This window comes from Pogonomyrmex barbatus, unplaced genomic scaffold (genome assembly GCF_055798465.1).
Source record: "Pogonomyrmex barbatus isolate J1 unplaced genomic scaffold, ASM5579846v1 scaffold7, whole genome shotgun sequence".
Taxonomy (NCBI): domain Eukaryota; kingdom Metazoa; phylum Arthropoda; class Insecta; order Hymenoptera; family Formicidae; genus Pogonomyrmex; species Pogonomyrmex barbatus.
This window is the reverse complement of record NW_028297171.1, coordinates 1,568,503-1,640,591: the sequence shown is the minus strand read 5'-3', so window position 1 is coordinate 1,640,591 and position 72,089 is coordinate 1,568,503. Positions and strand designations below refer to the sequence as shown.

The window sequence follows — 72,089 nt, the reverse complement described above, 5'->3', positions numbered from 1 at the left end:
AGCCTTGGGCGCCGACTGAATATGCCTGGAGATTTTGGCCGCTGGCATTGCATTCTCTTGCCCACTTAAGTGCGTCCCTGCGGATGCCAGGCCAGATGTATTTTCGGCAGAGCAATTTCGACATGGCGCGACCGCTTGGATGGGAGAGGCCATATACCACTTCGAAAGCCTATCTGCAAAGAGTTGCAGGGATGTAGAGCCTGATGCAGCCGCAGGAGATTGCACAGGATGCGATGTCCGTCAATGACCAAGCGCTGCAAGGAGAGCGAGGACGAAGACAGCCGGTCGAGCTCGTCATCCTGTTCCCGCGCTTCACAGATGGAGACAGCATCCAAGACAGCCGACATGGTGATGGTATTTACTGCATTGACACGCGATAGAGTGTTGGCTACCACATTTTCCTCTCCACTGAGATGAATGATCGAAGCATTGAATTGAGAGATGAAGTAGAGTTGTCTCTCCTGACGAGCCGATGCCTTGTTTGCCTTCCGCGAAAAAGTAAAAATAAGTGGCTTGTAGTCAGTGCGAATAACAAACTCACGACCCTCAAAGATATGCTTAAAGAACTTTAAGGCTGCAAACACCGCTAGAAGTTCTCGGTCGTAAACACTATATTTTGTTTCCGCAGGCTTGAGTTTTTGGAAAAAGAACCCGAGAAGTCTTCAGATATTATCGATCAGCTGGTCAAGTGAAGCGCCGATTGCCGAATTCGATGCGTCAGTGGAGAGGGAGAGAGAAGCGTCGACTAAGAGGTAGATTAACCTTGTAGCCTGCGAAAGGGTTTCTTTGCAAGCGGAGAAGGCCTCTTTCGCTTCCGGCGAACTTCTCACTTATTTTTTTTCTTTGCATTTTGCAGGAAGACGCAGAGAGGGATCTGCAGACAAGCGACTCGAGGAATGCAGTAATATAGGCGGTAATAATTGAGCATGCCTAAGAACCGCCGAAAATCGGAAATTGTGGTTTTGGCGAGGTTTGGGCAAGTCAAGGATCAAGCTTGGATCTTGTCTCTGGAAGGACTGTAGCCATGGGCACTGTACATTTCATCAGGTAGATTGTATATGTTCTTTTCAATGTTTTTAATGAACTCAATCGTGGTTTCTTTTTTTTCTGCATCAGTAACAGGTAGATTAAAACCGTGTCCTAGTTGTAAAAGTAAAGAGACATCGTCTGGAATCTGTGTATTACTAAAATTGAAAAACTACTTGTTATGAGTTTTATTGAAACCAGAAGTTGAAATTTCTAGAACATATTAATATTTTGTGAACTATTAGAAGAAGAAGGGAAAAAAGTTTAGAGGAAATTTGTAGAGTAGGGATCAGAGGGAGAAGAGGAATTGACGTTAGCACTTGACTTTTTTGCGAACTAGTTACATCGTTAATTTTACTTGATCTTATTCTCTCTGACACTTTTATTAAGTGTTGTATTTTATTGTCAATTCTATTTATGACTAAAAACCAACATTTTTTTGTATTTAATTCTTGTCTTTTGAAGAAGAAAGATTCGATGGAGATCAATAACAACCAGGAGATACTTTTACAAATTTCGAATATCTGACAGATATTCGAATATCTTACAAATTTCGAATATCTGTGATCTAAATTATTTTTTCGACGCCGTTACATCTATTATACTATCGACAAGTTTTTTCGCTCTTTCACTTGTAACATCAGGAGAGCCAACGTAAAAATTTCTTTTCCTTCCCCTTTTCCCACCTGCGCAGAAGCGCCACTATTCAAGCCAAAGTTGGCAACAACCGGCTCTCCTGCCGTTGACATATCGCGCGTTGCGCCTTACCGCCAGTGAATATACACTGTAATAAATATAAGTAATAAAATTAAATAATAATAATAAATAAATCACGCTAACAATGAACCTAAATAATTGTAAAATTATTAATACTACAATAAGGCTCGCGTTGCTGTTGCGCATCATCTCCAGTCAGCCGCGCGCTGATTGGCCGACCAACGACCATTATAGATATGTGCGTCTGGTCTAGCTTTATAGGCTATGACCGTCGCGAGCGCCACGTGCTTTGGCGTACCCACGCCATCCGCCATCTTGCGCCGCGTGCTTTGGCGTGCCCACGCCATCCGCCATCTTGCGCCACGTGCGTTGGCGTACCCACGCTACCGCCACGTTGCGCAACAGCGCCGCCGCAGGCACGCGTTACAACGCGCGGCCATGCTCGTTCACTCTTGTACGCGCCGTCGAGTAGTACACATCGTGCGAGTGTCAATCCAAATCCAATCCCAATTCCAATTCTAATTTTAAGTCAATTCTATTTCGTCTCAATCTAGTTAAGTTAATTAAGTGATCATTTGTATTCTAAATTTTGTATTGCTCTAAATTTAACCAAGTGTTACGCGAGTGTAATTCGATTCATGAATATTTGAATATAGTAAGTACAGTGTATTCGCCACGTGTCATTCATTGCATCATCCTTCCTATCGCCGCGAGAAATCGGAAGTGTTCGCGAGGCTAAAGAGGCAACGGGCATTAACAACTCAAACCTTATTTTACCGAATAATTAGCAGTTAAAGCGAGAATTCCAATCGTTTCCGGGGGCAAGGTGTTGTGCGTTATCCGCACTTACCACGAAGGAAACATTGGACTTCGAGCACGCGGTAATTCTAATCTTTTAATTAAATACAATATACGCCTGGAGCCTCTGCCGAATGCCTAAAGCACGGAGGAATCGCGCGGGTCGTAACAACGCACTTCGGCGGCTTGAATACGACCTCCACGTGGCCGCGATTTACGATCATAACGCGATCATCGGCGAGGAAGTGAGTTACGACGGCGAGTACGAACTTCTCGTGCACGACCGCCTCTGGAGCGCCTTACCGGCCCCGTCCACCCCCGTAGCAGCTTACCAGGGAAGCAGTTTCGGACCACGCATCTCCCTCGAGGAGTATCTGCGCAGAGCGGACACCGAAAGGTAGGTGAAAATCATACACCAAGTTTTATTCCCGGTTGCTTTCGCGTTCCCATCTTGCATACGTTTCAGTAAAATATAGAGTATAAAGGAATTAGACGTGAATGAATATAAGAGTACTCGCGTTCAAGATTCTTTCGGGTTGCGTCACTCGTTTTGTTCGCGTCGACCGACCGTCGCATAGTTGCATCGCCCGACCGGAAGGGTTTTACGACCGACCCTTTTTTGCCGCCCTTGCCACTTTCTCCTAAGGCATGTAGGGTTTTGAGCCGGTTTATCGCTACGCACGGAAATATTCCAGTTTCGTAATATCATTTTAATATTGAATATTCGCCGCGTAATATTAATTCCCGTTATTTGACGTAATGTGCCCGCCTTGCTTTCTCGAGCCACGAGATTCGCGCACTCACCCGGCCGCCGTATACAGATACCGTAGGAGCACGGTGCGTTGCCTTACCACGTTCGGATATCGACGCGTGGACGACGCTATCGCCGAGTTACTCCCTAATAGTGCCGAATATCTTTGCTTTCGATGTAAGGAGGAAATACCAGAGGGAACTCTTACGTATCGTCTTGAATTGGCCCACGCGTTCCAGTTCGGGTATACTTCCGCCCGGGATCATTGCGATTGCTGCCGCGCTAGTCTTGTAATAGTCCGCGACATTGAGCTCTGCCCTGACTGCACCGAAGTTTTTACTGTGTCTCTAGAAGTGCTCAGGGAATTAGGCAACGCTATAGAGAACATCTGCGGGCGATACTACCTCGACCAATCCCGCTCCCGACGGCATCCTATCGCGCCGGCTAACCAACTTCTCTGTTGCACTGATCCGCTTACAGTCTAATAATCGCCCAACGTCTGGTTAAACGCAACGTTAGCCGTGTAATTCACTGAAATTTCCTGAGGACTTAATAATTCGCCGCTGACATTATCGGAGGGGTTCCCGCGGATTTGAGCAGTATAATCAGGGTTTCGTACTCCTTAATTCCTTAATTCCTTAATTCTTCCGAACCGCTGTTGGCGATTTGCCGCTCGATCGCTGGCAGCGTCGCCGAGAGACGAGCGTATTCCCGCCTTGGTCCAGTGCCACGTGGCGATTTGCTTTGGCAATCTCGCCACCGCCTGCGACGTAACATATTTCTGGTGACAGCGGTGGGATACGTTAATCGGAGGAATCGAAAAATTTCGACACATCCTACCGACCCGCGTCATATTCGCGCTGTAGCTGTTTCTTATGCTTCGTACACCGGTAAAGGGCGAGAAAGAAACGGACATGACCACGCGCGCTCAAAAGGGAAAGCTCGCGAGCGACGACGCAGAGATGACCTCCGTAGACAGGCCGGGTGCCCCTAAAACTAAGTATACCGACAGCGAATTCGATGTCATGCAAGCCAACATGGCCAAGCGCGCCGCACAATTACAAGCCGACGCCGACGCATTACAACGGGAAAGAGAAGAAATTCGGGCGGAGAGCGCAGCGCTTCGAAGAGACCGCGCTGAAGCGGAACAGAGTCGAACCGCCGTGCGCGAGATGAATAATATGCTTGCTGCAATGCGCGCTGAATTGAATAACATTCGCCACGAAATCGAGACACGACGCGACCTACCACCGCGAAGCCCTAGCCTTCCCGCTGGGCAACGGTTCACGGAAACGCCCGCCCCTTTTGGCGAGCTGAATGAGTCGGGCACGGAACTCCCTCCCGCGCCGAAGATAACTTATCGCGAGGCGACCGAGTTCGTTCCAATTTTTGATGGTTATAACATCCCTTTGTCGAAATTCCTCGGAGCGTGCAGGCAAGCGCGCGACATCCTGCCGCCTCATTTCGAGAGACCCCTCACGCGTTTACTGGTAGCGAAATTGCGCGGCCACGCTCACTCAGCCGTCGCCGACGAACCGTGCGACACAGTGACACAACTGTCAGATTTATTAAATAGTGCCTTCGGCTCGATAAAAAGTGTTGCGCAATACCGCGGGGAATTGACCGCTGTGCACCTCAAATCGGGAGAGCATATGCTAGATTATATCGACCGCGTCAAGGAACTCCGAGCCTCCATAAGGGACGGAGAACGTCGGGCCCACGGTACGATAGATTCCGCGACGAACCGGGAGATAGACGAACTCACCGCTTCATGTTTCTGTGAGGGTCTGCCCACCCCACTACGTTTACAACTCAAACCGGAACATTTTTACCAGCCGTTCGAGGCATTTGCCGCCGCGAAGATTATAGCCAAGCGTGATGAGATAGAACGGCAGCGTTACGGAATGCTGCCCCGTCAAGGGCTGAGCCCAAACAAACAAACCCTCAGCGCAAACCGTCGTTTCCCCGAAACAGGTGCGGGGCCTAGCCTGCGCTACAGGCAGCCCGCACCGCCGGAACGACGACGCTCGCCGCCGCGACTCGACGCATACAGAGATCGCGATCGGAACTATGCACCGCGCTACCCCTCCGAGTGGGTTGAGCGCCGCGACGAAGTAAGACGAACTGCGCCGCTTTACGAGAAACGCGAATCGCCTAGATCGGGGGGAGGCGACAGAGGGCCGCGCGATTACGGATCGCAGCTTAACGATAAATGGTGCAGATATTGCAAAAATCGCGGCCATGAAATCGAGGAATGTCGGAAACGACAATATAATAACAGTCGCCTCAACGAACCGGGAAACGGTCGGGATCCGCCCCGTGGGTCGGACGCAGCGCGCGCGGATCCTCCAAGGAGTACGCGTCCGGTGAACGTCGTGGAGACGACCGAAGAAGCGTCAGGATCGCAATCTTAAATCCGCAAGAGTATTCACACGCCCCCACTATAACATTGTCCGCGCGTGGCTTAATCAAGGAAACTAATTTCATGGTCGACACAGGAGCGGCACCGAATCTAATAAAAGAGCGCTGCTTACATCCCGAGACTCCGGTATTCAAGCGCGATACAATATACCTGACTGGAATCACCGAAGGCAGGCTGGAAACTCTCGGGTCGGCTCGTATAGAATTTATGGGCCACAAGATAACCCTACACGTGGTACCTGACCATTTCCCCATCGTCCAGGAAGGAATCCTAGGATCAGAATTCCTGCGCGATAACGCCAAAATCGATTTCGGGCGAAAACAGATAGAGTGGCAAGGAATACGCCTGCCTTTTGCCCGACGGGAAACTATCGTAATACCAGGTCGCTGCCGCGCCACGTTTTGTATGAACGTCGCGAACCCAGAAATAGCAGTCGGTTATATCCCGCGACTTAGAGTCTGCGATGGGGTATACCTCGGCGAAGCGGTCGTGACTAATCGCAACGGAAGGGCATATTCGCAAATAATCAACTCGACCGAATCCGATAAAGAAATCGCCATTCCTACTATCCAACTCAAGGAGATCGAATCAATCTCACGGGACCTCCCTAGGGAAGAGTCCTCTCTTAATTGCGGGGTTATAGGAAGTAGAATCCAGGAAGTAGAATCGAATTCAGAAAGAATCTCAGCGATTCGAACGCTCCTTCGTTTAGAGCACCTCAGTCAGGTGGAGACAGAGCATGTCGGTAGGCTCATCGAAAAAAACCCAGATCTTTTCCAGCTCCCTTCCGATCACCTCGGGTACACAGACGCTACTGCTCACGCGATTACGACGACGGATAACCAACCCGTCAATACAAAGCAGTATCGATTCCCGCCTATACACAAAGAGGAAATTACTAAGCAAGTAAACGAGCTACTAAAAAACGACGTAATCTGTCCCTCCAATTCCCCGTACAATTCCCCTCTGTGGATTGTTCCTAAGAAACCGGATTCGAAAGGTAATAAACGATGGCGCATGGTCATAGATTACAGAGCGCTCAACGAGAAAACAATAGGCGACGCGTACCCCCTCCCCAACATAACCGAAATCCTAGATCAACTGGGAAGCGCGAAATATTTTAGCATTTTCGATCTAGCGTCGGGTTTCCATCAAATACCGATGCATAAGTCGGACGCGCCGAAAACGGCTTTCTCCACGCCTTTCGGGCACTATGAATTTAAACGCATGCCGTTCGGGTTAAAAAACGCCCCGGCGACCTTTCAGCGACTTATGGATCAGGTGTTGAGCGGCCTCCAAGGAACCGAGGTATTCGTGTACCTCGACGATATTGTGGTATATGCTAGCTCACTGCGAGAGCATGAAATAAAATTTAATAAGCTGGCCGAAAGATTGAGAGGCGCGAAGCTCCGCCTCCAGCCTGACAAATGCGAATTTCTGCGGAAAGAGGTCACATATCTGGGCCACGTAATCGGAGAAGACGGGGTGAAGCCTGACCCGAAAAAAATTCACGCCGTTGAAAATTTTCCGCGCCCCCATACCGCGAAAAACATTAAACAATTTCTCGGACTCGCGGGTTACTATCGGAGATTCATACCGAACTTCTCGAAAACAGCTAAACCTCTGACGGACTTATTAAAAAAGGAGGTACCGTTCGGATGGGGCGATCCACAGGAAAACGCGTTCGCGCAGCTTAAAGACGCCCTATGCACGGAACCCCTTCTCCAATATCCCGACTTTTCTCAACAATTCGTCGTAACTACAGACGCCTCCAAGTTCGCGATCGGCGGAATCCTCAGTCAGGGACCGCTTGGCAAGGATCTCCCTATCGCATACGCGTCCCGATTACTAAACCCGCCGGAACAGAACTACTCCACGATCGAAAAGGAATTGCTCGCTATAGTTTATTGCGTAAATTACTTTAGACCATATTTATACGGAAGAAGATTCCAGCTCGTCACCGACCACAAACCCTTGACATGGTTGCATTCGGTTAAGGACCCCACGTCACGATTAGTCAGATGGCGATTAAAATTAGCCGAATACGAATACGAAGTTATGTATCGAGCCGGCAAAACTAATGTAAACGCAGACGCGCTGTCACGAAACCCCGCTTTTCCCGTCCTTCCCCTCGAGAGCACATCGAATATCGCGAGACGGAACGATAGCGAGCCCGAGGAAGATTCGTCAACCGACGACGATACCGAAATCCGCCCCCACGTCGTCACTTCCGACGAGGACCTCGACAGCGACACCAGCGAAGAATCTCTATTTAACGCGAATAACGCTCCATTTCAATTCCATCACGCGAAAGTGAAGGAAATCGTAGATAACTTTACGAGTAGAAGCGACAACCTGGTGGTATTCGTGAGCGTCCAAGGTGAACCTTGCGATTTAGGGGCTCGGATGCTCAGCCAACAGGGACTACTGCCTAAATTGCGGGACGTCATGCTGAACAGGGCAAACGTCACGCAAAGCGGCAAACGGCGAATTATTGCATTGCCGATTGAAGTAAATGTCTCCGCGATAACCACGCTAGAAAGTATTAGAGAGGCCGTGGTGTCACTACTCGACGTCACGAACGAACTCGACATACGGTCCATATCTGTCTGCAAGGGGGATGCGAGTGGAGTACCGTGGAGGAAAATAGAAAAGGTTATTCGCGACGCATTTTGGAACCAAGATATAGAAATATCGATATGCGGTAATAAAATCACTGTTCCACCCCCCGAAGATAGAATCCGCTTGATCGAGGAATATCACGCGTCCGCAATAGGAGGCCATAAAGGCATAAACAAAACATGCGCGCGCCTCAAATCGCGGTACAATTGGCCTAGACTGAAGGAAGAAGTAACGCGGTTCATAAATAATTGCGAAGGCTGCCAGTTAAAAAAATTGGTTAGAGTAAAGACCCGACAGCCCATGATTCTAACGGATACACCCGACAAAGCGTTTGATAAGATATCTATGGATATCATGGGGCCGCTCCCCACCACTCGCAAGGACCACTCGTACATATTTACTATACAAGATCTCTTGACGAAGTATTCACTAGCTATCCCCCTCAAGGGGATCTCGGCTATCGACGTGGCCGACGCTTTCGTAAACGAATTCATTTGCGTGCATGGTGCCCCGCGAGCGGTACTAACGGACCAAGGGTCTCATTTTCTAAATTCTTTAATGCGCAACATAGCTCGCAAATTCAGAATTAAACAGTGTAAGACCACTGCGTACCACCCTCAGTCCAATGGCTCCGTGGAGCGCTCGCACCATGTACTTTGGGAGTACTTGAAACAATTTGTCAATGACCACCACGATTGGGACGAATATCTAAAATTAGCTAGTTTTTCTTACAACACGAGCGTACATGAGGGAACGAAGTTCACCCCTCACGAATTGGTCTACGGGAGCGTCGCGCGTACTCCCGAAAGCGATCCCTTCCCCGAGGACGAGCGCGACGAAAGCTACGCTGGCTACTTACTCGAACTAAATGCGAAAATAAGCGAATCCCAGAGAGCCGCGCGTCGTAACCTGAATGCTGCGAAGGTTAGATCAAAGCGATACTATGATAAAAGGGTTAAGGCATGCAACTTTGAAGCGGGAGACCAGGTGTACATGCTTAAAGAACCTGTGAGAAATAAACTAAGTCCACAATACACCGGTCCCTACAAAATAGCGGACGTGCTAAGTAATAATAATGTTAAATTAGAGATAAGGCCAGGTAAATTGCGTACTATCCATATGGACAAACTGAAGAAGGCGGGGAATCGGAGCCCCACCACACGCCGTGCCCCACCACAACCAGAGCCGGGGGCGAGCGAGCAACCAAGCGGCAGTCGACACACGTCACCCCTTGAAGAAACATGGAGCCACAACGAATCTTAACGCTTTTACTGTTCCCGACGCTCAGCTTTGGCTTGACGGGCTATGACTGCGGAGGCAGCGGACTCAATATCACAACCTTGTCGCTGCTGGACGTCGGCGCCTGTAATGTCGAGGATATGGAGCCAGCGAGCACGGAGACGTACGTACAACTCATGCAGAGTTCCGATTTCGAGAGCTTGCCAATAATTCAATGCCGAATTGAAATCGACCGGACCATATACTACTGCGGCATGCACTCACACATATCAATTGTATCCGACGGTCGAAAGGTGTACATCAAAGAAATCGGCTGGCAAACCTGCCAGAAAATCCACGAGACTGGAACTCTCGCGCTGGGAACCGCCTTCGTGGATAGATTGATTGTAAACGCCACGAATCATAGGAGCGTCACTATGGCTGGACAAACGCACGCTGACGGCCGTTGTTCCGGAACGCAGTACACGGACGGATTCGGAGCATGGGAGAGCGTGGTGTTACGTCGCAGGCGGTGGCGAGATTGCCAAAGCAAATCGCCACGTGGCACTGGACCAAGGCGGGAATACGCTCGCCTCTCGGCGACGCTGCCAGCGATCGAGCGGCAAATCGCCAACAGCGGTTCGGAAGAATTAAGGAATTAAGGAATTAAGGAGTACGAAACCCTGATTATACTGCTCAAATCCGCGGGAACCCCTCCGATAATGTCAGCGGCGAATTATTAAGTTCTCAGGAAATTTCAGTGAATTACACGGCTAACGTTGCGTTTAACCAGACGTTGGGCGATTATTAGACTGTAAGCGGATCAGTGCAACAGAGAAGTTGGTTAGCCGGCGCGATAGGATGCCGTCGGGAGCGGGATTGGTCTCGTCGAGGTAGTATCGCCCGCAGATGTTCTCTATAGCGTTGCCTAATTCCCTGAGCACTTCTAGAGACACAGTAAAAACTTCGGTGCAGTCAGGGCAGAGCTCAATGTCGCGGACTATTACAAGACTAGCGCGGCAGCAATCGCAATGATCCCGGGCGGAAGTATACCCGAACTGGAACGCGTGGGCCAATTCAAGACGATACGTAAGAGTTCCCTCTGGTATTTCCTCCTTACATCGAAAGCAAAGATATTCGGCACTATTAGGGAGTAACTCGGCGATAGCGTCGTCCACGCGTCGATATCCGAACGTGGTAAGGCAACGCACCGTGCTCCTACGGTATCTGTATACGGCGGCCGGGTGAGTGCGCGAATCTCGTGGCTCGAGAAAGCAAGGCGGGCACATTACGTCAAATAACGGGAATTAATATTACGCGGCGAATATTCAATATTAAAATGATATTACGAAACTGGAATATTTCCGTGCGTAGCGATAAACCGGCTCAAAACCCTACATGCCTTAGGAGAAAGTGGCAAGGGCGGCAAAAAAAGGGTCGGTCGTAAAACCCTTCCGGTCGGGCGATGCAACTATGCGACGGTCGGTCGACGCGAACAAAACGAGTGACGCAACCCGAAAGAATCTTGAACGCGAGTACTCTTATATTCATTCACGTCTAATTCCTTTATACTCTATATTTTACTGAAACGTATGCAAGATGGGAACGCGAAAGCAACCGGGAATAAAACTTGATGTATGATTTTCACCTACCTTTCGGTGTCCGCTCTGCGCAGATACTCCTCGAGGGAGATGCGTGGTCCGAAACTGCTTCCCTGGTAAGCTGCTACGGGGGTGGACGGGGCCGGTAAGGCGCTCCAGAGGCGGTCGTGCACGAGAAGTTCGTACTCGCCGTCGTAACTCACTTCCTCGCCGATGATCGCGTTATGATCGTAAATCGCGGCCACGTGGAGGTCGTATTCAAGCCGCCGAAGTGCGTTGTTACGACCCGCGCGATTCCTCCGTGCTTTAGGCATTCGGCAGAGGCTCCAGGCGTATATTGTATTTAATTAAAAGATTAGAATTACCGCGAAGTCCAATGTTTCCTTCGTGGTAAGTGCGGATAACGCACAACACCTTGCCCCCGGAAACGATTGGAATTCTCGCTTTAACTGCTAATTATTCGGTAAAATAAGGTTTGAGTTGTTAATGCCCGTTGCCTCTTTAGCCTCGCGAACACTTCCGATTTCTCGCGGCGATAGGAAGGATGATGCAATGAATGACACGTGGCGAATACACTGAACTTACTATATTCAAATATTCATGAATCGAATTACACTCGCGTAACACTTGGTTAAATTTAGAGCAATACAAAATTTAGAATACAAATGATCACTTAATTAACTTAACTAGATTGAGACGAAATAGAATTGACTTAAAATTAGAATTGGAATTGGGATTGGATTTGGATTGACACTCGCACGATGTGTACTACTCGACGGCGCGTACAAGAGTGAACGAGCATGGCCGCGCGTTGTAACGCGTGCCTGCGGCGGCGCTGTTGCGCAACGTGGCGGTAGCGTGGGTACGCCAACGCACGTGGCGCAAGATGGCGGATGGCGTGGGCACGCCAAAGCACGCGGCGCAAGATGGCGGATGGCGTGGGTACGCCAAAGCACGCGGCGCAAGATGGCGGATGGCGTGGGTACGCCAAAGCACGTGGCGCTCGCGGCGGTCATAGCCTATAAAGCTAGACTAGACGCACACATCTATAATGGTCATTGGTCGGCCAATCAGCGCGCGGCTGACTGGAGATGATGCGCAACAGCAACGCGAGCCTTATTGTAGTATTAATAATTTTACAATTAATTAGATTCATTGTTAGCATGATTTTATTTATTATTATTATTTAATTTTATTACTTATATTCATTATAGTGTATATTCACTGGCGGTAAGGCGCAGCGCGTGATATGTCAACGGCAGGAGAGCCGGTTGTTGTCAACTTTGGCTTGAATAGTGGCGCTTCTGCGCAGATGGGATAAAAGGGGAAGGAAAAATTTTTACGTTGGCTCTCCTGACGTTACAGCATCGAATTCTTTATAATTCCTAGCACTAAATTCCCTGTATTTTGTTTCAACTTTTATTTTCAACTTTACTCGCACTCAACTCAACTTTTAGACACGTGTGATCTGTAATTTTAAGTTCATGAATTACCTGTACTGTTATTTTATTATTATTAGCGAAAATTAAATCTATAATTGTCTGACTATCTTTCGTAATTCTCGTCGGTTTGTTAACGTATTGTTTCATATCTAAATTTAACATTGTCATTTGCAGCTTGTTCGCATAGAACGAATCCATTATAAGATTAAAGTCTCCTATTACCATGCATTTTCCTTTTATTAACTCCTCTACTGTGTCCTCTTAAAATCTCAAAAATTCTCCATGCGATACGCTCGGTAAATAATATTACCATTATTATTCCTTTATACATTTTTTTCTTTAACTTCTACCGCAACACACCAACAGTTCGATTCTAATTTTCTCGCTAATATTAATTCATATTTCATATCGTCTTTTATATATAAAACCAATCTTCCTGTGTTTCTCAGCATTACATCTAATTATATTGCAATGACATATTCATTTCATTGTCTTCGATTTCTTCAGTTAATCTTTCGGATAGTGTTAACGCAGAATAATTAATTTCATCAAAACCTGATGCTGCATCTCATTTCTATGCGCTATTAAACTTTGCGCATTCATATATAGTATTAGCTCCGCTTCTTTCCGTAGTTGCTATTTAGCGTCTTCCCAGCCAGCTCTCCTCTTCTCCTCCTGTATCGCTCTCTTAAAAGTCGGATATTCCGTACAAAGGGCATCATGTTCATCATTTTTTAGATTGTATGTTCGAATATAAACATATAATTTACACATTTCTTTTTTGTTGCCGTTCCATCGAATTATGATTTCCTGCACATTTATGACGTGTTTCGTCTCTTGTACAATTTTTTGCAATATGATAATATCCCCAACATTTGAAGCATCTTTTAAGAGGATTCTAAAGTGACGGGAATTACCGACACATTACAGTGCACCAAAGAATTGTTTATTGGTTTGACAGATTGCAAAATCCTTTCAGGCAATTAAAATACGCACAAAAAGAATATGCAGGACGATTGATTTAACAAATAAATAAGAAAAAAATTAAAAAAATTCACGTAATTTTAGCTTGTATAGCTGTTACATCAAATTTTCGTTTCCTTAATATAAAAATTCTACAGCTCATATATACAAAATGAGTACGTTCCGCACTTCGGACTAGATGAATAAACAATATTATATTTTTGGATTTATGATTGAAAGCTTAGAAAAAAAGTTTGAGACTTGAACAGATTGTACTGATTGTATTGATTTTACGCGTATACATATGCTTGGCGCAGATATAAAATGATAAGTAGAGCAGTAATTGTAGTTGATAGATCTTGCAATAGATGGCGTTGCAGAGGAAAGATAAAGACAAACAATCTATGGGATCGATAAAATGTTCAATAAACTTGCTTGCTAGAATAAAGTGAATTTAATTTTTTATCGAAATCGACCCGCACTTCTTTTTTGTGCTATGTTTCAATTGTACAAAAAGATTTTGTAATCTGTAAAGCCATTTCAAAGATGCCGGCTGTGATGTGTCGATAATCCTGTCAGTATTTTCAATAAAAACAGTCAACATAATTTGTTTTTACTTTAAATATATATATATATAAATTCCTATTATATTATATATATATATATATGTTTTATAGTCTCGTATGAATAAAATGATATAGTTCCGCAGTTTGAATTACTTTAAAGAACAATACTGAGCTTGTAAAATTACAATCTTAAGCTTAACAAAAAAATCTATGCATCAACAGTATGCGTATAATCATTTCTCATTTCGACGAATGAGAATAAAGGACTCTGATTGATCCATTTTTTCATCCCTTACACGTTATGCAAGAGAGAAACATGATGTCTTATTTCGATGAATATAAAAGTTTTGCAGCTTTGTATGTACACAATGATACAGTTTCACACTTCGGATTAGTTTAAAGAACAATATCGAGCTTGTAAAATTACAATCAAAAGCTTAACAAAAAAGATCTAAGCATCAACAGTATGCGTAATTATTTCTCATTTCTACGACATCATCGGTCTTTCTTTTCATGTACTCATCCTTGTCTTTCATCAGAATCAGATTGCAACACCATCTACCAAAAAATCACGGCGCTGCACCGATGCGCTGTGAGTACAGAATAGGAATATCGAATATTGTATTCTCTCGCGCTCTCGATGCGTATGAGAAGGAAATAGAAATATTATCATACTCTTTCGTGCTTCATGCACTGTGTGGTCTTCGGCGTAATCACCGCTCATTATTGTTGATATATATAGTATGAATTAAAAAGAGTAAGCAGATATGAAAATAATGTATGAAAAAATTCAAAAATTGTTATATGCTTTACTTATCATACTCATAATGACCTGTTACATAATTTTATAAAACTATAATAACTGAAGAGTTTAATAAATGAGTGAGAATAAATACGAAATTATTTTCTTATTACAATCTTATTGTATATATTCCGACTCTTAAAAATGGAAAATTTATTATATTTCAGATAATTAATTACAAATTCAACAAGATACGCTTATTTTTATATTAAACGAAAAGGAGAAAGAAAGAAGAAATAATATAATTTGATTATTTCATTTATCATTCAATAAATGTCTTGTCGAATTTGTAAGTAATTACTCAAAATTGTGAATTTCTTAAAGATTTTCGAAACATATATTATACATTTATACAGAGAAAATAATTTCATAGACATTTTTATTTATTACACAACTATAATTTTTATACATAAAATTATATATAATTTTTCGTTTCTCTTCATGCATTGTTAATGTCTGTTTATTCTTTTTAATTCTTTCGCTATATTACGTTAGCAATAATGAACGATAATCAAAAGCGCTGGATCATCGCACGGCGCATATTGCGCGAAAGAGTACGATAATATTTCTATTTGCTTCTCATACGCGAGAATACAACGGTATTTCCTATTCTCACGGCGCTTCGGTGCGAGAGAGTAGAATGATATTTCTATTCTCTTTGGCCAACCCAACGTTGCCGAGCGCCGAGCGCACATGTACGTGTCTCATCTTTTGTGTGCGTGCCTTGCACACGTGAGCCTGTCGCGGTATGAATCGAGATAGAGCATGACACGAAATTACGTGTTCGAAAGAAAGCGCTCTTTTCATAACTATTTTATTCACAATTATATTCTTATAATTAGTGCAATGGTGTTTCGTCAATGTCAGAAGCGTCTATTTGGATGATATTGATAAAAATTATAATCAGAAGCATCTGTTTGATGTTACTAATAAAGATGTATGCCCGGACGATACCGATTATTACTAATGCATTATTTGTAAACAATTGGAGAGATACTTACACACACATGCACACACACACACACACACACACACACACACACACACACACACACACACACACACACCTTCTAGAATTACATATATAAATCTAATATGTAGCGTGTGCGTGTGCATGTGCATGTACGTGTGCGTGCGTGCGTGCGTGCGTGCGTGCGTGCGTGCGTGCGTGCGTGCGTGCGTACGTGCATGCGTGCATGTGTGCGTGTGTGTATAGGTATCTCTCCTTGTTTAAAAATAATGCATTAGTAATAATCGGCATACATTTCTTTAATTCCGTTTAGATGGCATTAACGGACGGCCGTCGAAGTTCATCTTTCGCTTTAGGATCTCTTTAACATTAACATGATTAAATATAGGACATTTCTTCCATCCTATATTTAACTTCGTTTTTTTTCAACATCAGCTTATGCATTTTTTCGTCCGTTTCCATTATTATTAATCCTACGTTTCCTCTTCTTTTCGCATTATTATTATTATTTTTCTTCTCTTTAACTATTCTCTTCACTATTCGCATTTTCCGCACACATTTTATTCTGTTTTTTCATTGTAGCTATAAGCTCATCATCGTCTAACTTTATCTCATCTTCATCTATTAACAACAATTTTTATTTTCAGTTTTTGTTGTGACTACAATTTTGTAATCATTACCTAGTTTGGCTTGCATTGCTTTCTTCAATTTTTCCACTTTTTCACCGGTTTCACAACCCATAATTACTGTCCCTTTGCTTTCTTTTTGAATTTCGTTATTCCTATTGCCATACTGTCAATATCCATCTTATCGATTTTTTTGTAGCTTCCCGCTCTTGTTGCATCTTTGACTTAACAATTATAATGTTTTCTTTCTTTTTCTCTTTAATCGCTTCACTGTAGCTTCTTTGCATTCCATCCGTTGATCCATCTGCTATTCCTTGAATCATTCAATCTCAAATCTTCTTCAAATCTTCCAACTCTTGTTTAATATTTCCCAATTCTTCTCGAACAACTTCTTCGATCATCGTTTTTTTTTACAGACACTTTTATTTTTGATTTCTTTCACAGTTCTTATGAGCCAATCTATTTTTACTTCAATACTAGATGATCCACTCATACCTGATATTTTATTTCCACTGCCCATTATCGTGAATGATCCTGTAGATCCTATAGATCCTGTGAAACCTGCCCTATCTCTGCTGATCCCCATCGCTGTTTACTAATCGACACCTCCCGGTTAGATAACACTCATAGTTACTCTCGGTCTATAAGAGAGAGGGAGAAGGAGAGAGAGAGAGGGAGAGGGAGAGAGAGAGAGAGAGAGAGAGAGAGAGAGTAATTATTGCTCTTTGAGAATACGAGTATGTACCATACTATGTTTATCGGAACAATGTTTTTGGTTCAATTTTGTTTTCATTCAAAACCTGCGACAGAAGCAGAGATCCCTTGTGAGTGTGAGTGTATTTATGTGTATGCGCGCGCGCGTATGTATGTGTGTGTGGGGGGGGAGGCGAGCGTGGGAGGCGTTCAACGCTAGACTAGTTATGCATAAATTAGGTTAAGTTAGATTAAGGATAAGTTATGTATGATAAGTCTATGTAACCCTGAGAGGAACATATAATAAATATTTTACAATTCTACAATTCTAGTATCTCAAAGATATATTAATTTCTTCAAATGCGAAAGTTTAAACATATATTGACAATTATTAATTATAAGTTAAAACAGAAAGTTAAAACATATATTGACAATTGTTTAAAGTGTGCTGAATTTTCGCCCGTTAGTGGAAAGCTTGAGAGTTATTTACATAGTATACCGAAAGGAAGATTATCATTTTAAGCAATTCATATTGATCACTATGGATAGAAAAAAATTAGCAAAGAGTTTAAATATGTGTTTGTAGTAGTAGATGCGTTTAAGTTTGTCAAATTGTATTCTTGCAAAAGTACAACATCCGATGAAGCCATTAGACACTTAAAAAGTTACTTTCAACATTATAGTAAGCCGCATCGAGTAATGAGCGACCGGGGCACAACTTTTACATCTCATTATTTTCAAGATTTTCTTAAAATAAAATTGATACAATCGATTAATTGCCGTTGGTACTTCTCATGCCAACAGGCAGGTGGAAAGAATTAATAGATTGCTAACGCTAATGTTTTCGAAACTAACCGAATGCCTTTTAGAATGGAACCAAGTTTAAATCTAGTAAAATTTGCGCTAAATAATATTACATGCCAATCCACTGGTGAAAACTCAAGTCGCTTGTTATTTGATATTGAGCAGCGGGGTCGGGCTAATGCTTTGCGACCGATTCTCGATCAGTACTCTGACGATAATAGAAACTTAGAGAAACTACGAGATGACGCATTAAATAATATTATTAATTATCAAAAACAAAACGAGTTCTTATATGATAAGAGACATAAACGCGTTACTAAATATGAAGTAGGAGATTATGTACTAATTAGAAACGTCAACATTACTCCTAATGTGAATAAGAAATTGAAATCAAAATTTAAAAGTTCCTATTATTAGTAAAATATTAAGGAATGACAGATATACAAGGGTCATTCAAATATAAACCAAATTTTTTTTACAGGTTTATTGGTAACAGATAAAATTACAAAAGCGATATATTATTTTTCTACATAGTTCCCTTTAACGAAAATGCATTTTCTCCACCGGATAAGTAACTATAACGTCCGGAAAGTCGCCATATACTTTTTTTTCCTACCGCGCATAAAATATTGTCTTAACGTGACACACTGCCAGGCCGACGACCGAGAATGGCCATTGCCGTTCCGCTTAATATGGCGCGCCCCGCCATATTTATTTATTATTACATTAAGTGTAGTATAATCATCCTCCTCAATAATCATAGATATTTAGCAAATATGCATCTCTACTACCTTTCCTTACTAATTATAAATAATAATACTTAATAAAAATATACAAAATATCTCATAACAATGTTTAAATATATATATATATATATATATATATATATATATATACACACACACATATCTAGATTATAATAATAAACACTTCTTAAATATATTTAAATACAATATCAATATTAATAATAAGATTATAATAATAAACACTTCTTAAATATATTTAAATACAATATCAATATTAATAATAAGCTCATATTAACGATAGCGATACTGGCGATCAATTAATTATAAAATAATATTACTATAACAAAATTCTCAACACTGTTACAGTGCATTACTCTCGGTCAGCCGCGTTCTGATTGGCTGACCAATGCACGCCATAGATATATCTAGCTTAGCTACATAACCCGCGCCACGCCAGCGCCACGTACATTGGCGTACCCATGTCATCCGCCATCTTGCGCCACAGCGCCGCTGCAGCAAAGCACCGTAGCACCCGCCGAAACTTCGACACTTCAGTGCGCACCGCGAAACCGTCAATACGTGCCACTCTCGTGCGCGTCGTCAAGCGTCTTATTTCTACCTCTAGTATATAATTCAACTTCTAGTACGTAATTCGATTTCTAGCATATAGTTCCTAATAATTTTCCTTTTAGTTTTAAATAAGTAGTCTCAATCGTTTATTTAGTGTTACTGAATGATATCTCGCGAGTGTAACTTTGAATTGAATTTTTAAATAAATTAGTGTTATAATTGAATTTCCACGTGTTCATTCTTTCGCGCGTATCGTCACCGCATCGGATAAGTGAAAGTGTTCGCGAGGTAGTGAGGCTTCACGCGTTATTAAATAATTTCTGAAATTAACTCACCGCCCACTATAGCAGGAATGCCGAGGTTCTCCTGGAGCAATGTTGTGCATCCATCCGCACTTATCACGACGGAGACTCGAAATTCTTGCTCGTGTTACGTCACGAATGACGCAACGTCGTTTTGTCCGAGCGAAATTTGACTTGATTTTATCGAATCGTATTCGCACCGGGTTGTATGGGGGAAATTTCAAAAATTTTATTTTGGTAATGGTAAGGAACCTCGAGCGGCAAAGGTTCTAGATTAAAAGGTTGTAGTGATTTAAATTTAGATGACGGAATCTCGAGCGGCAAAGATTCTGTTTGATTGAGAGACCTTAATCGTCTCGTTGGGTATTTCGCCTATGTAAGTTATGTAGGAAGAAACTAAGTCTTCTTGAGAAAATAATTTCGTGCGTCCCGATACTGTTGTCAACGTCTATGATAGTCGGGTCTGGCAACGACTCGAAGGTTTGATTTCCTTCTCGTAAATGGTTTAGAAAAGCAACGAAGGCGTCGATGCACGCATCACAATTATTTATTTCACGGCAAATGGACAAATCGGTCGGGCAGTGCTCGCACTTTCGCGACACCGGACTATTTCCGATATGAATAAAATGTCTTAATACTAATCGAAATTGTTGTTCGGGGTGAATTCGTTCACAGTCTAGCTTGCACTGATGGCACAAAAGTCCCGCGTCATTGTAATTGTAACGTCAGGAGAGCCAACGTAAAAATTTCTTTTCCTTCCCCTTTTCCCACCTGCGCAGAAGCGCCACTATTCAAGCCAAAGTTGGCAACAACCGGCTCTCCTGCCGTTGACATATCGCGCGTTGCGCCTTACCGCCAGTGAATATACACTGTAATAAATATAAGTAATAAAATTAAATAATAATAATAAATAAATCACGCTAACAATGAACCTAAATAATTGTAAAATTATTAATACTACAATAAGGCTCGCGTTGCTGTTGCGCATCATCTCCAGTCAGCCGCGCGCTGATTGGCCGACCAACGACCATTATAGATATGTGCGTCTGGTCTAGCTTTATAGGCTATGACCGTCGCGAGCGCCACGTGCTTTGGCGTACCCACGCCATCCGCCATCTTGCGCCACGTGCTTTGGCGTACCCACGCCATCCGCCATCTTGCGCCGCGTGCTTTGGCGTGCCCACGCCATCCGCCATCTTGCGCCACGTGCGTTGGCGTACCCACGCTACCGCCACGTTGCGCAACAGCGCCGCCGCAGGCACGCGTTACAACGCGCGGCCATGCTCGTTCACTCTTGTACGCGCCGTCGAGTAGTACACATCGTGCGAGTGTCAATCCAAATCCAATCCCAATTCCAATTCTAATTTTAAGTCAATTCTATTTCGTCTCAATCTAGTTAAGTTAATTAAGTGATCATTTGTATTCTAAATTTTGTATTGCTCTAAATTTAACCAAGTGTTACGCGAGTGTAATTCGATTCATGAATATTTGAATATAGTAAGTTCAGTGTATTCGCCACGTGTCATTCATTGCATCATCCTTCCTATCGCCGCGAGAAATCGGAAGTGTTCGCGAGGCTAAAGAGGCAACGGGCATTAACAACTCAAACCTTATTTTACCGAATAATTAGCAGTTAAAGCGAGAATTCCAATCGTTTCCGGGGGCAAGGTGTTGTGCGTTATCCGCACTTACCACGAAGGAAACATTGGACTTCGAGCACGCGGTAATTCTAATCTTTTAATTAAATACAATATACGCCTGGAGCCTCTGCCGAATGCCTAAAGCACGGAGGAATCGCGCGGGTCGTAACAACGCACTTCGGCGGCTTGAATACGACCTCCACGTGGCCGCGATTTACGATCATAACGCGATCATCGGCGAGGAAGTGAGTTACGACGGCGAGTACGAACTTCTCGTGCACGACCGCCTCTGGAGCGCCTTACCGGCCCCGTCCACCCCCGTAGCAGCTTACCAGGGAAGCAGTTTCGGACCACGCATCTCCCTCGAGGAGTATCTGCGCAGAGCGGACACCGAAAGGTAGGTGAAAATCATACATCAAGTTTTATTCCCGGTTGCTTTCGCGTTCCCATCTTGCATACGTTTCAGTAAAATATAGAGTATAAAGGAATTAGACGTGAATGAATATAAGAGTACTCGCGTTCAAGATTCTTTCGGGTTGCGTCACTCGTTTTGTTCGCGTCGACCGACCGTCGCATAGTTGCATCGCCCGACCGGAAGGGTTTTACGACCGACCCTTTTTTTGCCGCCCTTGCCACTTTCTCCTAAGGCATGTAGGGTTTTGAGCCGGTTTATCGCTACGCACGGAAATATTCCAGTTTCGTAATATCATTTTAATATTGAATATTCGCCGCGTAATATTAATTCCCGTTATTTGACGTAATGTGCCCGCCTTGCTTTCTCGAGCCACGAGATTCGCGCACTCACCCGGCCGCCGTATACAGATACCGTAGGAGCACGGTGCGTTGCCTTACCACGTTCGGATATCGACGCGTGGACGACGCTATCGCCGAGTTACTCCCTAATAGTGCCGAATATCTTTGCTTTCGATGTAAGGAGGAAATACCAGAGGGAACTCTTACGTATCGTCTTGAATTGGCCCACGCGTTCCAGTTCGGGTATACTTCCGCCCGGGATCATTGCGATTGCTGCCGCGCTAGTCTTGTAATAGTCCGCGACATTGAGCTCTGCCCTGACTGCACCGAAGTTTTTACTGTGTCTCTAGAAGTGCTCAGGGAATTAGGCAACGCTATAGAGAACATCTGCGGGCGATACTACCTCGACGAGACCAATCCCGCTCCCGACGGCATCCTATCGCGCCGGCTAACCAACTTCTCTGTTGCACTGATCCGCTTACAGTCTAATAATCGCCCAACGTCTGGTTAAACGCAACGTTAGCCGTGTAATTCACTGAAATTTCCTGAGAACTTAATAATTCGCCGCTGACATTATCGGAGGGGTTCCCGCGGATTTGAGCAGTATAATCAGGGTTTCGTACTCCTTAATTCCTTAATTCCTTAATTCTTCCGAACCGCTGTTGGCGATTTGCCGCTCGATCGCTGGCAGCGTCGCCGAGAGGCGAGCGTATTCCCGCCTTGGTCCAGTGCCACGTGGCGATTTGCTTTGGCAATCTCGCCACCGCCTGCGACGTAACATATTTCTGGTGACAGCGGTGGGATGCGTTAATCGGAGGAATCGAAAAATTTCGACACATCCTACCGACCCGCGTCATATTCGCGCTGTAGCTGTTTCTTATGCTTCGTACACCGGTAAAGGGCGAGAAAGAAACGGACATGACCACGCGCGCTCAAAAGGGAAAGCTCGCGAGCGACGACGCAGAGATGACCTCCGTAGACAGGCCGGGTGCCCCTAAAACTAAGTATACTGACAGCGAATTCGATGTCATGCAAGCCAACATGGCCAAGCGCGCCGCACAATTACAAGCCGACGCCGACGCATTACAACGGGAAAGAGAAGAAATTCGGGCGGAGAGCGCAGCGCTTCGAAGAGACCGCGCTGAAGCGGAACAGAGTCGAACCGCCGTGCGCGAGATGAATAATATGCTTGCTGCAATGCGCGCTGAATTGAATAACATTCGCCACGAAATCGAGACACGACGCGACCTACCACCGCGAAGCCCTAGCCTTCCCGCTGGGCAACGGTTCACGGAAACGCCCGCCCCTTTTGGCGAGCTGAATGAGTCGGGCACGGAACTCCCTCCCGCGCCGAAGATAACTTATCGCGAGGCGACCGAGTTCGTTCCAATTTTTGATGGTTATAACATCCCTTTGTCGAAATTCCTCGGAGCGTGCAGGCAAGCGCGCGACATCCTGCCGCCTCATTTCGAGAGACCCCTCACGCGTTTACTGGTAGCGAAATTGCGCGGCCACGCTCACTCAGCCGTCGCCGACGAACCGTGCGACACAGTGACACAACTGTCAGATTTATTAAATAGTGCCTTCGGCTCGATAAAAAGTGTTGCGCAATACCGCGGGGAATTGACCGCTGTGCACCTCAAATCGGGAGAGCATATGCTAGATTACATCGACCGCGTCAAGGAACTCCGAGCCTCCATAAGGGACGGAGAACGTCGGGCCCACGGTACGATAGATTCCGCGACGAACCGGGAGATAGACGAACTCACCGCTTCATGTTTCTGTGAGGGTCTGCCCACCCCACTACGTTTACAACTCAAACCGGAACATTTTTACCAGCCGTTCGAGGCATTTGCCGCCGCGAAGATTATAGCCAAGCGTGATGAGATAGAACGGCAGCGTTACGGAATGCCGCCCCGTCAAGGGCTGAGCCCAAACAAACAAACCCTCAGCGCAAACCGTCGTTTCCCCGAAACAGGTGCGGGGCCTAGCCTGCGCTACAGGCAGCCCGCACCGCCGGAACGACGACGCTCGCCGCCGCGACTCGACGCATACAGAGACCGCGATCGGAACTATGCACCGCGCTACCCCTCCGAGTGGGTTGAGCGCCGCGACGAAGTAAGACGAACTGCGCCGCTTTACGAGAAACGCGAATCGCCTAGATCGGGGGGAGGCGACAGAGGGCCGCGCGATTACGGATCGCAGCTTAACGATAAATGGTGCAGATATTGCAAAAATCGCGGCCATGAAATCGAGGAATGTCGGAAACGACAATATAATAACAGTCGCCTCAACGAACCGGGAAACGGTCGGGATCCGCCCCGTGGGTCGGACGCAGCGCGCGCGGATCCTCCAAGGAGTACGCGTCCGGTGAACGTCGTGGAGACGACCGAAGAAGCGTCAGGATCGCAATCTTAAATCCGCAAGAGTATTCACACGCCCCCACTATAACATTGTCCGCGCGTGGCTTAATCAAGGAAACTAATTTCATGGTCGACACAGGAGCGGCACCGAATCTAATAAAAGAGCGCTGCTTACATCCCGAGACTCCGGTATTCAAGCGCGATACAATATACCTGACTGGAATCACCGAAGGCAGGCTGGAAACTCTCGGGTCGGCTCGTATAGAATTTATGGGCCACAAGATAACCCTACACGTGGTACCTGACCATTTCCCCATCGTCCAGGAAGGAATCCTAGGATCAGAATTCCTGCGCGATAACGCCAAAATCGATTTCGGGCGAAAACAGATAGAGTGGCAAGGAATACGCCTGCCTTTTGCCCGACGGGAAACTATCGTAATACCAGGTCGCTGCCGCGCCACGTTTTGTATGAACGTCGCGAACCCAGAAATAGCAGTCGGTTATATCCCGCGACTTAGAGTCTGCGATGGGGTATACCTCGGCGAAGCGGTCGTGACTAATCGCAACGGAAGGGCATATTCGCAAATAATCAACTCGACCGAATCCGATAAAGAAATCGCCATTCCTACTATCCAACTCAAGGAGATCGAATCAATCTCACGGGACCTCCCTAGGGAAGAGTCCTCTCTTAATTGCGGGGTTATAGGAAGTAGAATCCAGGAAGTAGAATCGAATTCAGAAAGAATCTCAGCGATTCGAACGCTCCTTCGTTTAGAGCACCTCAGTCAGGTGGAGACAGAGCATGTCGGTAGGCTCATCGAAAAAAACCCAGATCTTTTCCAGCTCCCTTCCGATCACCTCGGGTACACAGACGCTACTGCTCACGCGATTACGACGACGGATAACCAACCCGTCAATACAAAGCAGTATCGATTCCCGCCTATACACAAAGAGGAAATTACTAAGCAAGTAAACGAGCTACTAAAAAACGACGTAATCTGTCCCTCCAATTCCCCGTACAATTCCCCTCTGTGGATTGTTCCTAAGAAACCGGATTCGAAAGGTAATAAACGATGGCGCATGGTCATAGATTACAGAGCGCTCAACGAGAAAACAATAGGCGACGCGTACCCCCTCCCCAACATAACCGAAATCCTAGATCAACTGGGAAGCGCGAAATATTTTAGCATTTTCGATCTAGCGTCGGGTTTCCATCAAATACCGATGCATAAGTCGGACGCGCCGAAAACGGCTTTCTCCACGCCTTTCGGGCACTATGAATTTAAACGCATGCCGTTCGGGTTAAAAAACGCCCCGGCGACCTTTCAGCGACTTATGGATCAGGTGTTGAGCGGCCTCCAAGGAACCGAGGTATTCGTGTACCTCGACGATATTGTGGTATATGCTAGCTCACTGCGAGAGCATGAAATAAAATTTAATAAGCTGGCCGAAAGATTGAGAGGCGCGAAGCTCCGCCTCCAGCCTGACAAATGCGAATTTCTGCGGAAAGAGGTCACATATCTGGGCCACGTAATCGGAGAAGACGGGGTGAAGCCTGACCCGAAAAAAATTCACGCCGTTGAAAATTTTCCGCGCCCCCATACCGCGAAAAACATTAAACAATTTCTCGGACTCGCGGGTTACTATCGGAGATTCATACCGAACTTCTCGAAAACAGCTAAACCTCTGACGGACTTATTAAAAAAGGAGGTACCGTTCGGATGGGGCGATCCACAGGAAAACGCGTTCGCGCAGCTTAAACACGCCCTATGCACGGAACCCCTTCTCCAATATCCCGACTTTTCTCAACAATTCGTCGTAACTACAGACGCCTCCAAGTTCGCGATCGGCGGAATCCTCAGTCAGGGACCGCTTGGCAAGGATCTCCCTATCGCATACGCGTCCCGATTACTAAACCCGCCGGAACAGAACTACTCCACGATCGAAAAGGAATTGCTCGCTATAGTTTATTGCGTAAATTACTTTAGACCATATTTATACGGAAGAAGATTCCAGCTCGTCACCGACCACAAACCCTTGACATGGTTGCATTCGGTTAAGGACCCCACGTCACGATTAGTCAGATGGCGATTAAAATTAGCCGAATACGAATACGAAGTTATGTATCGAGCCGGCAAAACTAATGTAAACGCAGACGCGCTGTCACGAAACCCCGCTTTTCCCGTCCTTCCCCTCGAGAGCACATCGAATATCGCGAGACGGAACGATAGCGAGCCCGAGGAAGATTCGTCAACCGACGACGATACCGAAATCCGCCCCCACGTCGTCACTTCCGACGAGGACCTCGACAGTGACACCAGCGAAGAATCTCTATTTAACGCGAATAACGCTCCGTTTCAATTCCATCACGCGAAAGTGAAGGAAATCGTAGATAACTTTACGAGTAGAAGCGACAACCTGGTGGTATTCGTGAGCGTCCAAGGTGAACCTTGCGATTTAGGGGCTCGGATGCTCAGCCAACAGGGACTACTGCCTAAATTGCGGGACGTCATGCTGAACAGGGCAAACGTCACGCAAAGCGGCAAACGGCGAATTATTGCATTGCCGATTGAAGTAAATGTCTCCGCGATAACCACGCTAGAAAGTATTAGAGAGGCCGTGGTGTCACTACTCGACGTCACGAACGAACTCGACATACGGTCCATATCTGTCTGCAAGGGGGATGCGAGTGGAGTACCGTGGAGGAAAATAGAAAAGGTTATTCGCGACGCATTTTGGAACCAAGATATAGAAATATCGATATGCGGTAATAAAATCACTGTTCCACCCCCCGAAGATAGAATCCGCTTGATCGAGGAATATCACGCGTCCGCAATAGGAGGCCATAAAGGCATAAACAAAACATGCGCGCGCCTCAAATCGCGGTACAATTGGCCTAGACTGAAGGAAGAAGTAACGCGGTTCATAAATAATTGCGAAGGCTGCCAGTTAAAAAAATTGGTTAGAGTAAAGACCCGACAGCCCATGATTCTAACGGATACACCCGACAAAGCGTTTGATAAGATATCTATGGATATCATGGGGCCGCTCCCCACCACTCGCAAGGACCACTCGTACATATTTACTATACAAGATCTCTTGACGAAGTATTCACTAGCTATCCCCCTCAAGGGGATCTCGGCTATCGACGTGGCCGACGCTTTCGTAAACGAATTCATTTGCGTGCATGGTGCCCCGCGAGCGGTACTAACGGACCAAGGGTCTCATTTTCTAAATTCTTTAATGCGCAACATAGCTCGCAAATTCAGAATTAAACAGTGTAAGACCACTGCGTACCACCCTCAGTCCAATGGCTCCGTGGAGCGCTCGCACCATGTACTTTGGGAGTACTTGAAACAATTTGTCAATGACCACCACGATTGGGACGAATATCTAAAATTAGCTAGTTTTTCTTACAACACGAGCGTACATGAGGGAACGAAGTTCACCCCTCACGAATTGGTCTACGGGAGCGTCGCGCGTACTCCCGAAAGCGATCCCTTCCCCGAGGACGAGCGCGACGAAAGCTACGCTGGCTACTTACTCGAACTAAATGCGAAAATAAGCGAATCCCAGAGAGCCGCGCGTCGTAACCTGAATGCCGCGAAGGTTAGATCAAAGCGATACTATGATAAAAGGGTTAAGGCATGCAACTTTGAAGCGGGAGACCAGGTGTACATGCTTAAAGAACCTGTGAGAAATAAATTAAGTCCACAATACACCGGTCCCTACAAAATAGCGGACGTGCTAAGTAATAATAATGTTAAATTAGAGATAAGGCCAGGTAAATTGCGTATTATCCATATGGACAAACTGAAGAAGGCGGGGAATCGGAGCCCCACCACACGCCGTGCCCCACCACAACCAGAGCCGGGGGCGAGCGAGCAACCAAGCGGCAGTCGACACACGTCACCCCTTGAAGAAACATGGAGCCACAACGAATCTTAACGCTTTTACTGTTCCCGACGCTCAGCTTTGGCTTGACGGGCTATGACTGCGGAGGCAGCGGACTCAATATCACAACCTTGTCGCTGCTGGACGTCGGCGCCTGTAATGTCGAGGATATGGAGCCAGCGAGCACGGAGACGTACGTACAACTCATGCAGAGTTCCGATTTCGAGAGCTTGCCAATAATTCAATGCCGAATTGAAATCGACCGGACCATATACTACTGCGGCATGCACTCGCACATATCAATTGTATCCGACGGTCGAAAGGTGTACATCAAAGAGATCGGCTGGCAAACCTGCCAGAAAATCCACGAGACTGGAACTCTCGCGCTGGGAACCGCCTTCGTGGATAGATTGATTGTAAACGCCACGAATCATAGGAGCGTCACTATGGCTGGACAAACGCACGCTGACGGCCGTTGTTCCGGAACGCAGTACACGGACGGATTCGGAACATGGGAGAGCGTGGTAGTACAAGCATCCTTAAAGGTGGTATTGAGGACGTTTGAAGCACCATTCAAACGGTCAGCGAACTCATTAAATCTGCCATCTGGAACGCGCTGCCCCGTGCAACTGGGGAGCTGCGCCGATTTCGACGGTACGGAAACCTTCTGGAAAACACCGTCCGACGACAGCTGCCACTTCAACCAGTACGATATACTTTACGAGGGTATGGCCATAAAACTGTCGCCGAAGCCCAAACAAACTGCCCCAGTGGTATATACAGTGACCACCGGAGATACAACGTTCGCCTTGACAAAAACGACGGAATTCAACCTATGTGGCTATCGACTTTTCCAGACCGAGCACCCAAAGCTTGTTATATTGGAAACACAGCGAGGACGCACGTTCAAATCTAAGTCACAGATCTCAGTTAACAACTTAGATATATTCTCCTATGTGAATTCGAAATTCGTTTACGTGGAGAAACACGTGAAAACGCAACTTACCAGGCTTTACCACGACATTATGGAGCAGAAATGTGCATTAGAGCGTCAGATCCTCCAGAATGCGCTCTCATTGGCAACTATAGCCCCAGACGAAATGGCCTTCCGGATAATGAAAGCCCCTGGATACACGGCGGTCACAGCCGGAGAAGTCATCCATATTGTCCAATGCGTCCCAGTAGAATGCAAGCTGCGACATACCGAAGAGTGTTACAACGAGTTGCCAGTTACCTACCGCAATTCGTCACACTTTTTATTGCCACGCACCAGAATTCTGACCAGGACAGGAACACACAAAGACTGCAACGAGTTGCTTCCTGGCATGTACAAACTACACGGCAGTTGGTACCGAGTAGGCCTGAAGCCGATCGAGTCGCTTCCTCCGCCAACGATCCAGCCGCTTTCTACCCCCACGTGGAAATACGTCAGTCCGGACGCACTCGCCACCAGTGGAATCTACTCCGCGGACGATCTGAACCGACTGCGAGACCATATAATGTTCCCAGTCGAAAAACCGTCTATGCTGAATACAATAGCGCGAGGGGCCTTAGGACAGGACGTCCCGAGCGGGAGTATTTCCTTGATGAATCTTCTCGACGAAAAGTCTTTAGATCGGATCGCTGAAAGCACAGGGAAGCGATTATGGCAAGGATTTATTACGTTTGGCTCGGCCAGCGCAGGAGTCTTGGCGTTATTCGTGATAGCCAGACTGATCAAGTTGGTGATCGATACAATCATCCACGGATACGCGTTGCACAGAATATACGGATGGAGCCTTCATATATTGGGAGCAGTATGGTCGTCGGTCACTAACCTTTTGCTGCATATGGGTAACCCAGCAACAAAAACCGACTCGCCTAGCAGGGAACGCCTCATGCCAATAGCTCAGAGCTCGACAGAAGACACACCGACGGCGCCCGAAATCGCCCCTAGTGCCGAAAAGGAAAAGTTTAGTGAGCATGTGCGGTCATACAGTGAACTCCAAAAATACTTACGCGAGGACGTAGTATAGAGACAAATAAGTGCGATAACTAATTACAAGCGTTAGAATATAAGACGAATAAACATAAGTAAAATAATTGTAGCTCAAACCTTCTGCAACTCAACCTCTAGTAGAGCAGGGGAAATGCACGGCACCTGGCCCTGCATTTCTTCTTAGGGGGGGAGGTGTAACGTCAGGAGAGCCAACGTAAAAATTTCTTTTCCTTCCCCTTTTCCCACCTGCGCAGAAGCGCCACTATTCAAGCCAAAGTTGGCAACAACCGGCTCTCCTGCCGTTGACATATCGCGCGTTGCGCCTTACCGCCAGTGAATATACACTGTAATAAATATAAGTAATAAAATTAAATAATAATAATAAATAAATCACGCTAACAATGAACCTAAATAATTGTAAAATTATTAATACTACAATAAGGCTCGCGTTGCTGTTGCGCATCATCTCCAGTCAGCCGCGCGCTGATTGGCCGACCAACGACCATTATAGATATGTGCGTCTGGTCTAGCTTTATAGGCTATGACCGTCGCGAGCGCCACGTGCTTTGGCGTACCCACGCCATCCGCCATCTTGCGCCACGTGCTTTGGCGTACCCACGCCATCCGCCATCTTGCGCCGCGTGCTTTGGCGTGCCCACGCCATCCGCCATCTTGCGCCACGTGCGTTGGCGTACCCACGCTACCGCCACGTTGCGCAACAGCGCCGCCGCAGGCACGCGTTACAACGCGCGGCCATGCTCGTTCACTCTTGTACGCGCCGTCGAGTAGTACACATCGTGCGAGTGTCAATCCAAATCCAATCCCAATTCCAATTCTAATTTTAAGTCAATTCTATTTCGTCTCAATCTAGTTAAGTTAATTAAGTGATCATTTGTATTCTAAATTTTGTATTGCTCTAAATTTAACCAAGTGTTACGCGAGTGTAATTCGATTCATGAATATTTGAATATAGTAAGTTCAGTGTATTCGCCACGTGTCATTCATTGCATCATCCTTCCTATCGCCGCGAGAAATCGGAAGTGTTCGCGAGGCTAAAGAGGCAACGGGCATTAACAACTCAAACCTTATTTTACCGAATAATTAGCAGTTAAAGCGAGAATTCCAATCGTTTCCGGGGGCAAGGTGTTGTGCGTTATCCGCACTTACCACGAAGGAAACATTGGACTTCGAGCACGCGGTAATTCTAATCTTTTAATTAAATACAATATACGCCTGGAGCCTCTGCCGAATGCCTAAAGCACGGAGGAATCGCGCGGGTCGTAACAACGCACTTCGGCGGCTTGAATACGACCTCCACGTGGCCGCGATTTACGATCATAACGCGATCATCGGCGAGGAAGTGAGTTACGACGGCGAGTACGAACTTCTCGTGCACGACCGCCTCTGGAGCGCCTTACCGGCCCCGTCCACCCCCGTAGCAGCTTACCAGGGAAGCAGTTTCGGACCACGCATCTCCCTCGAGGAGTATCTGCGCAGAGCGGACACCGAAAGGTAGGTGAAAATCATACATCAAGTTTTATTCCCGGTTGCTTTCGCGTTCCCATCTTGCATACGTTTCAGTAAAATATAGAGTATAAAGGAATTAGACGTGAATGAATATAAGAGTACTCGCGTTCAAGATTCTTTCGGGTTGCGTCACTCGTTTTGTTCGCGTCGACCGACCGTCGCATAGTTGCATCGCCCGACCGGAAGGGTTTTACGACCGACCCTTTTTTTGCCGCCCTTGCCACTTTCTCCTAAGGCATGTAGGGTTTTGAGCCGGTTTATCGCTACGCACGGAAATATTCCAGTTTCGTAATATCATTTTAATATTGAATATTCGCCGCGTAATATTAATTCCCGTTATTTGACGTAATGTGCCCGCCTTGCTTTCTCGAGCCACGAGATTCGCGCACTCACCCGGCCGCCGTATACAGATACCGTAGGAGCACGGTGCGTTGCCTTACCACGTTCGGATATCGACGCGTGGACGACGCTATCGCCGAGTTACTCCCTAATAGTGCCGAATATCTTTGCTTTCGATGTAAGGAGGAAATACCAGAGGGAACTCTTACGTATCGTCTTGAATTGGCCCACGCGTTCCAGTTCGGGTATACTTCCGCCCGGGATCATTGCGATTGCTGCCGCGCTAGTCTTGTAATAGTCCGCGACATTGAGCTCTGCCCTGACTGCACCGAAGTTTTTACTGTGTCTCTAGAAGTGCTCAGGGAATTAGGCAACGCTATAGAGAACATCTGCGGGCGATACTACCTCGACGAGACCAATCCCGCTCCCGACGGCATCCTATCGCGCCGGCTAACCAACTTCTCTGTTGCACTGATCCGCTTACAGTCTAATAATCGCCCAACGTCTGGTTAAACGCAACGTTAGCCGTGTAATTCACTGAAATTTCCTGAGAACTTAATAATTCGCCGCTGACATTATCGGAGGGGTTCCCGCGGATTTGAGCAGTATAATCAGGGTTTCGTACTCCTTAATTCCTTAATTCCTTAATTCTTCCGAACCGCTGTTGGCGATTTGCCGCTCGATCGCTGGCAGCGTCGCCGAGAGGCGAGCGTATTCCCGCCTTGGTCCAGTGCCACGTGGCGATTTGCTTTGGCAATCTCGCCACCGCCTGCGACGTAACATAATCACTGGCGATACCGAACAACCCATAACCGAATTCAGTGATGCAATGGCAAAGACTTATGCGACGCGTGTATATTGCAGCAGGGGAAGTTTTCGTTTTTCGCGGTCTCTCGAGTTGTCCCCTGCACATTGGCGGTTCTCTAAATTCGAGTACATGCAGCAATAAAAATCTGTCCTACCTTTTTAATAATAATTGTAGAGGATTTTACTCCTAATTTCCATATATCTTTCCTTCCGTGGATCCGTGGCGAGCATCCGTAGCGGCGGCAATCTCGGGGTACGGAAGGTGATGGGGGTCAGCTTCCACGTTGGAGGCGGCTTCGGCGACCAAAAGCTTCCGAAGAATAATTGTTCGTAATCTTCGTCGTAGGCTGGCTCGACACCCAGTAGATTTCGCAAGTGTCGCAGGAGTCGATAGTTCAGTTCATTAAAAAGTTTTTTCAGTGATTGTTTTCGGCCTGAACGGTGGCGACGTTTCGGTGGCATCGCAAAGAGATCTTACTGCAATAATTCATTATGAGTTTTATTTCGTGACTCTAAGTTGTGCTCTTGCACAGAGAGAGATGCGCTTGGTGACGCAAGTGATAGCGTCATCTACGGTTTGTTATGTCTCACGGGCGACTCTGCAATGAGCGCCGCAACTCAATGCTTCATGAGAACACAATATTCCGTATTCATTTGCGTTTATTTTACGCACTGTCCACGATTCCGACAAGGTGTCGTACCTCGCGGGCGACTCTCAGGAGCGCCGCACGTTTGATGCATGCACGAGTACACGAAACCTTGATAACGAAAAATATACTTGAATTTGGAATTTAGAATAAATAGATCGTTATAGTTCCTCATCGAGGCGCCGGCGTGTCAAACACGTAACAGCGTCAATCCAGAGGATCGATACAACGAACTAGTGTGTTTTCATTCGGAGGTGTTTTTAATTTATTTGATATGCTTAAAAGATCTCTTTATCCTCGCGAACTCGATCGTTTCATTCGTTCCGCTAGGATAGGATAGGTGGGATTCGCTAATGATCACTCGCGGTTCAATTTTCACCTCATATATTTGAAATTAAGAGTGAGTGATATAATGAACTTTATAATATTAGTGACTTAACCGTACTAGTCTTATAAGTAGAATTGAACAGTAATTCTTACAATTAGAATTGAAATAAAGAAAACTCTCGGTTTAACACGCTAACGTGCCGAGGATTAAACTTAGAGTACTCGCATCCGATCCTAAGAGAGGATGTGTTCACGAGCCAGGAACCTTCCTGGCTGGAGACTCGATGTGAACTATACGAAGGAGCCTCTGCACTGGACTCCTTCGTTTTCGGCGGCTCGAAGTGCGGCGGCGCTCTGGTGGGAGCGGCGGCGCTTGCGTGGGAGGCGCTGATGGTAGGGCCCCGGTGGTCATGTGGGGAAGCACCAGCGGCTCCCGTGGTGGGGATGTTCTTTACCCAGGGACGCATCACGTCTTTTATTTTTTTATATATTCATATATATATAACACTGAAATAATGGAATTGAACGTTATAATTAGAATTAAATAGACTGTTGAGGAATATAATGAAGAAAAATATGTTTTGAAAAGGGTATGTCTACGCGCTTGACGTGACACCCCCCCCCTTATTTAAAAATGTGCGTCGATGGACTCACATTTTTCGTATTATAGCTACTTATACTGACATTACAGTTTTCTTATTTTTGTAAGAGTATTTTACTTAATTCTACGTAAGATAGTTCGTCGTTGTCCGTTCGTTGTTCGTTTATTTGTTCGCTTATTCCTGGCTGAGCGTTGTTGGTAGAGTCTTCTACTGGTGCTGCTGGATGGTATTCCGCAATGAATGTTCTTTCTTTACCACCATCGTCCTTGTTCTTTTGGGATTTTCCCAAGAATAATATCAGGCTGGTCACTGATGACCATAATGCACCTAGCAGATAGAGGCTCCATCCATAGATCGAATGGATCGCGTACCCATGGATTAGAGTATCTATTACTAGTTTTATCAATCTCCCGATAATAAATAGTGCTAGTACTCCGGCGCTGGCGGAGCCAAAAGTGATGAATCCATCCAAGAGGCGTTTGCCTGCGCTTTCCGCAATGTGATCAAGAGCTTCTTCGTCGAGAAGGTTGATCATGGATATGCTTCCACGAGGAACGTCTTGTCCCATGGCTCCTCTAGCTATTGTGTTTAGCATGGAAGGTTTTTCCACGGGGAACATAATATGGTTCCGTAGTCTATCAAGGTCTTCCGTTGTATATATTCCGCTAGTGGCCAGTGTATCTGGGCTCACATATTTCCATGCGGGTTTGGTCAGTGGTTGTATTACTGGTGGCGGCAATGATTCCACCATGTTAGTAGTTGCTCTGTACCATATTTCGTCTATTTTGAATAGGTTTGGTAGGAGCTCGTTACAATCCTTGACCCGGTTTTTGTAAGTATTCGGGATCGAGGTACGAGAAAATATGAATTATTTTTGTACGTTACTGGTAGCTCGTCATAGCATTCTTCCGTGCGTCGTATTCGACACTGCACTGGGACACATTTGATAATGTAGATTATTTCACCGGCTGTAACTGCCGTGTATCCCGCGGACTTCATAATCCGTAATGCCATTTCATCTGGCGCTATTCTGGATAATGATAGAGCGTTTTGTAATATTTGTTGCTCCATAGCACATTTCTGTTCCATGATGTCTCTATATAACCTCGTTAGTTGGGTTTTAACATGTTTTTCCACATATACAAACTTTGAATTTACATATGTGAAGATGTCGAGGTTGTCCACAGATATGCGGGTTTTAGATTGGAAAGTTCTTCCTCTTTGAGTTTCGAATATTAATAATTTGGGGTGCTCTGTATGATAGAACTTATATCCGCATACATTAACTTCTGTGGTTCGAGCTAATGCAAACGTAGTGTCATCTGTGGTTACGGTATATATTTCAAGTGCTGTTTGGTTATCTCGTGGAGACAACTTTACCGCTGTTCCTTCATACAGGACATCGTATCTATTGAAATGACAACTGTCGTATGGTGGGACGGTCCAATAAGTTTCGGTACCGTCGTAGTCATTGCATCCTCCTTGGGATGCTGTGCATTGTGTTCCTGAGTTCAGCGTAATTTTGTCTGCTGTTCTTTTTAATGGAGTTGTGAAGGTTCTCAGAGTAATTCTGACGGTGGCTTGGACTACTACGTCCTCCCATGTGCCATACCCGTCTGTGTATTGTGCTCCGGCGCATCGTCCGTCGCTGTAAGCGATTCCAGCTAGCGTAACACTACGATAGTTGGTTGAGTTAACGATGAGGCGATTGACAACGGCGTTGCCCAACGTCGCTGTTCCTGTTTCGTGGAGCTTTTTGCAATTATATGCTCCCATTTCCTTGACATATTCCTTTTTTCCTTCGGTTACGACCGATACGTGGGAATGCATCCCACAATGATAAATATTTCGATCTATTTCGAATTTGCACTGGTATACATTGAGTGTTTCGAATTCTGAGGTTTGGAGTAATTGAATGAATATATCCGTTTTAATGGGTTCAATAGTTCTAAGTCGCATTTCCCTATGTCAAGGAGCGACAACGTAGTTATGTTCAGTCCATTCCCTCCACAATTGTATCCGGTCAGTGCGGTCGTGAGGGTAGGTAAAATGAGGATTGCTACTAGGTGTAGGGCCATGTGGTGGTTGGATGTGTTCTGATCCCTTCAGGCTCATCTTCGGTAGTGTCTTCTTCGATGCCTGGTGGGGGTTCAACGAGATGGGGGCTCCGACTCCCTGCCCTCTTTAATTTGTCTATGTGTACTATCTTGGTTTTGCCATGTTTGATCAAAATTTTTACGTTATTATTTTCTAGCAATTGTATAATTTCGAACGGACCCATATACTGGTCAGCGAGTTTATTTCTAATAGGTTCCTTTAACAGATATACATCGTCTCCTACCTTTAAATTTCGTTCTCTCGATTTTTTATCGTAGTACTGTTTAGATCTATGTTTTGCCTTAATTAGATTATCACGAGCTATGCTCTGTGCTTTTGAAATTTTGTCGTACAAGTTCTCTAAATAGTTCGCATAACTCTCGTTTTGTTCGCCGTCTAAATTATCCTTATCGATAGGCGTACGAGCTAGTTTTCCATAAACTAATTCGTGTGGTGTGAAACGCGTTCCTTCATGTACGCTGGTATTATAAGAGAAATTTGCTATTTTAAGACATTTATCCCATTCATTGTTCATACTGACGAATTGTTTTAGATATTCCCATAGTACATGATGAGAGCGTTCCACCGATCCGTTTGACTGTGGGCGATATGCATGGTTTTAAACTGCTTAATTTTGAATTTTCGAGCTATATTTTTCATTAAGTTGTTCAGAAAGTGCGTTCCCTGGTCAGGATAGCTTTAGGTGCTCCATAAATGCAGATAAAGTCATGTGTCAAGGCACTGCCACATCGATAGCACCTGGGTTTTTCAGAGGGATGGCTGTGGAATGTTTTGTGAGCAGGTCTTGTATTGTGAGTATATATTGATTTCCGGAATTTGTTACGGGTAGCGGACCCATGATATCCATTGAGATTTTATCAAATGCCTTTTCAGGCGTGTCCGTGAGGACCATAGGTCGACGTGGTTTTATTCTTACTAATTTCTTTACCTGGCACTCACGACAATTGTTAATTTCGTTTTGTACGTCTTTTTTCATTTGTGGCCAATAGTATTTTTCTTTCATTCTTTCATACGTTTTTGTGATGCCTTTATGGCCTCCTATTGCGGACGCATAGTTTTCGATGATTATATCGCGTCTCTGCTCGGCTGGCGGTGTGCTAACCTTGTGTGTGCATATTATAATTTTTGTTACTTCGTTCCAAAACGTGTCTCTTAATATTTTATACGTGATGTTCCACTATATGTTTCCTATCGCTCCCTTGCTTATTGATATCGATTCTAAGTTTAGCTCGCGCGCGGCGTTGAGCAAGGATCCTATGGCAAGTTTTAAGTTATCTCGTTCAATGATTTCGGATGCTTCCTTCTCCAATATTAATGCAATAATGTATCGTTTCTTGTTCTCCATTATTTTGGCCTTTCCTATCTCAACGTTTATTATCTCGGGTATTAAGTTGTGTCTAGCTTAAATCTTGTGCCCTCGATCTATCGGTTCTCCCCGGTTTGTCACAAAAATTGCTACATTATCCTTTCGTTGGGTTAAATAATTGTTAATTTCTGTTAGGAATTCTCTGTGGGGTCGTACCATCGTATTTGCGTTCTCGAATAAGGGTTCATTATCTGAGTTATTGCTATCGTCGTCGGAAGAGTTTTGCGTCTCGGATTGTGACTCATCGCTGTCAACGTTATCATTACTTATCGCTGTTTTGTCTCTAATGCTCTCTTTGTTCGGTTTATCTGCCGCTTGAGCGTTATACAATGACTCATCAGTATCGTCAATGGATATGGAATTTGCCTTTTCTCTAAGTCTTAATGGCAGTGTTTGGATTATTGGGTTTCTGGAAAGGGCATCTGCATTTACGTTGCTTTTTCCGGCTTTGTATATTACCTCGTATTCGTACTCTGCTAATTTAAGTCGCCATCGTGCCAATCTAGAGGTTGGATCTTTTACTGAGTTTAACCATGTTAGAGGCTTATGGTCAGTTACCAAGGTAAATTTCCTACCGTATATGTACGGGCGAAAATAATTCACGCTGTATACTATGGCTAGTAACTCCTTTTCGATCGTCGAGTAATTCTGTTCGGCAGTGTTAAGTGTTCGAGATGTGTATGCTATAGGTAAGTCTTTTCCTATTGTTCCCTGACTTAATATGCCTGCTATGGCATAATTAGATGCGTCTGTAGTAATTATGAATGGTCGCGTAAAGTCTGGGTATTGGAGCAATGGTTCCGTACATAATGTGTTTTTTAATGAAGTAAAAGCTTGCTGTTGTTCCTTTTCCCATATAAAATTGCTCTCTTTTTTCAGAAGTGCCGTCAGCGGCCTCGCGATTTCAGAGAAATCGGGTATAAATTTTCGGTAATATCCGGCTAAGCCGAGAAATTGTTTGATATTTTTCTGGTTCCTTGGAGCTGGTGTCACGTCAAGCGCGTAGACATACCTTTTCAAAACATATTTTTCTTCATTACATTCCTCAACAGTTTATTCAATTCTAATTATAACGTTCAATTCTATTATTTCAGTGTTATATATATATGAATATATAAAAAAATAAAAGACGTGATGCGTCCCTGGGTAAAGAACATCCCCACCACGGGAGCCGCTGGTGCTCCCCCACATGACCACCGGGGCCCTACCATCAGCGCCTCCCACGCAAGCGCCGCCGCTCCCATCAGAGCGCCGCCGCACTTCGAGCCGCCGAAAACGAAGGAGTCCAGTGCAGAGGCTCCTTCGTGCAGTTCACATCGAGTCTCCAGCCAGGAAGGTTCCTGGCTCGTGAACACATCCTCTCCTAGGATCGGATGCGAGTAAGTTTAATCCTCTAAGTTTAATCCTCGGCACGTTAGCGTGTTAAACCGAGAGTTTTCTTTATTTCAATTCTAATTATAAGAATTACTATTCAATTCTACTTATAAGACTAGTGCGGTTAAGTCACTAATATTATAAAGTTCATTATACTACTCACTCTTAATTTCAAATATACGAGGTGAAAATTGAACCGCGAGTGATCATTAGCGAACCCCACCTATCCTATCCTAGCGGAACGAATGAAACGATCGAGTTCGCGAGGATAAAGAGATCTTTTAAGCATATCGAATAAATTAAAAAACTCCGAATGAAAACACACTAGTTCGTTGTATCGATCCTCTGGATTGACGCTGTTACGTGTTTGACACGCCGGCGCCTCGACGAGGAACTATAACGATCTATTTATTCTAAATTCCAAATTCAAGTACATTTTCGTTATCAAGGTTTCGTGTACTCGTGCAGGCACCAAACGTGTGGCGCTCCTGAAAGTCGCCCGCGAGGCACGACACCTTGTCGGAATCGTGGACAGTGCGTAAAATAAACGCAAATTAATACGGAATGTTGTGTTCTCATGAAGCATTGAGTTGCGGCGCTCACTGCAGAGTCGCCCGTGAGACATAACAAACCGTAGATAACGCTATCACTTGCGTCACCAAGCGCATCTCTCTGTGCAAGAGCACAGCCTAGAGTCACGAAATAAAATTCATAATGAATTATTGCAGTAAGATCTCTTTGCGATGCCACCGAAACGTCGCCACCGTTCAGGCCGAAAACAATCACTGAAAAAACCTTTTTATGAATTGAACTATCGACTCCCGCGACATTTGCGAAATCTACTGGGTGTCGAGCCAGCCTACGACGAAGATTACGAACAATTATTCTTCGGAAGCTTTTGGTCGCCGAAGCCGCCTCCAACGTGGAAGCTGACCCCCATCACCTTCCGTACCCCGAGATTGCCGCCGCTACGGATGCTCGCCACGGATCCACGGAAGGAAAGATATATGGAAATTAGGAGTAAAATCCTCTACAACTATTATTAAAGGTAGGACAGATTTTTATTGCTGCATGTACTCGAATTTAGAGGACCGCCAATGTGCAAGGGACAACTCGAGAGACCGCGAAAACCGAAAACTTCCCCTGCTGCAATATACACGCGTCGCATAAGTCTTTGCCATTGCGTTACTGAATTCGGTTATGGGTTGTTCGGTATCGCCAGTGATTACAATGACGCGGGACTTTTGTGCCATCAGTGCAAGCTAGACTGTGAACGAATTCACCCCGAACAACAATTTCGATTAGTATTAAGACATTTTATTCATATCGGAAATAGCCCGGTGTCGCGAAAGTGCGAGCACTGCCCAACTGAGTTGTCCATTTGTCGTGAAATAAATAATTGCGACGCATGCATCGACGCCTTCGTTGCTTTTCTAAACCATTTACGAGAACAAGATCAAACATTCGAGTCGTTGCCAGACCCGACTATCATAGACGTTGACAACAGTATCGGGACGCACGAAATTATTTTCTCAAGAAGACTTAGTTTCTTCCTACATAACTTACATAGGCGAAATACCCAACGAGACGATTAAGGTCTCACAATCAAACAGAATCTTTGCCGCTCGAGATTTCGTCATCTAAATTTAAATCACTACAAATTTTTGATCTAGAACCTTTGCCGCTCGAGGTTCCTTACCGTTACCAAAATAAAATTTTTGGAATTTCCCCCATACAGCCCGGTGCGAATACGATTCGATAAAATCAAGTCAAATTTCGCTCGGACAAAACGACGTTGTGTCATTCGTAACGTAACATTTGCTTCATGTTATAGAGATTTATCATTGTAAAATTGAAAAGGGTAATATCCTTACAATAGGAAATAAAATTATTAATTATTCTGACGCGACAGACGTGACACCCCCCCCCCTTATAATAGAAATGGAGGCACTTGACCGACATTTCTCATCTTAATCCTAAGTATAAAAAGGTATAAAGATATAAATCATAAATGATCAAATATTAGTTAAATATTACCTAAAGGTTTTAGGAGATACAATTTTTACATTACTTTATAACAATGCCTAACTTAGTATTTCTTACATTCGTTCGTTTTTGTGGAGATATTTTCGCAATTCTGTGTACGATTGATCCGGCACTGTTTTCACATCACTATTCTTTTCTTGAGGAGTCGGCGCTGATGCTTCTTCTTGCCATCTTTCTTCCTCGTTCGTTACCTTAGTCTGCTGGATTTTCCCAGGAATAGCAGGAGGTGAGTTACTGACCAGATAGCTCCGATTAAATGGATACTCCAGCCATAGATCGAGTGTAGAGCATAACCATGGATTATTGTGTCCACTAACAATTTAATAATTCTGCCAATTATGAATAATGCCAAGACACCAGCGTTCGCCGATCCAAAATGTGATAAAACCATCCCAGAGCTTTCTACCTGCGTTCTCTGCGATATGGTCTAATGAGGCTTCATCCAAGAGATTAAGCATTGCTACAATTCCCTTGGGTATTTCTCGGCCCATTGCGCCACGCATTGTATTAAGCATCGAGGGTTTCTCTACAGGAAACATAATATGCATTGTATTAAGCATCGAGGGTTTCTCTACAGGAAACATAATATGATCCCTGAGTCGATCTAGGTCTTCAGGTGTGTAGATCCCGCTGGTGGCTAGTGCATCAGGGCTCACATACTTCCACAAAGGTTTGGTGAGTGGTTGTATGGTTGGCGGGGGTAGCGATTCCGTTATACTACCTGTCAATCTGTCAATCAATCTTATAGAGATTGGGTAGCAACTCGTTGCAGTCTTTGGGTGTGCCCGTCTTCGAGAGGATACGTGATCTTGGTTGTAGGTATAGTGAGTGATTTCGATAAGTCACTGGGAGTTCATTGTAGCAATTGTCGGTGCGTCGTAGTTTACAATCCACCGGTATGCATTTTATTATATGAATAACTTCACCGGCAGTGACTGCAGTATATCCCGGTGTTTTCATGATTCTGAATGCCATTTCGTCTGGAGCGATGCTGAATAGTGAGAGGGCGTTTTGCAGGATTTTTTTCTCTAGGGAACAGTTTTGTTTCATTATATCCTTGTACAATCGTGTTAATTGTGTTTTAATATGCTTCTCTACGTATACAAACAGAGTTAACATATGAGAAGATATCTAAATTGTCTACAGAGATTTTAATTCTAGACTGGAAGGATCTTCCAGGCTGCGTCTCGAAAATTAGTAGTTTGGGATGTTCCGTGTAGTATAACTTGTATCCGCAAAGATTTGTCTCTGTAGTTTTAGCTAATGCGAAGGTGGTATCCTTGGTGATCATTGTATATATTTCGGGTGCTTGCTCGTATGTCTTTGGTGATAATTTCGTTGCTGTACCCTCGTACAAAATATACTTGTTGAAATGGCAACCGTCTGTGTAGGGGAGATTCCAAAATGTCTCCGTGCCGTCCCAGTCATTGCAGCCTCCTTGCGCTGATGGACACTGGGTTCCCGAAGGCAGATTCACTTTACCTATCGATCTTTTAAAAGGCATCGTGAACGTGCGCAGAGTTATTTCAACGGCTGCTTGCACCACGACGTTCTCCCAGGTTCCGTAGCCGTCCGTATATTGTGTGCCTGCGCAGCGACTATCAGTAAAAGCTTGTCCTGCCAGTGTTACGCTGCGATGGTTAGTGGCATTATTTATTAGCCGGTCAACGAAAGCGGTGCCAATGGCCAAGGATCCGGTTTCGTGTATCTTTTGGCAGTTGTATGCTCCGATTTCCTTCACATATTGTTTTCGACCCTCGGTTACTATTGAGACATGTGAGTGCATTCCGCAGTAATATATTGTTCGGTCGATCTTAACCTTGCACTGGTATGCAGAGATTGTCTCGTATTCGGCCGTCTGGAGTAATTGTATATGGACAGATGTTTTGACTGGTTCAATATCTTCCACGTCGCAGTCTCCTACGTCAAGGAGGGAGAGAGTGGTAATGTTGAGTCCCGTTCCACCGCAGTCATATCCTGTGAGGCAGTGGACTGTTGCTGGTAAGAAGATGCAGGCGATGGTAACGATTATCGACATGTTGACTTGTCTGGGGTCCGTCGGTAACTGACTGCAGCAGCACACTCCTTACTCCTCGAAGTGCCATCTGGTGGGGAGTCAGTTGTGGTGGGGCTCCGATTCCCCGGTCGCTTTAACTTATCTACGTGTATAACGCGCGTTTTTCCTGATTTCAACGCAATTCTTACATTATTATTTTTGAAAATCTCTAAGATTTCATGCGGGCCAGAATACTGGTCGGACAGTTTATTCTTCCTAGGTTCGCTAAGTAAATATACTTGGTCGCCTATACAAAAGTTTCTCTGTGTAACGTCAGGAGAGCCAACGTAAAAATTTCTTTTCCTTCCCCTTTTCCCACCTGCGCAGAAGCGCCACTATTCAAGCCAAAGTTGGCAACAACCGGCTCTCCTGCCGTTGACATATCACGCGTTGCGCCTTACCGCCAGTGAATATACACTGTAATAAATATAAGTAATAAAATTAAATAATATTAATAAATAAATCATGCTAACAATGAATCTAATCAATTGTAAAATTATTAATACTACAATAAGGCTCGCGTTGCTGTTGCGCATCATCTCCAGTCAGCCGCGCGCTGATTGGCCGACCAACGACCATTATAGATATGTGCGTCTAGTCTAGCTTTATAGGCTATGACCGCCGCGAGCGCCACGTGCGTTGGCGTACCCACGCCATCCGCCATCTTGCGCCACGTGCGTTGGCGTACCCACGCCATCCGCCATCTTGCGCCGCGTGCGTTGGCGTACCCACGCTACCGCCACGTTGCGCAACAGCGCCGCCGCAGGCCACGCGTTACAACGCGCGGCCATGCTCGTTCACTCTTGTACGCGCCGTCGAGTAGTACACATCGTGCGAGTGTCAATCCAAATCCAATCCCAATTCCAATTCTAATTTTAAGTCAATTCTATTTCGTCTCAATCTAGTTAAGTTAATTAAGTGATCATTTGTATTCTAAATTTTGTATTGCTCTAAATTTAACCAAGTGTTACGCGAGTGTAATTCGATTCATGAATATTTGAATATAGTAAGTACAGTGTATTCGCCACGTGTCATTCATTGCATCATCCTTCCTATCGCCGCGAGAAATCGGAAGTGTTCGCGAGGCTAAAGAGGCAACGGGCATTAACAACTCAAACCTTATTTTACCGAATAATTAGCAGTTAAAGCGAGAATTCCAATCGTTTCCGGGGGCAAGGTGTTGTGCGTTATCCGCACTTACCACGAAGGAAACATTGGACTTCGAGCACGCGGTAATCCTAATCTTTTAATTAAATACAATATACGCCTGGAGCCTCTGCCGAATGCCTAAAGCACGGAGGAATCGCGCGGGTCGTAACAACGCACTTCGGCGGCTTGAATACGACCTCCACGTGGCCGCGATTTACGATCATAACGCGATCATCGGCGAGGAAGTGAGTTACGACGGCGAGTACGAACTTCTCGTGCACGACCGCCTCTGGAGCGCCTTACCGGTCCCGTCCACCCCCGTAGCAGCTTACTAGGGAAGCAGTTTCGGACCACGCATCTCCCTCGAGGAGTATCTGCGCAGAGCGGACACCGAAAGGTAGGTGAAAATCATACATCAAGTTTTATTCCCGGTTGCTTTCGCGTTCCCATCTTGCATACGTTTCAGTAAAATATAGAGTATAAAGGAATTAGACGTGAATGAATATAAGAGTACTCGCGTTCAAGATTCTTTCGGGTTGCGTCACTCGTTTTGTTCGCGTCGACCGATCGTCGCATAGTTGCATCGCCCGACCGGAAGGGTTTTACGACCGACCCTTTTTTGCCGCCCTTGCCACTTTCTCCTAAGGCATGTAGGGTTTTGAGCCGGTTTATCGCTACGCACGGAAATATTCCAGTTTCGTAATATCATTTTAATATTGAATATTCGCCGCGTAATATTAATTCCCGTTATTTGACGTAATGTGCCCGCCTTGCTTTCTCGAGCCACGAGATTCGCGCACTCACCCGGCCGCCGTATACAGATACCGTAGGAGCACGGTGCGTTGCCTTACCACGTTCGGATATCAACGCGTGGACGACGCTATCGCCGAGTTACTCCCTAATAGTGCCGAATATCTTTGCTTTCGATGTAAGGAAGAAATACCAGAGGGAACTCTTACGTATCGTCTTGAATTGGCCCACGCGTTCCAGTTCGGGTATACTTCCGCCCGGGATCATTGCGATTGCTGCCGCGCTAGTCTTGTAATAGTCCGCGACATTGAGCTCTGCCCTGACTGCACCGAAGTTTTTACTGTGTCTCTAGAAGTGCTCAGGGAATTAGGCAACGCTATAGAGAACATCTGCGGGCGATACTACCTCGACGAGACCAATCCCGCTCCCGACGGCATCCTATCGCGCCGGCTAATCAACTTCTCTGTTGCACTGATCCGCTTACAGTCTAATAATCGCCCAACGTCTGGTTAAACGCAACGTTAGCAGTGTAATTCACTGAAATTTCCTGAGAACTTAATAATTCGCCGCTGACATTATCGGAGGGGTTCCCGCGGATTTGAGCAGTATAATCAGGGTTTCGTACTCCTTAATTCCTTAATTCCTTAATTCTTCCGAACCGCTGTTGGCGATTTGCCGCTCGATCGCTGGCAGCGTCGCCGAGAGGCGAGCGTATTCCCGCCTTGGTCCAGTGCCACGTGGCGATTGGCTTTGGCAATCTCGCCACCGCCTGCGACGTAACATCTGCACCGTTCGCTTGTCGTAATATTTCTTAGATTTTATTTTAGCGTTTATCAAATTACGTCTGGCCATTGCCTGAGCCTCGGAAATTCTATTATATAGCTCCGTTAGGTAACGCGTATAACTTTCGTTTTCGTCGTCGTCTGGCGCCGGTTCGCTAGTAGGGGTCCTTGCCAACCTACCATAAACTAACTCATGGGGAGTGAATAATGTCCCTTCGTGTTCGCTGGTGTTATATGAGAAGCTTGCTAGCCTAAGATGACAGTCCCAGTCGCTGTGTTTATTCACAAATTGCTTTAAGTATTCCCATAGAACTTGATGGGAGCGCTCTATAGAACCGTTCGATTGCGGTCGATACGCTGTGGTTTTGTAATGTTATCCGGAATTTCCGTGCAATTATTTCGCATTAGATTATTAAGGAAATGTGTCCCCTGGTCTGTCAATAGAGCTTTCGGAGCACCGTGAATACATATGAACTCATTCGTAAATGCTTCGATTACGTCGATTGCCGCGGGATTTTTTAAAGGAACGGCTATTGAATATTTCGTCAACAAATCTTGAATAGTTAAAATATAAGAGTTTCCGACGGAGGTTGTCGGCAACGGTCTCATGATATCCATAGAAACCTTATCGAACGCCCTATCGGGTGTATCCGTTAAAATCATTGGTTGCCTCGGTTTTATTCGGACTAGTCTTTTAATATGGCACTCCTGACAGTTATTTATTACGTTCTGTATATCTCGTTTCATGCCGGGCCACTGATATCTCGTTTTTAATTGATTGTACGTTTTAGTTATGCCTTTGTGTCCGCCCATTGCAGAGGCGTGGCACTCTTTAATTATTTCGTCGCGGTTTTCGCTATTAGGTATACTGGTTAGGTTATTACAAATTGTGATTTTCGTTCCTTCGTCCCAGAAGGTATCCCTGAGCATTCTATATATTGTTCGCCATTCTATCGTGCCTACGTTACTTTTACAAATCGATAATGTCGCTAAATCTAATTCTCGAGTTGCATCGACTAACGAGCCTATTGCAGTTCGAAGGGCTTGCATTTCTGTTAGCGCGGAGATTCCCTTTCCTTGTTCAATTACCATGGCGATTATGTAACGTTTTTTTGTCGCGTGTTACCTTTACTTTTCCTATCGATAATTCATTCATGGCAGGATATCTGTTACTTTCTTTTAGATCGAATGCTCCTTTGTCTAGGGGATCACCGGTTTGAGATACGAATATCGCTAAATTATCTTTTCTCCAAGACAAACGTTCGTTCGTTTCGTTTAAAAATCGTCTCTTAAGTTCAAAAGGGGTATTGACTCTGTCTACGAGCGGTTCATTTTCGGAGTCGTCGTCGGAGTCGGTCTCGTCATGGTCGTCATTGTCTGAGTCTAGTTCCGTGCTCGCTTTATCGCTCTGTGGAATGTCGGCATGTGATCCGCTCGACTCTTGAGCGTTATCTTTGTTTATGTTACTGAAGAGGGATTCGTCTGAATCGTCGCTGAGCGGTGCCGCATGTTTCTGCGGTCGGACTGGGAGAATCGGATTAGAGGGAGAGTGCGTCAGCGTTGGCATTTATCTTTCCTGCTTTATAGATTACTTCGTATTCGTATTCAGCTAATTTAAGACGCCATCGAATTAAACGTGAGGTCGGATCTTTTACCGAGTGAAGCCAGGTTAATGGTTTATGATCCGTAACTAATGTCACGTCTGTCGCGTCAGAATAAACGAATAAATTAATAATTTTATGCCCTATGGTAAAAATGTTACTCTTTTCAAATTTATAGAGATAATTTTTGTATAGCACGGAACAAGGAATAGACGTGATACGTCCCTAGGCCACCGCGAGCCCCACCAGGGCAACTCTCTGGCCTCCCACGCGAGCGCCGCACTCCCACCGCCAGCGCTTCCCACATTGGGCGCGCACCCCACCATAGCGTCGCCGCAGTTTCGAGCCGCCGAATCGAAGCACATCAGTGCACGGCCGACTGCGTTCAGTTCATCCCGCGAATACGACTGGAGAGGACCTCCAGTCCGTGAACTCCCTCTTCCAATTCAATTTCTAGTGTTAAGAGAAATCAATTCCAATTCTAGTAGTAGGAAATAACTTCAAACTAATTCCAATTCTAGTGCTAAGAGAATAATTTCGAATCAATTCCAATTCTAAGTGTTAACTCAAATCAATTCCAATTCTAGTGTTAAGAAATAAATTTGAATCAATTCAATTTTATTAACATCATTCAATTTAAACTTAACTGTAAAAGCGTTTACAATTTAATCAATCTCTGTATTAATCTTGTATCTGAATATTCTACAATATATATATATATATAAGTGAAAAGTGATCAGTGTTAAATAATTAATAAATCCAAACCCTTCCACCCCTCCTAGCGAAACGTACAATCGACAGAGTTCGCGAGGTAGAGTGACCACGCGAAATTCAATCAAACGCAAGCGTCCAGGGAGGCCGTGCTTGGTCTCTTGGTTAGCAGGTTGTGCGTCCACCCGCACTACCCCCAAGAGAGGTATCGCTTCTCACGCACTTTTAAATCGTCAAATTACGAAATATCTGATAACCTGTCCCGCCTCTTGGCTAGCAAGTTGTGCGTCCACCCGCACTACTCTCCACAGAGGGTTACAGATTGTCATCGCGTTAGAAAGTTCAATTTAATACTCGTAACTTGTAAGGGAAGTAGTATTTTCCCTTCATGGTCACTCCCGATGCCTAAGAATCGTAAAAACCGTGCCGGACATCAGCGTGCAATTCGCCGCGCCTTATACGAAATTAAATCCGCGCTCACCGGTGATTTGAGTGAACTGCTCGGATGTGAAGAAACCTACCAGCCGGAATACGAAGCGTATTACGAGAACAGCCTGTGGGCTCCAAGTCCTCCGAGTCCAGCAACGCCGCATCCTAGTGTGCATCCCGAGACCCGCCAGGCCGACAACGAGAATCGGAAGCCTGAATCCAGGAACCGGGCCAACGAAAAGTAAGTGAATTTTCATTTCTTGTTCGTGAAACGCGTTATGTGCAGAGGACGATCGGAAAGCTCGCGTCAGGAAAGAACACATCCAGCCGCCGTCTTTAACGACCAAATAAGTATCTCTCGGTGTGTAGTCGAATTCGGTTATGGTCTTGTCGGTATAGCTACCGATACAAAAATAAGTATCTCTCGGTGTGTAGTCGAATTCGGTTATGGTCTTGTCGGTATAGCTACCGATACAAATTCCGCCAGTCTTATATGCCTAGAGTGTAAATCCCAGTATAATTTCGATCAACAATTCACCGCTATCTTAAGACATTATATTAACGTTGGGACTACTCGAGAAGAAAGGCTTTGCAATTCTTGCGGCACTGGATTGGCTATTTGGCGCGAGGTAACCGACTGCGATCCTTGCTCCGAGGCATTCGTGGCATTTTTGGAATATTTACGCGAAGAAAGTACTTCTTTTTACGATTTACCGAATCCTACCGTCATTGACGTAGACGCAGAGATAGGATCGCATGATATCGTCTTTTCCAGGAGACTATCGACTTTTCTATACGGAGTATACAACCGCAATTTATATCAGTAATCCGGTCAAGTTATTTTGCAAAAAACCAACACGCAGCCCAGTGCGAGCAGACTCGCTCCACGCGTAGCACGTCTCGCCTGCGACGTAACAATCTCCTTTCATGGTGACCGTGAGTGGTCCTACGATGTAGGACAGTGCTCCAGGGCGCATTTTTGAAACGGTCTTTCTGCCGTGTCGGTCAGTACTAGAGGCATTTTGGTTTTCTTGCTTAGTTTGTTTTTCTGGCAGTATTCACATTTGGCGATGTATTCTTCCACATCTCGTATTAGTCCGTGCCAATTGTGCATTAGTCGTATTCGATTTACGGTACGTGTTACGCCTTGATGTCCGCCGAGGGGGGCATTATGATATTCGTACATTATTTGCTCCTTGTCTTCTTTGTTATATTCGCGTTCTTCCTTGTCGCGCTCGATGCTGTTTATCTGTGTGTCAGACGCGATCGGGTTTCTGCTGAGCGCGTCAGCATTTGTATTGCCTTTACCTGCCTTGTGTATCACCTCATAGTCGTACTCTTCTAATTTGAGCCTCCATCTGATTAATCGTGAACCAGGATCTGTTATACTAAATAGCCAGATCAATGGCTTGTGATCTGTAATTATTTGAAATTTTGTTCCATAGAGGTATGGTCGAAAATGTTTGACGGCCCATATTATGGCTAGCAATTCTTTCTCCGTTGTATTGTAGTTTTGTTCCGCTTTATTCAGAATTCTGCTTGCGTATGCAATTGGTCGATCTTGGCCTTGTTACGTCGCAGGCGGTGGCGAGATTGCCAAAGCAAATCGCCACGTGGCACTGGACCAAGGCGGGAATACGCTCGCCTCTCGGCGACGCTGCCAGCGATCGAGCGGCAAATCGCCAACAGCGGTTCGGAAGAATTAAGGAATTAAGGAATTAAGGAGTACGAAACCCTGATTATACTGCTCGAATCCGAGGGAACCCCTCCGATAATGTCAGCGGCGAATTATTAAGTTCTCAGGAAATTTCAGTGAATTACACGGCTAACGTTGCGTTTAACCAGACGTTGGGCGATTATTAGACTGTAAGCGGATCAGTGCAACAGAGAAGTTGGTTAGCCGGCGCGATAGGATGCCGTCGGGAGCGGGATTGGTCTCGTCGAGGTAGTATCGCCCGCAGATGTTCTCTATAGCGTTGCCTAATTCCCTGAGCACTTCTAGAGACACAGTAAAAACTTCGGTGCAGTCAGGGCAGAGCTCAATGTCGCGGACTATTACAAGACTAGCGCGGCAGCAATCGCAATGATCCCGGGCGGAAGTATACCCGAACTGGAACGCGTGGGCCAATTCAAGACGATACGTAAGAGTTCCCTCTGGTATTTCCTCCTTACATCGAAAGCAAAGATATTCGGCACTATTAGGGAGTAACTCGGCGATAGCGTCGTCCACGCGTCGATATCCGAACGTGGTAAGGCAACGCACCGTGCTCCTACGGTATCTGTATACGGCGGCCGGGTGAGTGCGCGAATCTCGTGGCTCGAGAAAGCAAGGCGGGCACATTACGTCAAATAACGGGAATTAATATTACGCGGCGAATATTCAATATTAAAATGATATTACGAAACTGGAATATTTCCGTGCGTAGCGATAAACCGGCTCAAAACCCTACATGCCTTAGGAGAAAGTGGCAAGGGCGGCAAAAAAGGGTCGGTCGTAAAACCCTTCCGGTCGGGCGATGCAACTATGCGACGGTCGGTCGACGCGAACAAAACGAGTGACGCAACCCGAAAGAATCTTGAACGCGAGTACTCTTATATTCATTCACGTCTAATTCCTTTATACTCTATATTTTACTGAAATGTATGCAAGATGGGAACGCGAAAGCAACCGGGAATAAAACTTGATGTATGATTTTCACCTACCTTTCGGTGTCCGCTCTGCGCAGATACTCCTCGAGGGAGATGCGTGGTCCGAAACTGCTTCCCTGGTAAGCTGCTACGGGGGTGGACGGGGCCGGTAAGGCGCTCCAGAGGCGGTCGTGCACGAGAAGTTCGTACTCGCCGTCGTAACTCACTTCCTCGCCGATGATCGCGTTATGATCGTAAATCGCGGCCACGTGGAGGTCGTATTCAAGCCGCCGAAGTGCGTTGTTACGACCCGCGCGATTCCTCCGTGCTTTAGGCATTCGGCAGAGGCTCCAGGCGTATATTGTATTTGTAACGTCAGGAGAGCCAACGTAAAAATTTCTTTTCCTTCCCCTTTTCCCACCTGCGCAGAAGCGCCACTATTCAAGCCAAAGTTGGCAACAACCGGCTCTCCTGCCGTTGACATATCGCGCGTTGCGCCTTACCGCCAGTGAATATACACTGTAATAAATATAAGTAATAAAATTAAATAATAATAATAAATAAATCACGCTAACAATGAACCTAAATAATTGTAAAATTATTAATACTACAATAAGGCTCGCGTTGCTGTTGCGCATCATCTCCAGTCAGCCGCGCGCTGATTGGCCGACCAACGACCATTATAGATATGTGCGTCTGGTCTAGCTTTATAGGCTATGACCGTCGCGAGCGCCACGTGCTTTGGCGTACCCACGCCATCCGCCATCTTGCGCCACGTGCTTTGGCGTACCCACGTCATCCGCCATCTTGCGCCACGTGCTTTGGCGTACCCACGCCATCCGCCATCTTGCGCCGCGTGCTTTGGCGTGCCCACGCCATCCGCCATCTTGCGCCACGTGCGTTGGCGTACCCACGCTACCGCCACGTTGCGCAACAGCGCCGCCGCAGGCGCGCGTTACAACGCGCGGCCATGCTCGTTCACTCTTGTACGCGCCGTCGAGTAGTACACATCGTGCGAGTGTCAATCCAAATCCAATCCCAATTCCAATTCTAATTTTAAGTCAATTCTATTTCGTCTCAATCTAGTTAAGTTAATTAAGTGATCATTTGTATTCTAAATTTTGTATTGCTCTAAATTTAACCAAGTGTTACGCGAGTGTAATTCGATTCATGAATATTTGAATATAGTAAGTACAGTGTATTCGCCACGTGTCATTCATTGCATCATCCTTCCTATCGCCGCGAGAAATCGGAAGTGTTCGCGAGGCTAAAGAGGCAACGGGCATTAACAACTCAAACCTTATTTTACCGAATAATTAGCAGTTAAAGCGAGAATTCCAATCGTTTCCGGGGGCAAGGTGTTGTGCGTTATCCGCACTTACCACGAAGGAAACATTGGACTTCGAGCACGCGGTAATTCTAATCTTTTAATTAAATACAATATACGCCTGGAGCCTCTGCCGAATGCCTAAAGCACGGAGGAATCGCGCGGGTCGTAACAACGCACTTCGGCGGCTTGAATACGACCTCCACGTGGCCGCGATTTACGATCATAACGCGATCATCGGCGAGGAAGTGAGTTACGACGGCGAGTACGAACTTCTCGTGCACGACCGCCTCTGGAGCGCCTTACCGGCCCCGTCCACCCCCGTAGCAGCTTACCAGGGAAGCAGTTTCGGACCACGCATCTCCCTCGAGGAGTATCTGCGCAGAGCGGACACCGAAAGGTAGGTGAAAATCACACATCAAGTTTTATTCCCGGTTGCTTTCGCGTTCCCATCTTGCATACGTTTCAGTAAAATATAGAGTATAAAGGAATTAGACGTGAATGAATATAAGAGTACTCGCGTTCAAGATTCTTTCGGGTTGCGTCACTCGTTTTGTTCGCGTCGACCGACCGTCGCATAGTTGCATCGCCCGACCGGAAGGGTTTTACGACCGACCCTTTTTTGCCGCCCTTGCCATTTTCTCCTAAGGCATGTAGGGTTTTGAGCCGGTTTATCGCTACGCACGGAAATATTCCAGTTTCGTAATATCATTTTAATATTGAATATTCGCCGCGTAATATTAATTCCCGTTATTTGACGTAATGTGCCCGCCTTGCTTTCTCGAGCCACGAGATTCGCGCACTCACCCGGCCGCCGTATACAGATACCGTAGGAGCACGGTGCGTTGCCTTACCACGTTCGGATATCGACGCGTGGACGACGCTATCGCCGAGTTACTCCCTAATAGTGCCGAATATCTTTGCTTTCGATGTAAGGAGGAAATACCAGAGGGAGCTCTTACTTATCGTCTTGAATTGGCCCACGCGTTCCAGTTCGGGTATACTTCCGCCCGGGATCATTGCGATTGCTGCCGCGCTAGTCTTGTAATAGTCCGCGACATTGAGCTCTGCCCTGACTGCACCGAAGTTTTTACTGTGTCTCTAGAAGTGCTCAGGGAATTAGGCAACGCTATAGAGAACATCTGCGGGCGATACTACCTCGACGAGACCAATCCCGCTCCCGACGGCATCCTATCGCGCCGGCTAACCAACTTCTCTGTTGCACTGATCCGCTTACAGTCTAATAATCGCCCAACGTCTGGTTAAACGCAACGTTAGCCGTGTAATTCACTGAAATTTCCTGAGAACTTAATAATTCGCCGCTGACATTATCGGAGGGGTTCCCTCGGATTCGAGCAGTATAATCAGGGTTTCGTACTCCTTAATTCCTTAATTCCTTAATTCTTCCGAACCGCTGTTGGCGATTTGCCGCTCGATCGCTGGCAGCGTCGCCGAGAGGCGAGCGTATTCCCGCCTTGGTCCAGTGCCACGTGGCGATTTGCTTTGGCAATCTCGCCACCGCCTGCGACGTAACATATTTCTGGTGACAGCGGTGGGATACGTTAATCGGAGGAATCGAAAAATTTCGACACATCCTACCGACCCGCGTCATATTCGCGCTGTAGCTGTTTCTTATGCTTCGTACACCGGTAAAGGGCGAGAAAGAAACGGACATGACCACGCGCGCTCAAAAGGGAAAGCTCGCGAGCGACGACGCAGAGATGACCTCCGTAGACAGGCCGGGTGCCCCTAAAACTAAGTATACCGACAGCGAATTCGATGTCATGCAAGCCAACATGGCCAAGCGCGCCGCACAATTACAAGCCGACGCCGACGCATTACAACGGGAAAGAGAAGAAATTCGGGCGGAGAGCGCAGCGCTTCGAAGAGACCGCGCTGAAGCGGAACAGAGTCGAACCGCCGTGCGCGAGATGAATAATATGCTTGCTGCAATGCGCGCTGAATTGAATAACATTCGCCACGAAATCGAGACACGACGCGACCTACCACCGCGAAGCCCTAGCCTTCCCGCTGGGCAACGGTTCACGGAAACGCCCGCCCCTTTTGGCGAGCTGAATGAGTCGGGCACGGAACTCCCTCCCGCGCCGAAGATAACTTATCGCGAGGCGACCGAGTTCGTTCCAATTTTTGATGGTTATAACATCCCTTTGTCGAAATTCCTCGGAGCGTGCAGGCAAGCGCGCGACATCCTGCCGCCTCATTTCGAGAGACCCCTCACGCGTTTACTGGTAGCGAAATTGCGCGGCCACGCTCACTCAGCCGTCGCCGACGAACCGTGCGACACAGTGACACAACTGTCAGATTTATTAAATAGTGCCTTCGGCTCGATAAAAAGTGTTGCGCAATACCGCGGGGAATTGACCGCTGTGCACCTCAAATCGGGAGAGCATATGCTAGATTACATCGACCGCGTCAAGGAACTCCGAGCCTCCATAAGGGACGGAGAACGTCGGGCCCACGGTACGATAGATTCCGCGACGAACCGGGAGATAGACGAACTCACCGCTTCATGTTTCTGTGAGGGTCTGCCCACCCCACTACGTTTACAACTCAAACCGGAACATTTTTACCAGCCGTTCGAGGCATTTGCCGCCGCGAAGATTATAGCCAAGCGTGATGAGATAGAACGGCAGCGTTACGGAATGCCGCCCCGTCAAGGGCTGAGCCCAAACAAACAAACCCTCAGCGCAAACCGTCGTTTCCCCGAAACAGGTGCGGGGCCTAGCCTGCGCTACAGGCAGCCCGCACCGCCGGAACGACGACGCTCGCCGCCGCGACTCGACGCATACAGAGACCGCGATCGGAACTATGCACCGCGCTACCCCTCCGAGTGGGTTGAGCGCCGCGACGAAGTAAGACGAACTGCGCCGCTTTACGAGAAACGCGAATCGCCTAGATCGGGGGGAGGCGACAGAGGGCCGCGCGATTACGGATCGCAGCTTAACGATAAATGGTGCAGATATTGCAAAAATCGCGGCCATGAAATCGAGGAATGTCGGAAACGACAATATAATAACAGTCGCCTCAACGAACCGGGAAACGGTCGGGATCCGCCCCGTGGGTCGGACGCAGCGCGCGCGGATCCTCCAAGGAGTACGCGTCCGGTGAACGTCGTGGAGACGACCGAAGAAGCGTCAGGATCGCAATCTTAAATCCGCAAGAGTATTCACACGCCCCCACTATAACATTGTCCACGCGTGGCTTAATCAAGGAAACTAATTTCATGGTCGACACAGGAGCGGCACCGAATCTAATAAAAGAGCGCTGCTTACATCCCGAGACTCCGGTATTCAAGCGCGATACAATATACCTGACTGGAATCACCGAAGGCAGGCTGGAAACTCTCGGGTCGGCTCGTATAGAATTTATGGGCCACAAGATAACCCTACACGTGGTACCTGACCATTTCCCCATCGTCCAGGAAGGAATCCTAGGATCAGAATTCCTGCGCGATAACGCCAAAATCGATTTCGGGCGAAAACAGATAGAGTGGCAAGGAATACGCCTGCCTTTTGCCCGACGGGAAACTATCGTAATACCAGGTCGCTGCCGCGCCACGTTTTGTATGAACGTCGCGAACCCAGAAATAGCAGTCGGTTATATCCCGCGACTTAGAGTCTGCGATGGGGTATACCTCGGCGAAGCGGTCGTGACTAATCGCAACGGAAGGGCATATTCGCAAATAATCAACTCGACCGAATCCGATAAAGAAATCGCCATTCCTACTATCCAACTCAAGGAGATCGAATCAATCTCACGGGACTTCCCTAGGGAAGAGTCCTCTCTTAATTGCGGGGTTATAGGAAGTAGAATCCAGGAAGTAGAATCGAATTCAGAAAGAATCTCAGCGATTCGAACGCTCCTTCGTTTAGAGCACCTCAGTCAGGTGGAGACAGAGCATGTCGGTAGGCTCATCGAAAAAAACCCAGATCTTTTCCAGCTCCCTTCCGATCACCTCGGGTACACAGACGCTACTGCTCACGCGATTACGACGACGGATAACCAACCCGTCAATACAAAGCAGTATCGATTCCCGCCTATACACAAAGAGGAAATTACTAAGCAAGTAAACGAGCTACTAAAAAACGACGTAATCTGTCCCTCCAATTCCCCGTACAATTCCCCTCTGTGGATTGTTCCTAAGAAACCGGATTCGAAAGGTAATAAACGATGGCGCATGGTCATAGATTACAGAGCGCTCAACGAGAAAACAATAGGCGACGCGTACCCCCTCCCCAACATAACCGAAATCCTAGATCAACTGGGAAGCGCGAAATATTTTAGCATTTTCGATCTAGCGTCGGGTTTCCATCAAATACCGATGCATAAGTCGGACGCGCCGAAAACGGCTTTCTCCACGCCTTTCGGGCACTATGAATTTAAACGCATGCCGTTCGGGTTAAAAAACGCCCCGGCGACCTTTCAGCGACTTATGGATCAGGTGTTGAGCGGCCTCCAAGGAACCGAGGTATTCGTGTACCTCGACGATATTGTGGTATATGCTAGCTCACTGCGAGAGCATGAAATAAAATTTAATAAGCTGGCCGAAAGATTGAGAGGCGCGAAGCTCCGCCTCCAGCCTGACAAATGCGAATTTCTGCGGAAAGAGGTCACATATCTGGGCCACGTAATCGGAGAAGACGGGGTGAAGCCTGACCCGAAAAAAATTCACGCCGTTGAAAATTTTCCGCGCCCCCATACCGCGAAAAACATTAAACAATTTCTCGGACTCGCGGGTTACTATCGGAGATTCATACCGAACTTCTCGAAAACAGCTAAACCTCTGACGGACTTATTAAAAAAGGAGGTACCGTTCGGATGGGGCGATCCACAGGAAAACGCGTTCGCGCAGCTTAAAGACGCCCTATGCACGGAACCCCTTCTCCAATATCCCGACTTTTCTCAACAATTCGTCGTAACTACAGACGCCTCCAAGTTCGCGATCGGCGGAATCCTCAGTCAGGGACCGCTTGGCAAGGATCTCCCTATCGCATACGCGTCCCGATTACTAAACCCGCCGGAACAGAACTACTCCACGATCGAAAAGGAATTGCTCGCTATAGTTTATTGCGTAAATTACTTTAGACCATATTTATACGGAAGAAGATTCCAGCTCGTCACCGACCACAAACCCTTGACATGGTTGCATTCGGTTAAGGACCCCACGTCACGATTAGTCAGATGGCGATTAAAATTAGCCGAATACGAATACGAAGTTATGTATCGAGCCGGCAAAACTAATGTAAACGCAGACGCGCTGTCACGAAACCCCGCTTTTCCCGTCCTTCCCCTCGAGAGCACATCGAATATCGCGAGACGCAACGATAGCGAGCCCGAGGAAGATTCGTCAACCGACGACGATACCGAAATCCGCCCCCACGTCGTCACTTCCGACGAGGACCTCGACAGCGACACCAGCGAAGAATCTCTATTTAACGCGAATAACGCTCCGTTTCAATTCCATCACGCGAAAGTGAAGGAAATCGTAGATAACTTTACGAGTAGAAGCGACAACCTGGTGGTATTCGTGAGCGTCCAAGGTGAACCTTGCGATTTAGGGGCTCGGATGCTCAGCCAACAGGGACTATTGCCTAAATTGCGGGACGTCATGCTGAACAGGGCAAACGTCACGCAAAGCGGCAAACGGCGAATTATTGCATTGCCGATTGAAGTAAATGTCTCCGCGATAACCACGCTAGAAAGTATTAGAGAGGCCGTGGTGTCACTACTCGACGTCACGAACGAACTCGACATACGGTCCATATCTGTCTGCAAGGGGGATGCGAGTGGAGTACCGTGGAGGAAAATAGAAAAGGTTATTCGCGACGCATTTTGGAACCAAGATATAGAAATATCGATATGCGGTAATAAAATCACTGTTCCACCCCCCGAAGATAGAATCCGCTTGATCGAGGAATATCACGCGTCCGCAATAGGAGGCCATAAAGGCATAAACAAAACATGCGCGCGCCTCAAATCGCGGTACAATTGGCCTAGACTGAAGGAAGAAGTAACGCGGTTCATAAATAATTGCGAAGGCTGCCAGTTAAAAAAATTGGTTAGAGTAAAGACCCGACAGCCCATGATTCTAACGGATACACCCGACAAAGCGTTTGATAAGATATCTATGGATATCATGGGGCCGCTCCCCACCACTCGCAAGGACCACTCGTACATATTTACTATACAAGATCTCTTGACGAAGTATTCACTAGCTATCCCCCTCAAGGGGATCTCGGCTATCGACGTGGCCGACGCTTTCGTAAACGAATTCATTTGCGTGCATGGTGCCCCGCGAGCGGTACTAACGGACCAAGGGTCTCATTTTCTAAATTCTTTAATGCGCAACATAGCTCGCAAATTCAGAATTAAACAGTGTAAGACCACTGCGTACCACCCTCAGTCCAATGGCTCCGTGGAGCGCTCGCACCATGTACTTTGGGAGTACTTGAAACAATTTGTCAATGACCACCACGATTGGGACGAATATCTAAAATTAGCTAGTTTTTCTTACAACACGAGCGTACATGAGGGAACGAAGTTCACCCCTCACGAATTGGTCTACGGGAGCGTCGCGCGTACTCCCGAAAGCGATCCCTTCCCCGAGGACGAGCGCGACGAAAGCTACGCTGGCTACTTACTCGAACTAAATGCGAAAATAAGCGAATCCCAGAGAGCCGCGCGTCGTAACCTGAATGCTGCGAAGGTTAGATCAAAGCGATACTATGATAAAAGGGTTAAGGCATGCAACTTTGAAGCGGGAGACCAGGTGTACATGCTTAAAGAACCTGTGAGAAATAAACTAAGTCCACAATACACCGGTCCCTACAAAATAGCGGACGTGCTAAGTAATAATAATGTTAAATTAGAGATAAGGCCAGGTAAATTGCGTACTATCCATATGGACAAACTGAAGAAGGCGGGGAATCGGAGCCCCACCACACGCCGTGCCCCACCACAACCAGAGCCGGGGGCGAGCGAGCAACCAAGCGGCAGTCGACACACGTCACCCCTTGAAGAAACATGGAGCCACAACGAATCTTAACGCTTTTACTGTTCCCGACGCTCAGCTTTGGCTTGACGGGCTATGACTGCGGAGGCAGCGGACTCAATATCACAACCTTGTCGCTGCTGGACGTCGGCGCCTGTAATGTCGAGGATATGGAGCCAGCGAGCACGGAGACGTACGTACAACTCATGCAGAGTTCCGATTTCGAGAGCTTGCCAATAATTCAATGCCGAATTGAAATCGACCGGACCATATACTACTGCGGCATGCACTCACACATATCAATTGTATCCGACGGTCGAAAGGTGTACATCAAAGAAATCGGCTGGCAAACCTGCCAGAAAATCCACGAGACTGGAACTCTCGCGCTGGGAACCGCCTTCGTGGATAGATTGATTGTAAACGCCACGAATCATAGGAGCGTCACTATGGCTGGACAAACGCACGCTGACGGCCGTTGTTCCGGAACGCAGTACACGGACGGATTCGGAGCATGGGAGAGCGTGGTAGTACAAGCATCCTTAAAGGTGGTATTGAGGACGTTTGAAGCACCATTCAAACGGTCAGCGAACTCATTAAATCTGCCATCTGGAACGCGCTGCCCCGTGCAACTGGGGAGCTGCGCCGATTTCGACGGTACGGAAACCTTCTGGAAAACACCGTCCGACGACAGCTGCCACTTCAACCAGTACGATATACTTTACGAGGGTATGGCCATAAAACTGTCGCCGAAGCCCAAACAAACTGCCCCAGTGGTATATACAGTGACCACCGGAGATACAACGTTCGCCTTGACAAAAACGACGGAATTCAACCTATGTGGCTATCGACTTTTCCAGACCGAGCACCCAAAGCTTGTTATATTGGAAACACAGCGAGGACGCACGTTCAAATCTAAGTCACAGATCTCAGTTAACAACTTAGATATATTCTCCTATGTGAATTCGAAATTCGTTTACGTGGAGAAACACGTGAAAACGCAACTTACCAGGCTTTACCACGACATTATGGAGCAGAAATGTGCATTAGAGCGTCAGATCCTCCAGAATGCGCTCTCATTGGCAACTATAGCCCCAGACGAAATGGCCTTCCGGATAATGAAAGCCCCTGGATACACGGCGGTCACAGCCGGAGAAGTCATCCATATTGTCCAATGCGTCCCAGTAGAATGCAAGCTGCGACATACCGAAGAGTGTTACAACGAGTTGCCAGTTACCTACCGCAATTCGTCACACTTTTTATTGCCACGCACCAGAATTCTGACCAGGACAGGAACACACAAAGACTGCAACGAGTTGCTTCCTGGCATGTACAAACTACACGGCAGTTGGTACCGAGTAGGCCTGAAGCCGATCGAATCGCTTCCTCCGCCGACGATCCAGCCGCTTTCTACCCCCACGTGGAAATACGTCAGTCCGGACGCACTCGCCACCAGTGGAATCTACTCCGCGGACGATCTGAACCGACTGCGAGACCACATAATGTTCCCAGTCGAAAAGCCGTCTATGCTGAATACAATAGCGCGAGGGGCCTTAGGACAGGACGTCCCGAGCGGGAGTATTTCCTTGATGAATCTTCTTGACGAAAAGTCTTTAGATCGGATCGCTGAAAGCACAGGGAAGCGATTATGGCAAGGATTTATTACGTTTGGCTCGGCCAGCGCAGGAGTCTTGGCGTTATTCGTGATAGCCAGACTGATCAAGTTGGTGATCGATACAATCATCCACGGATACGCGTTGCACAGAATATACGGATGGAGCCTTCATATATTGGGAGCAGTATGGTCGTCGGTCACTAACCTTTTGCTGCATATGGGTAACCCAGCAACAAAAACCGACTCGCCTAGCAGGGAACGCCTCATGCCAATAGCTCAGAGCTCGACAGAAGACACACCGACGGCGCCCGAAATCGCCCCTAGTGCCGAAAAGGAAAAGTTTAGTGAGCATGTGCGGTCATACAGTGAACTCCAAAAATACTTACGCGAGGACGTAGTATAGAGACAAATAAGTGCGATAACTAATTACAAGCGTTAGAATATAAGACGAATAAACATAAGTAAAATAATTGTAGCTCAAACCTTCTGCAACTCAACCTCTAGTAGAGCAGGGGAAATGCACGGCACCTGGCCCTGCATTTCTTCTTAGGGGGGGAGGTGTAACGTCAGGAGAGCCAACGTAAAAATTTCTTTTCCTTCCCCTTTTCCCACCTGCGCAGAAGCGCCACTATTCAAGCCAAAGTTGGCAACAACCGGCTCTCCTGCCGTTGACATATCGCGCGTTGCGCCTTACCGCCAGTGAATATACACTGTAATAAATATAAGTAATAAAATTAAATAATAATAATAAATAAATCACGCTAACAATGAACCTAAATAATTGTAAAATTATTAATACTACAATAAGGCTCGCGTTGCTGTTGCGCATCATCTCCAGTCAGCCGCGCGCTGATTGGCCGACCAACGACCATTATAGATATGTGCGTCTGGTCTAGCTTTATAGGCTATGACCGTCGCGAGCGCCACGTGCTTTGGCGTACCCACGCCATCCGCCATCTTGCGCCACGTGCTTTGGCGTACCCACGTCATCCGCCATCTTGCGCCACGTGCTTTGGCGTACCCACGCCATCCGCCATCTTGCGCCGCGTGCTTTGGCGTGCCCACGCCATCCGCCATCTTGCGCCACGTGCGTTGGCGTACCCACGCTACCGCCACGTTGCGCAACAGCGCCGCCGCAGGCGCGCGTTACAACGCGCGGCCATGCTCGTTCACTCTTGTACGCGCCGTCGAGTAGTACACATCGTGCGAGTGTCAATCCAAATCCAATCCCAATTCCAATTCTAATTTTAAGTCAATTCTATTTCGTCTCAATCTAGTTAAGTTAATTAAGTGATCATTTGTATTCTAAATTTTGTATTGCTCTAAATTTAACCAAGTGTTACGCGAGTGTAATTCGATTCATGAATATTTGAATATAGTAAGTACAGTGTATTCGCCACGTGTCATTCATTGCATCATCCTTCCTATCGCCGCGAGAAATCGGAAGTGTTCGCGAGGCTAAAGAGGCAACGGGCATTAACAACTCAAACCTTATTTTACCGAATAATTAGCAGTTAAAGCGAGAATTCCAATCGTTTCCGGGGGCAAGGTGTTGTGCGTTATCCGCACTTACCACGAAGGAAACATTGGACTTCGAGCACGCGGTAATTCTAATCTTTTAATTAAATACAATATACGCCTGGAGCCTCTGCCGAATGCCTAAAGCACGGAGGAATCGCGCGGGTCGTAACAACGCACTTCGGCGGCTTGAATACGACCTCCACGTGGCCGCGATTTACGATCATAACGCGATCATCGGCGAGGAAGTGAGTTACGACGGCGAGTACGAACTTCTCGTGCACGACCGCCTCTGGAGCGCCTTACCGGCCCCGTCCACCCCCGTAGCAGCTTACCAGGGAAGCAGTTTCGGACCACGCATCTCCCTCGAGGAGTATCTGCGCAGAGCGGACACCGAAAGGTAGGTGAAAATCACACATCAAGTTTTATTCCCGGTTGCTTTCGCGTTCCCATCTTGCATACGTTTCAGTAAAATATAGAGTATAAAGGAATTAGACGTGAATGAATATAAGAGTACTCGCGTTCAAGATTCTTTCGGGTTGCGTCACTCGTTTTGTTCGCGTCGACCGACCGTCGCATAGTTGCATCGCCCGACCGGAAGGGTTTTACGACCGACCCTTTTTTGCCGCCCTTGCCATTTTCTCCTAAGGCATGTAGGGTTTTGAGCCGGTTTATCGCTACGCACGGAAATATTCCAGTTTCGTAATATCATTTTAATATTGAATATTCGCCGCGTAATATTAATTCCCGTTATTTGACGTAATGTGCCCGCCTTGCTTTCTCGAGCCACGAGATTCGCGCACTCACCCGGCCGCCGTATACAGATACCGTAGGAGCACGGTGCGTTGCCTTACCACGTTCGGATATCGACGCGTGGACGACGCTATCGCCGAGTTACTCCCTAATAGTGCCGAATATCTTTGCTTTCGATGTAAGGAGGAAATACCAGAGGGAGCTCTTACTTATCGTCTTGAATTGGCCCACGCGTTCCAGTTCGGGTATACTTCCGCCCGGGATCATTGCGATTGCTGCCGCGCTAGTCTTGTAATAGTCCGCGACATTGAGCTCTGCCCTGACTGCACCGAAGTTTTTACTGTGTCTCTAGAAGTGCTCAGGGAATTAGGCAACGCTATAGAGAACATCTGCGGGCGATACTACCTCGACGAGACCAATCCCGCTCCCGACGGCATCCTATCGCGCCGGCTAACCAACTTCTCTGTTGCACTGATCCGCTTACAGTCTAATAATCGCCCAACGTCTGGTTAAACGCAACGTTAGCCGTGTAATTCACTGAAATTTCCTGAGAACTTAATAATTCGCCGCTGACATTATCGGAGGGGTTCCCTCGGATTCGAGCAGTATAATCAGGGTTTCGTACTCCTTAATTCCTTAATTCCTTAATTCTTCCGAACCGCTGTTGGCGATTTGCCGCTCGATCGCTGGCAGCGTCGCCGAGAGGCGAGCGTATTCCCGCCTTGGTCCAGTGCCACGTGGCGATTTGCTTTGGCAATCTCGCCACCGCCTGCGACGTAACATATTTAATTAAAAGATTAGAATTACCGCGTGCTCGAAGTCCAATGTTTCCTTCGTGGTAAGTGCGGATAACGCACAACACCTTGCCCCCGGAAACGATTGGAATTCTCGCTTTAACTGCTAATTATTCGGTAAAATAAGGTTTGAGTTGTTAATGCCCGTTGCCTCTTTAGCCTCGCGAACACTTCCGATTTCTCGCGGCGATAGGAAGGATGATGCAATGAATGACACGTGGCGAATACACTGTACTTACTATATTCAAATATTCATGAATCGAATTACACTCGCGTAACACTTGGTTAAATTTAGAGCAATACAAAATTTAGAATACAAATGATCACTTAATTAACTTAACTAGATTGAGACGAAATAGAATTGACTTAAAATTAGAATTGGAATTGGGATTGGATTTGGATTGACACTCGCACGATGTGTACTACTCGACGGCGCGTACAAGAGTGAACGAGCATGGCCGCGCGTTGTAACGCGTGCCTGCGGCGGCGCTGTTGCGCAACGTGGCGGTAGCGTGGGTACGCCAACGCACGTGGCGCAAGATGGCGGATGGCGTGGGCACGCCAAAGCACGCGGCGCAAGATGGCGGATGGCGTGGGTACGCCAAAGCACGTGGCGCAAGATGGCGGATGACGTGGGTACGCCAAAGCACGTGGCGCAAGATGGCGGATGGCGTGGGTACGCCAAAGCACGTGGCGCTCGCGACGGTCATAGCCTATAAAGCTAGACCAGACGCACATATCTATAATGGTCGTTGGTCGGCCAATCAGCGCGCGGCTGACTGGAGATGATGCGCAACAGCAACGCGAGCCTTATTGTAGTATTAATAATTTTACAATTATTTAGGTTCATTGTTAGCGTGATTTATTTATTATTATTATTTAATTTTATTACTTATATTTATTACAGTGTATATTCACTGGCGGTAAGGCGCAACGCGCGATATGTCAACGGCAGGAGAGCCGGTTGTTGCCAACTTTGGCTTGAATAGTGGCGCTTCTGCGCAGGTGGGAAAAGGGGAAGGAAAAGAAATTTTTACGTTGGCTCTCCTGACGTTACACCTCCCCCCCTAAGAAGAAATGCAGGGCCAGGTGCCGTGCATTTCCCCTGCTCTACTAGAGGTTGAGTTGCAGAAGGTTTGAGCTACAATTATTTTACTTATGTTTATTCGTCTTATATTCTAACGCTTGTAATTAGTTATCGCACTTATTTGTCTCTATACTACGTCCTCGCGTAAGTATTTTTGGAGTTCACTGTATGACCGCACATGCTCACTAAACTTTTCCTTTTCGGCACTAGGGGCGATTTCGGGCGCCGTCGGTGTGTCTTCTGTCGAGCTCTGAGCTATTGGCATGAGGCGTTCCCTGCTAGGCGAGTCGGTTTTTGTTGCTGGGTTACCCATATGCAGCAAAAGGTTAGTGACCGACGACCATACTGCTCCCAATATATGAAGGCTCCATCCGTATATTCTGTGCAACGCGTATCCGTGGATGATTGTATCGATCACCAACTTGATCAGTCTGGCTATCACGAATAACGCCAAGACTCCTGCGCTGGCCGAGCCAAACGTAATAAATCCTTGCCATAATCGCTTCCCTGTGCTTTCAGCGATCCGATCTAAAGACTTTTCGTCGAGAAGATTCATCAAGGAAATACTCCCGCTCGGGACGTCCTGTCCTAAGGCCCCTCGCGCTATTGTATTCAGCATAGACGGCTTTTCGACTGGGAACATTATGTGGTCTCGCAGTCGGTTCAGATCGTCCGCGGAGTAGATTCCACTGGTGGCGAGTGCGTCCGGACTGACGTATTTCCACGTGGGGGTAGAAAGCGGCTGGATCGTCGGCGGAGGAAGCGATTCGATCGGCTTCAGGCCTACTCGGTACCAACTGCCGTGTAGTTTGTACATGCCAGGAAGCAACTCGTTGCAGTCTTTGTGTGTTCCTGTCCTGGTCAGAATTCTGGTGCGTGGCAATAAAAAGTGTGACGAATTGCGGTAGGTAACTGGCAACTCGTTGTAACACTCTTCGGTATGTCGCAGCTTGCATTCTACTGGGACGCATTGGACAATATGGATGACTTCTCCGGCTGTGACCGCCGTGTATCCAGGGGCTTTCATTATCCGGAAGGCCATTTCGTCTGGGGCTATAGTTGCCAATGAGAGCGCATTCTGGAGGATCTGACGCTCTAATGCACATTTCTGCTCCATAATGTCGTGGTAAAGCCTGGTAAGTTGCGTTTTCACGTGTTTCTCCACGTAAACGAATTTCGAATTCACATAGGAGAATATATCTAAGTTGTTAACTGAGATCTGTGACTTAGATTTGAACGTGCGTCCTCGCTGTGTTTCCAATATAACAAGCTTTGGGTGCTCGGTCTGGAAAAGTCGATAGCCACATAGGTTGAATTCCGTCGTTTTTGTCAAGGCGAACGTTGTATCTCCGGTGGTCACTGTATATACCACTGGGGCAGTTTGTTTGGGCTTCGGCGACAGTTTTATGGCCATACCCTCGTAAAGTATATCGTACTGGTTGAAGTGGCAGCTGTCGTCGGACGGTGTTTTCCAGAAGGTTTCCGTACCGTCGAAATCGGCGCAGCTCCCCAGTTGCACGGGGCAGCGCGTTCCAGATGGCAGATTTAATGAGTTCGCTGACCGTTTGAATGGTGCTTCAAACGTCCTCAATACCACCTTTAAGGATGCTTGTACTACCACGCTCTCCCATGCTCCGAATCCGTCCGTGTACTGCGTTCCGGAACAACGGCCGTCAGCGTGCGTTTGTCCAGCCATAGTGACGCTCCTATGATTCGTGGCGTTTACAATCAATCTATCCACGAAGGCGGTTCCCAGCGCGAGAGTTCCAGTCTCGTGGATTTTCTGGCAGGTTTGCCAGCCGATTTCTTTGATGTACACCTTTCGACCGTCGGATACAATTGATATGTGTGAGTGCATGCCGCAGTAGTATATGGTCCGGTCGATTTCAATTCGGCATTGAATTATTGGCAAGCTCTCGAAATCGGAACTCTGCATGAGTTGTACGTACGTCTCCGTGCTCGCTGGCTCCATATCCTCGACATTACAGGCGCCGACGTCCAGCAGCGACAAGGTTGTGATATTGAGTCCGCTGCCTCCGCAGTCATAGCCCGTCAAGCCAAAGCTGAGCGTCGGGAACAGTAAAAGCGTTAAGATTCGTTGTGGCTCCATGTTTCTTCAAGGGGTGACGTGTGTCGACTGCCGCTTGGTTGCTCGCTCGCCCCCGGCTCTGGTTGTGGTGGGGCACGGCGTGTGGTGGGGCTCCGATTCCCCGCCTTCTTCAGTTTGTCCATATGGATAGTACGCAATTTACCTGGCCTTATCTCTAATTTAACATTATTATTACTTAGCACGTCCGCTATTTTGTAGGGACCGGTGTATTGTGGACTTAGTTTATTTCTCACAGGTTCTTTAAGCATGTACACCTGGTCTCCCGCTTCAAAGTTGCATGCCTTAACCCTTTTATCATAGTATCGCTTTGATCTAACCTTCGCAGCATTCAGGTTACGACGCGCGGCTCTCTGGGATTCGCTTATTTTCGCATTTAGTTCGAGTAAGTAGCCAGCGTAGCTTTCGTCGCGCTCGTCCTCGGGGAAGGGATCGCTTTCGGGAGTACGCGCGACGCTCCCGTAGACCAATTCGTGAGGGGTGAACTTCGTTCCCTCATGTACGCTCGTGTTGTAAGAAAAACTAGCTAATTTTAGATATTCGTCCCAATCGTGGTGGTCATTGACAAATTGTTTCAAGTACTCCCAAAGTACATGGTGCGAGCGCTCCACGGAGCCATTGGACTGAGGGTGGTACGCAGTGGTCTTACACTGTTTAATTCTGAATTTGCGAGCTATGTTGCGCATTAAAGAATTTAGAAAATGAGACCCTTGGTCCGTTAGTACCGCTCGCGGGGCACCATGCACGCAAATGAATTCGTTTACGAAAGCGTCGGCCACGTCGATAGCCGAGATCCCCTTGAGGGGGATAGCTAGTGAATACTTCGTCAAGAGATCTTGTATAGTAAATATGTACGAGTGGTCCTTGCGAGTGGTGGGGAGCGGCCCCATGATATCCATAGATATCTTATCAAACGCTTTGTCGGGTGTATCCGTTAGAATCATGGGCTGTCGGGTCTTTACTCTAACCAATTTTTTTAACTGGCAGCCTTCGCAATTATTTATGAACCGCGTTACTTCTTCCTTCAGTCTAGGCCAATTGTACCGCGATTTGAGGCGCGTGCATGTTTTGTTTATGCCTTTATGGCCTCCTATTGCGGACGCGTGATATTCCTCGATCAAGCGGATTCTATCTTCGGGGGGTGGAACAGTGATTTTATTACCGCATATCGATATTTCTATATCTTGGTTCCAAAATGCGTCGCGAATAACCTTTTCTATTTTCCTCCACGGTACTCCACTCGCATCCCCCTTGCAGACAGATATGGACCGTATGTCGAGTTCGTTCGTGACGTCGAGTAGTGACACCACGGCCTCTCTAATACTTTCTAGCGTGGTTATCGCGGAGACATTTACTTCAATCGGCAATGCAATAATTCGCCGTTTGCCGCTTTGCGTGACGTTTGCCCTGTTCAGCATGACGTCCCGCAATTTAGGCAATAGTCCCTGTTGGCTGAGCATCCGAGCCCCTAAATCGCAAGGTTCACCTTGGACGCTCACGAATACCACCAGGTTGTCGCTTCTACTCGTAAAGTTATCTACGATTTCCTTCACTTTCGCGTGATGGAATTGAAACGGAGCGTTATTCGCGTTAAATAGAGATTCTTCGCTGGTGTCGCTGTCGAGGTCCTCGTCGGAAGTGACGACGTGGGGGCGGATTTCGGTATCGTCGTCGGTTGACGAATCTTCCTCGGGCTCGCTATCGTTCCGTCTCGCGATATTCGATGTGCTCTCGAGGGGAAGGACGGGAAAAGCGGGGTTTCGTGACAGCGCGTCTGCGTTTACATTAGTTTTGCCGGCTCGATACATAACTTCGTATTCGTATTCGGCTAATTTTAATCGCCATCTGACTAATCGTGACGTGGGGTCCTTAACCGAATGCAACCATGTCAAGGGTTTGTGGTCGGTGACGAGCTGGAATCTTCTTCCGTATAAATATGGTCTAAAGTAATTTACGCAATAAACTATAGCGAGCAATTCCTTTTCGATCGTGGAGTAGTTCTGTTCCGGCGGGTTTAGTAATCGGGACGCGTATGCGATAGGGAGATCCTTGCCAAGCGGTCCCTGACTGAGGATTCCGCCGATCGCGAACTTGGAGGCGTCTGTAGTTACGACGAATTGTTGAGAAAAGTCGGGATATTGGAGAAGGGGTTCCGTGCATAGGGCGTCTTTAAGCTGCGCGAACGCGTTTTCCTGTGGATCGCCCCATCCGAACGGTACCTCCTTTTTTAATAAGTCCGTCAGAGGTTTAGCTGTTTTCGAGAAGTTCGGTATGAATCTCCGATAGTAACCCGCGAGTCCGAGAAATTGTTTAATGTTTTTCGCGGTATGGGGGCGCGGAAAATTTTCAACGGCGTGAATTTTTTTCGGGTCAGGCTTCACCCCGTCTTCTCCGATTACGTGGCCCAGATATGTGACCTCTTTCCGCAGAAATTCGCATTTGTCAGGCTGGAGGCGGAGCTTCGCGCCTCTCAATCTTTCGGCCAGCTTATTAAATTTTATTTCATGCTCTCGCAGTGAGCTAGCATATACCACAATATCGTCGAGGTACACGAATACCTCGGTTCCTTGGAGGCCGCTCAACACCTGATCCATAAGTCGCTGAAAGGTCGCCGGGGCGTTTTTTAACCCGAACGGCATGCGTTTAAATTCATAGTGCCCGAAAGGCGTGGAGAAAGCCGTTTTCGGCGCGTCCGACTTATGCATCGGTATTTGATGGAAACCCGACGCTAGATCGAAAATGCTAAAATATTTCGCGCTTCCCAGTTGATCTAGGATTTCGGTTATGTTGGGGAGGGGGTACGCGTCGCCTATTGTTTTCTCGTTGAGCGCTCTGTAATCTATGACCATGCGCCATCGTTTATTACCTTTCGAATCCGGTTTCTTAGGAACAATCCACAGAGGGGAATTGTACGGGGAATTGGAGGGACAGATTACGTCGTTTTTTAGTAGCTCGTTTACTTGCTTAGTAATTTCCTCTTTGTGTATAGGCGGGAATCGATACTGCTTTGTATTGACGGGTTGGTTATCCGTCGTCGTAATCGCGTGAGCAGTAGCGTCTGTGTACCCGAGGTGATCGGAAGGGAGCTGGAAAAGATCTGGGTTTTTTTCGATGAGCCTACCGACATGCTCTGTCTCCACCTGACTGAGGTGCTCTAAACGAAGGAGCGTTCGAATCGCTGAGATTCTTTCTGAATTCGATTCTACTTCCTGGATTCTACTTCCTATAACCCCGCAATTAAGAGAGGACTCTTCCCTAGGGAAGTCCCGTGAGATTGATTCGATCTCCTTGAGTTGGATAGTAGGAATGGCGATTTCTTTATCGGATTCGGTCGAGTTGATTATTTGCGAATATGCCCTTCCGTTGCGATTAGTCACGACCGCTTCGCCGAGGTATACCCCATCGCAGACTCTAAGTCGCGGGATATAACCGACTGCTATTTCTGGGTTCGCGACGTTCATACAAAACGTGGCGCGGCAGCGACCTGGTATTACGATAGTTTCCCGTCGGGCAAAAGGCAGGCGTATTCCTTGCCACTCTATCTGTTTTCGCCCGAAATCGATTTTGGCGTTATCGCGCAGGAATTCTGATCCTAGGATTCCTTCCTGGACGATGGGGAAATGGTCAGGTACCACGTGTAGGGTTATCTTGTGGCCCATAAATTCTATACGAGCCGACCCGAGAGTTTCCAGCCTGCCTTCGGTGATTCCAGTCAGGTATATTGTATCGCGCTTGAATACCGGAGTCTCGGGATGTAAGCAGCGCTCTTTTATTAGATTCGGTGCCGCTCCTGTGTCGACCATGAAATTAGTTTCCTTGATTAAGCCACGCGCGGACAATGTTATAGTGGGGGCGTGTGAATACTCTTGCGGATTTAAGATTGCGATCCTGACGCTTCTTCGGTCGTCTCCACGACGTTCACCGGACGCGTACTCCTTGGAGGATCCGCGCGCGCTGCGTCCGACCCACGGGGCGGATCCCGACCGTTTCCCGGTTCGTTGAGGCGACTGTTATTATATTGTCGTTTCCGACATTCCTCGATTTCATGGCCGCGATTTTTGCAATATCTGCACCATTTATCGTTAAGCTGCGATCCGTAATCGCGCGGCCCTCTGTCGCCTCCCCCCGATCTAGGCGATTCGCGTTTCTCGTAAAGCGGCGCAGTTCGTCTTACTTCGTCGCGGCGCTCAACCCACTCGGAGGGGTAGCGCGGTGCATAGTTCCGATCGCGGTCTCTGTATGCGTCGAGTCGCGGCGGCGAGCGTCGTCGTTCCGGCGGTGCGGGCTGCCTGTAGCGCAGGCTAGGCCCCGCACCTGTTTCGGGGAAACGACGGTTTGCGCTGAGGGTTTGTT

The 72,089-nt window shown here is 46.7% G+C and overlaps 4 protein-coding genes across 4 annotated transcripts; 3 read left to right on the top strand and 1 right to left on the bottom strand.

Moving 5' to 3' along the window:
- Positions 1–28,208: 28,208 nt before the first annotated feature.
- LOC148934866 (uncharacterized) lies at positions 28,209–30,860 on the top strand. The gene has a single exon (XM_089083150.1). It carries the CDS (start codon positions 28,322–28,324, stop codon positions 30,302–30,304), a length of 1,983 nt encoding a protein of 660 aa, XP_088939276.1. The 5' UTR covers positions 28,209–28,321; the 3' UTR covers positions 30,305–30,860.
- Positions 30,861–54,216: 23,356 nt separating this feature from the next.
- On the top strand, positions 54,217–56,083 carry LOC148934865 (uncharacterized). The gene has a single exon (XM_089083158.1). The coding sequence runs from the start codon at positions 54,488–54,490 to the stop codon at positions 56,024–56,026; it is 1,539 nt and encodes a 512-aa protein (XP_088939284.1). The 5' UTR covers positions 54,217–54,487; the 3' UTR covers positions 56,027–56,083.
- A 2,123-nt stretch (positions 56,084–58,206) lies between these two features.
- Positions 58,207–62,482, top strand: LOC148934864 (uncharacterized). The gene has a single exon (XM_089083157.1). It carries the CDS (start codon positions 59,898–59,900, stop codon positions 61,878–61,880), a length of 1,983 nt encoding a protein of 660 aa, XP_088939283.1. The 5' UTR covers positions 58,207–59,897; the 3' UTR covers positions 61,881–62,482.
- A 2,686-nt stretch (positions 62,483–65,168) lies between these two features.
- LOC148934863 (uncharacterized) lies at positions 65,169–67,888 on the bottom strand. Its single transcript, XM_089083218.1, has one exon. It carries the CDS (start codon positions 67,737–67,739, stop codon positions 65,757–65,759), a length of 1,983 nt encoding a protein of 660 aa, XP_088939344.1. The 5' UTR covers positions 67,740–67,888; the 3' UTR covers positions 65,169–65,756.
- Positions 67,889–72,089: the final 4,201 nt, after the last annotated feature.

Excerpts from the sequence above, each read along its gene's own strand:
- LOC148934863 (XM_089083218.1), bottom strand. The coding sequence starts at position 67,739 with ATGGAGCCACAACGAATCTTAACGCTTTTACTGTTCCCGACGCTCAGC.
- LOC148934864 (XM_089083157.1), top strand. The coding sequence starts at position 59,898 with ATGGAGCCACAACGAATCTTAACGCTTTTACTGTTCCCGACGCTCAGC.
- LOC148934865 (XM_089083158.1), top strand. The coding sequence starts at position 54,488 with ATGCTTCGTACACCGGTAAAGGGCGAGAAAGAAACGGACATGACCACG.
- LOC148934866 (XM_089083150.1), top strand. The coding sequence starts at position 28,322 with ATGGAGCCACAACGAATCTTAACGCTTTTACTGTTCCCGACGCTCAGC.